This window comes from Oryza sativa, chromosome 3, assembly GCF_034140825.1.
Source record: "Oryza sativa Japonica Group chromosome 3, ASM3414082v1".
In the NCBI taxonomy this organism is placed as follows: Eukaryota; Viridiplantae; Streptophyta; class Magnoliopsida; order Poales; family Poaceae; genus Oryza; species Oryza sativa.
In genome coordinates, this window is record NC_089037.1 from 17,705,951 (window position 1) to 17,777,752 (window position 71,802).

Consider the following 71,802-nt stretch of genomic DNA (forward strand, 5'->3'; position numbering starts at 1 on the left):
ATGTAGCTTTATCTAGTTTATTCAGACCCCCTGCTATCTCTTCCTAGATCCGCCACTGGGCCGTGCATCTTGTATAATTAACTTCTCTAAATGTCGTGAGATCGTTGGAGAATTAGGTGTGCCACATCATCGGTTATTTTTGCAAAAAGGCCCCCACACTTTGTGTTAATTGTGCACCGGTTCCCGCCGCTATCGTCCGTTCGATCGCGTGCTAGTTATGAGTAAATATTACGAGATCCCTATGTTTTGGGACTACTTTCACGTAATAACAGGTTTTGAGATTTTTCTTTTTTACATAACACACAATTGAGGCTACTTGTATGTATCACTTAACCGGGAACATATTCTGTCGACGGGGGATACCCGTAGACCGGATATAAAGGGTATTAGGGTACGCTGGTACGAGGATCTACGTAATACGACATCAAGCAAACAAGAAACAAGGATTATACTAGTTCAGGCCCCTTGATAGGTAATAGCCCTAATTCAGTTGATATGGAATTATATGGTGGAAACCATAGATTATAAAGGGAATAACAAAACTCGATGATACCGACGAGACCGTAGTCGAGTTGGTCCGACTAGATCACCCGGCGACTTGGCTCCTGTGGGCTTCGACTTCGTAGGCTGTGGTGGTTGTGTTGGCAGTGAGATTCAATGCCTTAGGTCCTCCCGGGGGTCCCTTTTATACTGCGGGTCAGTTGATCTCCAAGTAGAACTCGGAGATATCAGACCCCACACGATACAGTGACGACCCAGTTCAGTCCGAGTAGGACTCCTTCCATCCGTAGACTCCGTTTCTATTACGTGATGAATTTCCTTAACGTGTACAGGAAACATCCGTATACGCGCAGGTATACCGTATCAGTATACGGCATATATCCAGAGGTAGAGGGTATACCTTATCCGTAACGCTGACATAGAAAATATTCTATGCACACAAACATCCCGCGCACACTCCATGCACACCAACTAGCAAATGTCACGAAAACTTCTAGAAAAAAATGGACATTTACTCCTAATTGTGCTACACATATCTGAAAAGTCTCATATTCTAATTTATTATATTTTAGCCGTAGCGAAAAGGTGAAAAATCTGACAGTTTAAAGGGTAAAAATATGTCAGAATTTTGTCTTTTTTGTTACAGCTAAAATATAATGAATTTGAAGATAAGATTTCACACATAGGTGTAATACTATTGGAAGTATGTGTCCAATTTTTCCTAGAACTTTCTATGATATTAGCTAGTTGGTGTGGATGGAGTGTCCACAGGAAGTTTGTGTGCATATGTTATGTTCCCCGCTTAACCCACCACTGTTACTCTACCGTTAACCCTGGGTTTCCGTGTCCAACTTTGACTGTCCGTCTTATATGAAATTTTTTTATAATTCGTATTTTCATTATTATTAGATGATAAAACATGATTAATATTTTATGCGTGATTTGTCTTTTTAATTTTTTTCATAAATTTTTCAAATAAGACGGACGGTCAAACGTTGGGCACGAAAACCAGAGTTTGTCTTTTTTTGGGACGGAGAGAGTAGGAGTAAGTCGGGAGCTCCAAGTCGCATGTTTCGTGGAAAAAAAACTTCAAAACACGTGGTTCTGTGAAACTAGTTTTCCAAAACCTAGGGTTATATGATATTTGCTCAAGAGTAAATTACACAAAACCCAAGGTATTGTGGTTCAAGCTGTATCACAGGAAGGCCTTGTTCAGTTTATTGGGTTTTACCCCAAAGGGAATCCCTCCCGTCTCACTCAAACCCTGTGGGGGATGAATCCCCTTGCTTCTCCTAATCCCTCTCCTAAAACCTCTATATGGTTTAGGACCGGGAAAGCATCACCACAAGTTATCCCATATGGCCATATGCATCTACTCAACATCACATATACTGATATACACGAATTAATCATACTCATCAGCACATATACACACAATTAATCATACTCATCAGCACACAGACACATAATTAATCGCTTGCCCATCTGAACATAATTAGTTCACAAGATTGACAGATCTGACAAGAACTATCCATGCACGTCTAATGATTTAATCACATAAGCAGTAAAATGAGTAGACATGTCTCAGTTAAAAGGTAGAAGTATCAGTCAAAAATTCAATCATATAAGATCCAACACCAATGCTTGCTCCAAAGGATGTCTTCACCCTGAACAGAAGTGCTAAAAAAACAAAGAAAAGAAGTGTTCTTCCTGCATGTACAAACCAGAAAGCCACACATGCTTGCTCTCAAGAATGTCATTATATGCCTTTCATATAAAGAGAAACAAATAACCAACAGAAGCCTGAGTGAAAAGGATAAGCAATAGTTAATAAGTAAAATCTAATATCTTTATCAAACAAAGAATTTGAGTTGCATTCAATATATTACTACGGAAACATGCTTAGTGATGCATGATTTCTTTTCTTTAAGAAATGGTAGGATCTCTTCATGTCTGAAATTGAACCTAAAATCAATCCAACATACTACCAGGATAATTATCAATTTTTGATCTGGACAAAAATTGAAAGATTCAACATATAATTATCTACTGAGGTAATTAATTTATTCTTAGACATATCTATAAAGATACACTCTATATATTAAAAAAGGATCAAGATAGATGCCACCACTGCTGTTGCCGCGAGCGAAGAGACACCCAGGAAACCCTAGGACACCAGAGAGAAGAGGGGAAGGAAGAAGGAAGTTTACCGGTGAGAAGTTAGCCACTGAAGGGGACAACCGCCGGAGGGGAGGCACCGCATCGCCGTCGCCTCCTAGTCGCGTCATCGCCTTTCAGTAGTTGTGGCGCCGCCGCAGCGTGTTGCGCTTGCGCGTCGCCTCCCGGCTCCCGTTGTGAGGATTTTTTTTTTTCCACACCTCAGGAGAAGCTGATTTTTTTCCCGGGTTGGGGTGAGGTAGCACACTGATTGGGTTTAACCGAACACGTATTTTCTTGTGGGCCGGCATTGAATCCGCGTTGGGCTGATCCACGGGATTGCAGCCCAACCCCAGTCATTCCCGGACCAACCGAACAAGGCCGAAACATATCAAACCGAGCCGGGAATTGGAAACGAATCCGATCCGTACCAGTGGTGTTCATCCAAGTATTCGAGTCGTGTTCACTGTTGAGGCGCACGCGCGCGCGTCTCCCTTAATTATCACAACCCACTCCCAGCTTGAAATCTGCATCGTGATTCGATCCGTTCTTCTTCCCTGCACTAGTGCAAGGTCGTCGTCGAGATCGATCGATCCATGGAGGAGGAGTGGGGGGTGCCCTACCCGGACTGTGTCTTGGACAACGCCGGCGCTGGCTTCGTGGGCGGCGCCGCCGCCGGCACGCTCGCCCACCTGTTCACGGGCCTCCGCGACTTCCCCTGCGGCCGCCACCTCGCCGGCGCCGCCCAGGCCGTCCGCGACGGCGCCCCCTGCCTCGCCACCCGCTGGGCCGCCCGCCTCGCCGTCTACAGCGCCGCCTGCCACGCCCTGTCGTCGGCGACCGACAGGCACGACGACCCGCTCGTCTCCGTCGCCGCCGGCGCCGCCACGGGGGCCGTCGCCCGCTTGCGCCACGGCCCGCTCGCCGTGGGCCGCGCCGCGCTCGTCGGCGCCGCCACGTTGGCCGCCGTGGAGCTCATGATCAGGGATAGCGTGGAAGAGCACGACGATGACAAGCCCCGTAGAAACCAGCGGCCTTTGCCGGCGAAGACCAAGGAGGATGACGTCATCCTGCGGATAACGCCGGCGATTGACCATTTCCCGGTGCCTGACCCATTTATTGCTGCCTCTAGAGGTAGCCTCCTCCGGTTTCGGGGTTAAATTTGTTAGTGCTATATATAATTATATATACATACTTAGAAAAAGAATGTTACTAATAAAGCTCACTCGTCTAATAATTTAATTAGTTGGAAGTTATACAAGATTCAATCATATTGGCTGTTCATTTCATTCCCGATTGTTTTCCAATGTATTAATATTCATTTGTGTTTTACCTTTTGATTCTTTTTTTTCAAAAAACACTATATAGTTGTAAATTAGAAAAATAATTTAAGCATTTTCTTCCCATTTATCCCTAGTCCAGCCACCCATGCCGCCTTCTCATGCGGATGGATCCGCGAGGGCCCCTACCCTCCTCCGCCATGCTAGTACGCGTGAGTACCTGGTCTATCTGAACAAAAACGGAGGGAGAAAAACTTCGAAAATGCTCAGCCCCGGGTGACCGACGGGAGTGGAGCAGGAACGGGTGCTCCACCCCCTCCCCTACGTGCGCACATTCCCTTGGCCCCACCATGTGTCTTAAAAAAATATTTCACCTAGTGTACTCACAATGTTTCACTATATATAGATCTAAAGTTGCAGTGAATTAAAATATTCTTTTGCAACAAATCACCCACATATTTTGGAAACCCTCTATTTAGAGAATTCGTTTAATTTTTTGTTCCACAAAAAAATGTTTCACCTAGTGTACTCATAATGTTTCATTATGTATGGATCAAATGTTGCAGTGAACTGAAACATTCTTCGCTATTTGCTGAAATATTGTTTTTATATAAGGTGAAAAACACCCGATTTAAAGGACTGAAACATTTTTGATCTACTTAGTGAAATAATTCCGATATACTTGGTGGAACATCGTGCAACATTTAAAAATAATTCAATAATAAGCTAAAATGTTTTTCGTCGGAATATATTCATGTGTGGTCTTGTTTTAAAGATTTAATTGCAACAAATTTAATGGTGCAATTGGATCATGATTTGGATAAATAATTTAAGGGCATCTTCGGATTACAGTATTTTCAAAGGATTTTTGAAGGAATAATGTTGACATGGATTTTTTCCTTTCCTATCATTTGGAAGGCACAAACAGGTCATGGGAAAAGCTAAGGAAAGATTCCTTTGCTGCTGATTACAAAGGAAAAACATTGGAAAAATAACATCCACTCCGACCTCATTTTTGTTTTCCTTCGCGTAAGACCGAGGTAATCAAGCAGTAAACAAGAACTTTTACGAATACGAGCAAAGCAACTGAGCAAGAACTCTGAAGGATAGGAATAAGAAGCAATCCAATTAGAAAAAAAAAACAAGGGGAAGAAGCAACTCGAGGTTGCCAGCTGCTCGAGCTTGTGATGGCCATGGCGGCAGCTCGCTCCTGCTGCGCGGCCGTGCGAGCTCGTCGGCCAACCGCCGTCTCGCTTGCTCCCCCCGGTACGTAGCTCAGCTGCGCGCGCGAGCTTGCTCTGCCAACCATCGAGCCCGCCATCCCTGTTGATTTTGTTTGTTTGCTGCTCCCCATGCCTCTGAAAGATTGGGGAAAAGGATGATGCGGTGAAGAGGATAAGGCTTTCCTGTCTAGAGAGTACTCGAGAATAGTGACTAGATAGAAAATAGTATTCTGTTGCTTAATTAGATTATAATCTACATGGTTAATTACTCTTGACAGTAAAATTCCTATGTGGTATATATATTCCTGTATTCCGAATGCTTTCTATCATCAAATTCCTTAGTTTTTCAATCCTCCGTTTTCCATATGAAATCCTATGCTATTCCTGTGTTTTTCCTATTCCTGCATTTTTCCTATCCTGTGTTCCGAATAAGCCCTAAGAGAAAAAAACAGTTTAAAGTGGTTTTGCACGCATGCGTGCATGACGTCAACGCCCGATTTTTGCACGCCTTGATCGGGTGCCCGATGGGGAGGGGGGTAAAATCAGGCGCTGACATCATACTGACGTCAACGCCACGCATGCGTGCAAAAGCACTTTAAACTATTTTTTCTCTTAAATTATTTATCCAAATCATGATCTGATTGCACCATTAAATTCGTTGCAATGAAATCTTCAAAACAAGACCACACATGGATATATTCCAACGAAAAAACATTTTAGCTTATTATTGAATTATTTTTAAATGTTGTACGATGTTCCACTAGGTATATTGGAATTGTTTTACTAAGTAGATTCAAAATGTTTCAAACGTTTAAATCGGACATTGTTTCACCTTATATAAAAACAATGTTTCAGCAAATAGCGAGAGAATGTTTCAGTTCATTGCAACATTTGATCCATACATAGTGAAACATTATAAGTACACTAGGTGAAATATTTTTCGTGGAACAAAAAATGAAACGAATTCCCTTAATAGAGGTTTTCCAAAATATGCATGTGATTTGTTGTAAAAGAATGTTTTGTTAACTGCAACATTAGATCTATACATAGTGAAACATTCTGAGTACAATAGGTGAAACATTTTTTGTGGAACAAAAAATAAAACGAATTCCCTTAATAGAGGGTTTCCAAAAATATGTGGATGATTTGTTGCAAAAGAATATTTTAATTTACTGCAATATTAGATCTATACATAATAAAAAATTGTGAGTACACTAGGTGAAACATTTTTTTGAGACACATGTCAGGTAGGGGCAGGACATATGGTGGGGCCATGAGGACACGTGCGCGTCAGGGGAGAGCGCCCGATTTTGCTCCCCCCCTGGCTGGTCGTCCGAGACGAAGGATTTTCGTCAACATTTGTAAAAGAAATACTGTGTGTTGTACAATTTTCCCTGTAAATTTTGCAATAATACACTTAGTAACAACGATATATTGGTTGATTGATTTATTGGCTACGATCTATGTCAATAGTACTAATTTTGTTGAAATCGCATATGAACTAGGTAGAATATTTTTTATGATCATTCATTTCACAGACATGTAATAGATGCGCATATACGCACTCGAGTTGGAAAAGTGTTAAATATCTTTTTATAATGTAGTAGTGTCATTTTTCTAGTAGTAAGGCCTTTCTTTCAAAGGTTAGTTGGATACATGCCACTACAATCTTTACAATTTTTACGAATTTGAAGTATAACTTTATTGTTATTTGACATAGGAAAAAGTCCAAACTACCCCCTAAACTATTGGGTGAGTACGAATTGCTCCCCTAAACCTTAAAATCAGACATCTATCACTCTCAAATCTTAATACCGCATGAAAAACAACTTAACTTAATCCAAAGTGGTTTTAGTCCTACGTGGCAGTCCAGACAGCAATTTGTTTTTTTAAAAAAAAATATTAATGGGACCCTACATGCCATACTCTCCCGTTCTCCATCTTTTTCCCCTCTCACCTTTCTATCTATTCCTCAATCTCTCTTTGCAGCCGTCTCCGGCAGCTGATGAAGTCCACCTCCCCCTGCCTCCACCCTCCTAGTCGACGAAGCAGCGGCCAGGCTCGGCAAGCAATGAGTCGGAGGAAGCAACAACTAGCGAAGCAGAGGTGGACTAGGCTCCGCAAGCAGCGAGCCGGAGATGGAGGGCGACGAGGAATGGCGTGGGGTCCTGGGCGACAGTGGATCTAGAGCAGTTGATGGTGCGGCCCACCAGATCGACGACGAGAGACGCCTCCGCTACTCGCCGCCCTCAGCCGCCTCCGCCGCTTGCCACCCTTACCCCGCTGCTGTGTAACGCTGCCTCCATGGGAGATGCGGTCGACTGGCATCGTTCTCGCGTCCGCCGCCCAGCTTTTCTCCCGGTGCCTCCCGCCATAGTGCCCTGTTGGCGATGCGCCCTCCCGGGCGTCGTCGTGCTCAATGCCGCCCGCCTCACCCCCTGCCCCCAGCGCAATTGCCGACAGAGAGAGAAAAGATAGAGTTGTAGTATATGATAAGTGGGGCCCATTTTTTTATATTTTTTGCCTAATTGGATTGCCATGTTGGTGCCATGTAGGACCAAAATCGCCTGCAAAACTGCTGGGTGGATACGGTATTAATAGTTGAGGATGAAAGATGTCTAGTCTTAGGGTTTATCAGGGTAATTCATACTCACCCAATAGTTCAGGGGAGTAAGTCAGACTTTTTTCTTTAACATATGTCACTACTAACCCTTTAAACCTATTTTCTACATTTTTTTTTACTAAATTACCCCTTCTCCTCTTCCTTCACCCTCTTCTATTTCCACTCATCTTCCTCCCCATCTCTCTGTGAATCTGTTTCCCGAAGCACGGGCGGTGGAGAGGCCTGGCCACGCGACAAGGTGCGTGGAGGCGGAGGCCTAGACAGGCCCCCGGCGGCCGGTGCACACGGAGCTGGCAAGATGGTGCCACGTGCATATATAACAACCCATGTGGTAGTTTGGTAGTTGTAGGATGGTTTTTAAAAATAGTTTTTTTAATCGTCCAGCACCCCCCCCCCCCCGAGGTACCACCGAGGTACGAAATCTGGACCGTTCGTTCGAATTGATCTAACGGCTAGGATTGCATGGTACCTCGCGGTACCATTTTTCTCCTTGGCGCAGTACCGCTTTGGCAGTAGAGGTGGAAGGGTAGTTTAGTCTTTGAACATTAGCACGATCTGCACCGCATCGCAAAATGCCCTCTGCGCCGCCGCGTTCAGCTCTCTGCCGCGCCGCCGCGCCACCGTCGGGCTCCGCCGCGCCGCCGCGTCGTGCTCAGCCGCGGAATTTGACTTAAGGCGCCGGCGAGGAAGTCGCGGAGGCTGGGGTTGGAGAGGCGGGTGACCTCGAAGGTAAGCAACTCATGGTGCTTGGACGCCACTGGCGGCACCTCCACCTTCGGCAGACGGTGGAACGTCATGGCCGGGTTGGCCGCGGTGACGCCGGTGAGGAAAGCCCCCGTTGCACCGGTGTTGCTGTATGGTGGGTCGACGACGACGACGGTGACGGCGAGGCCGCGGGCGGCGAACACCTTGCCGAACTCGATCATGGAGACCAGGTGGCCCATGCACGCCGCTGCTTCATGCTCAGCCGCGTCGCCGCGTCGGGCTCCACCATGCCGCCGAATCATGCTCTGCCGCTTCGCCTTGTTCACCTCTCTGCCGCGCCGCCACATCGGGTTTGTCTGTTCCTTCTCTATTCCGATCCTACCCCCGCTTAATCAACGGCTGGATTAGTTTTGGTACTGCGCGGTACCTGTACCTCACGGTACAAAACGCAGGATGGTAACAACACTCTTTTAAAAATTAAGGGAGTTCTTGTTTTTGTATGTTACTACAGTATATACTAGTATAAAGGTAAATGAAAATTTCTCATCAAAATTAAGAGTGGTTGCATAATTTTACGAAAAATAAGAGGGGTTGCTGTCAGGTGTGATGCTTCATCTTACTGCTTGGCTGGATCATCGGAGAGGAATGAATGGTTCCGTGCTTTCTACTTCTACTGAACTCGTATTGTGTATAAGTGCATCACGCACGCAAGTAAGTAAAGTACGTACTTACACAGGAATATGTACGTACGTACGTACGGCAGATGGAGAAGGATGCATATGCGATCGATGAGGTTGGCGTTCGTGTTGAAAAAACGTGCCAACTGGTTGGTTGAGGAATATCAAAATCCTTGTCCACTTTGTAAGCCAGGGATAGTCGTACCGCCAAACAGAAGTATGATGGAAAAGCAAGTAACAGAATCTAATGACATCAATTATAATCACGTCAGGTATAGAGCGAGCGGTAGCAGATCGAGTATCCATGACACGATCCATCGATCTCGCGTTGGCCTGGCCTGACCGTAATCTATGGTATTTTGACATCCAATGATCACCAATTTGATTGTTTTATTATTTTAAATCTTCAGTACTAATATAAAGTGATTGATGAAGAAAACAAATTTGATAGTCATATATACATGTCGTCGGTGGCTGCAGAGGCGGTGATCGATCAAACGTTGCAACTGGCGGAACAGATGCCGCGCACCTTACACGAACGAAAAATTGGCAAAATGTTCCGCCGTCGCTATCGCAAACACACCCTCTTCTCTCCTGGTTCGATCGATGAGGTGAGCGCGCGAGATCTCCGGCGTCCCTTTCCCTCCGTCACCATCAACCACGGTTGCTTCGCCCAGCCGCGATGCCGCAGCCGCAGGCCGTCCAAATCATCAGCTTCACAGACCAGCCAGACGAGTGTGCAGAGCGAGCGCCATGCCCGCATATGCACGGGACGAACCCAAGATTCACGGCATGTTAACCATGTCGGAGAGGTGGCGCTGAGCCATCACCCCTTCCGTCATGCAATGAGTCCTCCTCAAGAAACCCAACCGACGATCAATCCATCGAGGTGTGACGCGCCATCTCGCCGCTCGGTGGCTTCTTCTTCTTCTACCTTCTCCTCCCTCTTCCTGGCCAGCCAGTGCACGCCTTCTCATTCAATTCCCTGCTCACCTCGATCGAGTAGCTGCTGCTGCTGTGCTAGCTTGCTCGCCGGCCGGTGAGGTCGACGATGGAGCTGCACAGATGCTCTCTCCTCGCTCTGCTCCTCGCCGTGACATGCTCGGTTGCAGGTTAATTACTTCTTCGATCTTCTTGCCCATTATTCCTAATTAAATTATACTTTTGCTGTTGATTAATCAATCATGCATGTGTGTGTGCTTGCAGTGGCGTATGATCCGCTGGACCCGAAGGGGAACATCACGATAAAGTGGGACGTGATATCGTGGACGCCCGACGGGTACGTGGCGATGGTGACGATGAGCAACTACCAGATGTACCGGCAGATCCTGGCGCCCGGGTGGACAGTGGGGTGGTCGTGGGCCAAGAAGGAGGTCATCTGGTCCATCGTGGGGGCCCAGGCCACCGAGCAGGGCGACTGCTCCAAGTTCAAGGGCGGCATCCCCCACAGCTGCAAGCGCACCCCGGCCATCGTCGACCTCCTCCCCGGCGTCCCCTACAACCAGCAGATCGCCAACTGCTGCAAGGCCGGCGTCGTCTCCGCCTACGGCCAGGACCCCGCCGGATCCGTCTCCGCCTTCCAGGTCTCCGTCGGCCTCGCCGGCACCACCAACAAGACCGTCAAGCTACCCACCAACTTCACCCTCGCCGGCCCGGGACCCGGGTACACGTGTGGCCCGGCCACCATCGTCCCTTCCACCGTCTACCTCACCCCGGACCGGCGCCGCCGCACCCAGGCGCTCATGACGTGGACCGTCACCTGCACCTACTCCCAGCAGCTGGCGTCGCGCTACCCGACCTGCTGCGTCTCCTTCTCCTCCTTCTACAACAGCACCATCGTGCCGTGCGCCAGGTGCGCCTGCGGGTGCGGCCACGACGGCTACCGCGGCAACGGCGGCGGCGGGAAGAACGCCCGCGCCGGCGACGGACGCAGCAGACGCAACAGCGGCGGCGGCGGAGGGCACAGCGGCGGCACCGAGTGCATCATGGGCGACTCGAAGCGGGCGCTGTCGGCGGGGGTGAACACGCCGCGCAAGGACGGGGCGCCGCTGCTGCAGTGCACGTCGCACATGTGCCCGATCCGCGTGCACTGGCACGTCAAGCTCAACTACAAGGACTACTGGCGCGCCAAGATCGCCATCACAAACTTCAACTACCGCATGAACTACACCCAGTGGACGCTCGTCGCCCAGCACCCCAACCTCAACAACGTCACCGAGGTCTTCAGCTTCCAGTACAAGCCCCTCCTCCCCTACGGCAACATCAGTAAGCTCTCTACCACAACCTCTTATTCCTCCTCTCCGACATCGTTCTCGCTTTCATATCTATACCTGTACTAATTGGACGACACCACGGCCATGGTATATTGCAGACGACACCGGCATGTTCTACGGGCTCAAGTTCTACAACGACCTGCTCATGGAGGCAGGGCCGTTCGGCAACGTGCAGTCGGAGGTGCTGATGCGAAAGGACTACAACACCTTCACCTTCAGCCAGGGCTGGGCGTTCCCGCGCAAGATCTACTTCAACGGCGACGAGTGCAAGATGCCGCCGCCGGACTCCTACCCCTACCTACCCAACTCCGCTCCGATCGGGCCGCCGCGTTCCGTGGCCGCCGCCGCCTCGGCGATCTTGGTGGTGCTCCTCCTGGTGGCATGATCAGAAAAATGTCCCCTTTTGCTTTGTCTTCTTGATAATTCCCACATGTTTGGAGAGCAGTGTAGGTAGGGGCATTTTGGTCTATTCATACTGGATATTCAGTCAAAGAGGAAATCTGTGATATTGTGTTAACTTTGAAATTGCCTGATAGATCTCCATAATGTACAACACAATCAGGCTGGAAGAGTTTTGGTCAGTCCCCAGTTAGGCCAGCCCTGAGAAATCACACCACAAACTTTTCTGCAAATTCTGTTGTGACTACAAATATGTATGCAGGTATTGACCTTGAATTGAGAGGAAAAAAGAAACAATTTCCACATTTACTGACCAACTACAAAATGCAATTTCTTGCAATCAGATGAGATGGCAAACATTTCTCTAGACAATTAATGTTGGGACTTGGGGTTCTCAATTAGTCTTCACACTTCAGACCAAGAATACACACCATCAGAATGTACAACCCAAACTTTAATGATTTCGAGGAACCTAAACTTACAACCTAAATCAAACGCGAATTAGCTTTTCATGCAAGAGCACACCCTAAACTTCCAAAAGACTCAGTATGTCAACAGCCAATGCCCAATGTGGTCAGCACTTTCCACAGTTTTTGTCTAAAACTAGGTGGTTGTGCAAGAATGCTAATGTTCCACAAACCAGGAATGACATGAGAAGGAATACAGTCCTAAATCTAGGAGTAGAAGAGGGGGGTAACCATGGGTACAGATCTGGTGAAGGCATGACACAACTTTCGCCATTGAAGTATATGCGCCTTGGAAAAGCCCAACCCTTGTCAAAGGTGAAGGTTGACCGGTCCTTCCGGAATAGAAGCTCGGATTGGACATTTCCATCTGGCCCAGCCACCATAAGCAGGTCGTTGTAGTACTTGACACCCCACATCATTGCAGTGTCATCTGAAGCAAAAGATTAATCGTTAGCCAAAATATTTCACATTAAAATTGTCAAACTTACTCAGAAGTTGAAGCAAATACTCACTTATTACTCCATAGGGGTTCAAAGATTTGTAGTTGAAGCTGAAAACAGTAGAGACGTTTTCAAAATTTGGGTGTTGAACTACTAAGTTCCACTGCGAGTAGTTCATCCGGTAATTCCAATTTGTGATTGTGACCTTAACCCTCCAATAGTCCCTGTAATTGAGCTTAACATGCCAATGCACTCTTATTGGGCACATGTGTGGTGTGCATTGAACTAGAGGAGTCAAGCTGCCCTTGCCAGGTCCATTCACCACAGACGCCAAATAAGGCGAATTACCCCTACCAACGAAAATACATAGAAGAAATCAGAAGTGGGAAATTAGTTTGTTAATCCATAGACTTCCTAAAGCAACAGTGCTTACTCCACACAGCTTCCTGGCTTCTTATTCTGGCAGCCACACGCACATTTCGGGCAGTTAACTATTGTCTCATTGTAAAACGATGAAAGTGAAACACAACAAGTTGGAGCTCTTTGAGCAACAAACTGCGAATATGTGCATGTCACATTCCAAGTCACTGCAAAAAAAGGAAGAAAGGGTGTCATAATTGTGACGCCAGAAAGACAAAAAACACTGAAATGACTTACCATGAGCTTGAGTTGTTCTTCTGCCATCCAGTGAAATGAACCTAGTAGGAGGTTTCACTTCTTGCGCTAATCCGCAACTATATCCTGGACCTGGGGCCTTTAGAGTGAAGTTCTTCGGCGCTTTTACTGTCTTATTGCTAGTCCCAGAATGTCCAACAGTGATCTGAAATGATGCTACTGCGTTTAGTGGGTCCTGCACCCATGAGGTAAGCACTCCTCCTTTGCAACAATTTCCAAACTGCATGTTGTAAGGCGCCCCAGGAACTAAGTCGACAACTCTCGGATCCCTCTTGCAGCAGTGCGGTATATTTGCTTTGAATGCCGAGCAATCACCTTGTTCTGTGGCCTGCCCACCAGCCATGGACCAAATGATCTCTTTCTTTGCCCAAGCCCACCCAAGACTCCAACCAGGCGCTTGGATATGACGGTACTTCTGGAAGTTGTATATGGTAACAACAGCCTACGGGAAGTACATTATACAAGACATCAAGAACAAGTAAACATCTCTTAGAAGCTGTTAAGTTACCAATCATTTAAGAAAGAGGTGTCCATGAAACAAAAAAAAAACAGAGAGTTATAGCTAAATGATGCACAAATCTGTCTTGCCCACTATCAAAATGTAACTAGAAGAATAACTTGCATTTGTTTATTTGGGGTTCTATAGGATGCAAAGTAGAACTATAAACAAGAGAAAAACACAAAATAAAGGTTCCTTGCTGTAAAGTGAATTTCAGAGAGATGTCTAGAGCAATTGAGATCACATCAGGGTTTTATAGTAAATTACCATGCATGACTTAACACTATTGGTAAATGGTAGTTTCAGACACATAATCTCGTGAACTTTTTTTAGATGAAAGGCTCAAAGAGCCCCAGCTTATGTTGAAAGCTGACAATCTAGTGAACTTACAACATAGCCATCTGGGGTCCACTGTGTGATGTCCCACTTGATTGTGATATTCCCATTTGGATCGAGAGGATCATATGCTTCTGCAGAGAGACAGGCAAATTTCACAACAAAAAAAAATGTATAATATATCACAAAGTAAAAGCAAATAAATGTGGCTACCCTGCAATTTGCAAACCTGAAGTGCTACTTCGAATAACAGTTTACATAACTGGATTGACAAACTACCGCGATTGGGTCGAATTCGGCGCTTACATGATGCTAGACCAAAAGCATGCATTCAACTCTACATACATAATACGAAACCACGGGGAAGAACTCTGGAACTGCCCAATTCACATGTTCCACAGCCATCATAATTGTTCTTTTGCCTAACTACTTCCAGCACTCATGAAAGTTCTACCTTTGTTTCCTGGACTGAATAGGAAAAATGCTACATTTGTGGGGAGCAGAGTTCTAACTTCATACAACATAATAATTACATAAACAGATCAATAAATACGAAATTGGTAAACTGCTATAGCAACATTTGCTCTGATTTTTTCTTGCCACGAAGTACCAACTCCTGGACTTGGACTAATAATATGGAACTCTATGAAACAGAGTTGACACAGAGTAACAGAGCCCAGAATCAGAGCACAAAGGCCATGGTAGGACAACATTGTTTGGACAGTTAACAAACAAACACAATACCTGCATGGCCACATGCCCAAAAAAGGCTAATGTTCTAACTAGATTCTTTAAAACGAGAGGTGTACTACTAGTCACAATGGAACGGTATAAACCGCAGCCCTTTTGTGTGTTCCACCACCCGTGTCCACGAAATAAAACTTGAGTAGTACACCGCAGCCACGATTTCACGTGATTCCAACCGCAGATATAATTATCTATTACTAGGATTCTTATTCCTGACTCAAGATTCAGGAAACATTCCTTCTTATGAATCAAGACAGCAATTTTTTTCCTTTTAATTTTTTTTTTGTCTTTCGAGAGGAGAAACCATGCGAGCATCGCAGCAAGGCCAACTTGAGGAAGGGTGAAATGTGTGAGCTCAAAACAAAATGGCGCCATTTCGAAGGAATCTTGGACTGAAAACATTCACAAAAACGCTATAATTTTTTTTCCCAAAAAGAAGCATCAACCTTTGACTGCAAAACAACACGCATTAAGCAAGCAGGTGACTCCAAGGTCCAAGCCTCCCAAGCCCAGAAATATCAGAGTTTTTTTACCCTCCGAGAAGAATAAAAAAAAAGGAGAAAATATGGCATATTTATTCTCTAAACTCCTGTAACAAAAAACCGATCCGTTAGACAGGTAGGAGTAGTAAAGCGAAGCAGTAGCACTGACCTGCAAATGGCACCATCAGCAGCAGAGACGACACGCCGGCGAGCAGCGCAATGGCGGCCGCACCCAGGAGAAACCTCGCCATGGCCGATGCCTCTCTCTCTCTCTCTCTCTCCACTCCCAAAGAGAAAGAGGGACTCCCTTCTTGTTGCTTGGTCTTTTCAGCGTCCTCCTCTCCTTCTTCAACTTCTTCTTCCCCAAACCGCCCCTCCCATTTATTTTTTTTCTCCCGGCGATTAAAACCGAAGTGCTCTCGCGGGAGGGGCGGGGCCGGGTGCACCTTTGTATCTGTGCGAGAAAGAAAGAAAGAAAAGAGAGAGAGAGAGAGAGAGAGAGAGAGAGAGAGGAGTGAGGCCTGCCTAGGAGAGCGCGTCAGACGCTGCAGCCAGCCACACAGCGAGCGAGCGAGAGAGGAGAGAGAAGAGAGAGAGAGCAAAGGCTGCAACGGTGCGAGCTGCTGTTGCTGCTACTGCGACTGCGACTACTGCTGCTTTACCTCTGTCAGTCAGACTCCGTGAGGAGAGAGAGAGACGGAGGTGGGCGAAGAGAGAGAAAAGAGGAGGAGGAGGAGGGGCATTGGCCATTGGTCTCTGTGCAGCAGGGGCAAGCATGCAGCTGGGAGCTTTCGAGTTTTTCGTGTTTCTTGGGTCTTTGTATTCAAGGATGGCCGTGTTGCAGTGCACTAGGCCGGGAGCATGTCCTCCCATAGTCCCATGCCATATGCCCTTCTTTTCCTCCGACTCCTTCACGCGCGCTGATGCATTCTTCATTTTTTTCTCTATACTCTGCCTAGTAAATCACGTCTATATACAGTAGACCTGTCTTTAGTTTCCCGTATTCTCAACTTTCTATCATATTATATCACATCAAAAACTTTTCTATACACATAAACTTTCAAATTTTTTTTTAAACTTTCAACTTTTTTCAAGAACTAAACACACCCTAGGAGGAGTATCCTAGACATCCTCCCTCCAAAATAAAAAAAAGCTAACCTAGTAGGTGAACCATGATTAATTATTTTAAATTTTAAAAATATATGAATATAGTTTTTTAAATAACTTAGCTATATAATATTTTTGACAAAAAATTAACGGCTCAGTAAACTGTCAGGCTTATAAGACTATCTATAAAACTATCGACAATTTTTTTTTGACTCAAAAACTTTTAAATATAACTATAGTATACCTCTAGTGTAATTAGTACATTGTAACTGAAATTTAACTATATGTAACTTGTCATAAAATAAACAAGAAAACAAAGCTGACTAGTTTGGCTAGCATCATTGGTTTTTATCCACAAGGATCCTAGGTCAATTATCGCCACATGTTTGTGCTGCCAATTTTTTCTCTCCATGCCGAGTACGAATCTTCACACTCATGACTCATCTGATATTTTCTTTGTCAGAAAATATGGCGAATGGCGATAGGTTTGTAGCAAATCCGTTTCTTATTTCTTTCTTGTATCACCGAACACAGTCTATGTATAGGAGTACGTACTACTAGTATATCGTACTAGGTTTTTTAAAAAGAAAATATATAATTTCGCGGGAAACTTATTGAGTAGTACTACTACCACTCCGTTTATGGCGGGAAAGAGAGAAGGAATCCAGAGAAAGATCACTGGGTTGGGAGACTTTAATAGGAGCATTTAAATGGTTTGGCATTTTTGGTATGAGAAAACTTTGAGCACCCGCAATGAAAAAAATAAGGTACTATCTATATGTATATCTCAGCAATAGATTAGATTAATAGTAAATCACCTCAATAGTATGTCTACATGGGTATCTATAGCGCTATAATACATTGCCTCGGTTTTTTTATAGACTATCTCCAGTTTAGTAGATAGATTTGTTCTCTCTCTTCATTTAATCTCTTTCAGGTAGAAAAATATGCTGACATGGATCTCTTATAGAGAGCCTATAGATTACCATTGTGGATGCTCTAAGAGGGTGTTTGGGAACTAGGGACTAAACTTTAGTCCCTCTCATAAAAATATAAAATATAAGTCCCTACCCTACTTATGTATTTGCCCAAAGACCCCCTAAAACTACGAGTATAGTACACGTACTCCATCCGGTAGTGGGGCCCGGGCTCCGGGGTTGGGCACGAACAGTTGCGCGCCCGATCCGGCCGTCGCCATATCGGTTCCTACGTGGCCTCGTGTGGGCCCCACCCACATGGAAGTGGTCTACAGTACCACTGACTACAACACTTGTCAAAGTCAAGACTCAAAACTCAAAAGAGGACAGACCTCAGCTCACTCATCATCAGCGTGTGTTCCAAGCTAAAATTAGAAGTTTGATTAAAATTTAAAGTTTGAAAAAAAAATTAGAAGTTTATATGGGTAGGAAAGTTTTAATGTGATAAAAAAATTAGAAGTTTGAAGAAAAAGTTAGGCCTGAGACTCTCGCGTCCTCCTGATCCAAATACTCCCTCGTGAATTTTCTGTGTCTAACGTTTAACTATTCATTTTATTTAAATTTTTTATTAATATTTTTTATTAATATTTTTTTATTATTAGATGATAAAATATTAATAGTACTTTATACGTGATTTAATTTTTATTTTTTATAAATTTTTTAAGTAAGACAGATGATCAAACATTAAATAGAAGTTAACGGCCGTACTTGAAATGGGACCGAGGGAGTACTCCCTCTAATTCTATTTTAACTGAAGATAGAGGCTAATATCTTTTCAATTGAAAAATTGACGTTTTGGCTCATCGCCGGTAGTACTAATACTACCTCCGTCCTAAAATAAGTGCAGTCATGAGTTTCAGCGCCCAAGATCGTCCGTCTTATTTGAAATTTTTTTATAATTAGCAATTTTGTTGTTATAAGATGATAAAACATGAATACTACTTTACTCGTGACTTATGTTTTTATTTTTTTTCAAAATTTTTTCAAATAAGATGAGTGGTCAAAGTTGGACGCGAAAAACCATGGCTGACGGAGGGATTAATTCATAATTTATGACAAGAAAAACTAAGGTTGTGTTCAGATGCAGGGGTGAAAAGTTTTGGCTTGTCACATTGGGTATACGGACACACGTTTGAAGTATTAAACGTAGTCTAATAACAAAATAAATTACAGATTCCGCCTGTAAACTACGAGATAAATTTATTAAGCCTAATTAATCTGTCATTAGCAAATATTTACTATAGCACCATATTGTCAAATCATGGCGCAATTAGGCTTAAAAGATTCGTCTCGCAATTTACACGCAATCTGTGTACGGAGTAATTAGTTTTTTATCTATATTTAATATTCTATACATATGTCTAAACATTCAATTTGATATGATAAAAGTTTTTACGGGGAACTAAACATGCCTAATTTGTCTGTAATAACTAGCTCATCGCCGAGGTATGAAATGTGGGGGCCAGAATGACTCTCACAAAGGATCCAATTTGACCCTTTTTTATCGGACTGGATGGCTGGAAATCCGTTCTAGATTCTGTCGCTAGCTGTTGGATGATGGCGAAACAACATGCAGATTAGCCTAGTACCAGTAGATTATTACTCCTGTACTACCAGTGCTGCTAGTGGTTAGGCTTAAAGGATTAGGGCAAATGCTATGACAAGAAAAGGAACATTAACGTAAAGTGTGCCAGGGGGCATGCGACAAGCACGTGCGGTTGATACTGCTTGGGAGTTGATTTCCTAATCTTCGATGAAACTATAAACTTTAGTAACTAATGATGGTTTCTGCTATTACTAATAGTGGTAACAAGTGGAGTAACATGGGGTTTTTTACTAGTAGTAGCGGAGGCCGACTGTTATTGCGCCGTCGGATTGATGGTAAAAATGAATATGGACCGTCGAATGGCAGCGGTAGAGGTGATGAAGGCGAGACATGTAGTAGTACAGGGTATTTGTTTCCTCGTGTTCCTTCATTAATTAATATCTTCACGGCGCCTCACCGCGCACGCCGCCCGCAACCGCAGGTGGCCCCGCCGCGCGCCGTGCGGTTTTGCAGCAGGCGGTGGGGCGGCGGCGGTCCCGCGCGCGCCGGCGCGGCCGGCCAGCGGGAAAGCGCGCTGGAACACATCGGGCCTCCGTTTTTTTCTCTCTGAAAAGGCGATGCTGCGAGATCTCGATTCTGGGAAGGGTCTTTCTTTCGAGGAACATGTTTTGGGTATTTGAACGAACGTTAGGTTTTTGATAGGGAAATGTAAGTTACAAGGTTTGACTTCTGCTTGTTAGAACTGTCAGCAAAAGGTAATTGGTCAAAGCGTTATTGTTTTTTTTTCGGGGAAAAGCGTTATTGTTTTTATATTGTTTGTACGATTTTCGTAAAAATTACTATCTCGATTATGGGAGTTTTTAGAAAAAAGATCGATTTGTGTGTTGTATGTACGTTGAATTTTGTTAGGGAAATGCAAGTTAGTACAAGGTTGATTATTTAGTATGTTCGTTAGAAGCTTCAATTCATGGATTCCGGTAGAATACACTAGGGGTGGGTATTCGGTCAGACCAAAAATTTCGGTCTCGGTCTTCGCTCTTTCGGTCAGTTCGATAATAGTGAAGACCGAATTTCAATAACAAAATATCAGTACCGGTAAATTTGGTCTCGGTCTCAATCCTGACCGAAATTTAGCAGCAGTTTCATATATGCAAAGAAATCATAGAAATTTTCAACACCAAAGTCAAAAAAAATCACAAGCACATCTGAGTAAAGACTCTTATTGGGTTACATGTCTAGAAGGAGTAGTAATGTGAAAAATAGAGTTTACTTCTATGGAACTGAGTGGATTGTAGGTTGCATTGGACATTTTTTAAGTTCGCTCTATTCGGTTAACCGAGGAGACTGAGACTGATCGAACAAAATTTGGTCTTTCGCTGTCTAGGACCGAATTTCTCAGGCTCGATCTTTTCTATTTGGTCTTTTTATGCCCACCCCTATAATATACTATTTACCTAGAGTCAAAACATAAATATTTTTTTCTCAAAATAGATCCTCAACGCTTTGTTATCGATAGGGATGAAAATGGTTAGAAACAAACCAATTTCATGACCATATTTTTCTTAAAAACGAAATGGAAAATGGTAAAGTCGGAAATGAAAACGATATCGGAAATATCAAAAACCAAAAACGGAACAATACGGATGGAAATATGTCGGTATAGATTAGAAACCGTTAACAAATACGGTAACATTAAACTATAAAAACACATATTCCAAAGTTTATGAATTTCCTTACATGCCATTGGAAAGTTATTATTTCCTTATATACCATCCAACGAAATTTTTTGTCCTTTATTGCCAGGTCAAACTACTTTGACCTTGTCAGTTTTTCAACAAACTGACAAAACTATCCTCGTGTGTTATTGCTTTTACTCGGCCATTATCAACATACACACTTGAGCATAATGGTTTCACCTTACAGTTGATCTGTCTTTTTTTTTTGCTAGTTATAGGGATGTTCCTTCGTTATTACAGTTATTAAAATTGTCCATTCATCACCTTCCGTCCTAAAAAGCAAACAATAAATTCAAGGAGAAAAAAATATATACATCGTGAAGCAGAGAAAACCACAACATATTTGCCGAGAAAAAAAAAGAGGAAGGCATGTATGCTCTTTTGTGAAGCAGAAAAAAATGTTGCAGGCCATTAAATATCAATTGTGTTTAGTCTTGTATCTGAGTGCAATACAATAGTTCTAATACTGTTCAATCTACATTTTTTTTTATTAAAAAATTACGGTCCGATGATGAGAAAGCAAATTTGTAATGACAAACACAAGAACGATTGCATAGTTGTAATGCCCTAATAATAATCCCCTAATTATATTTTATTAGCCCTAATTTCTTGACAAGACAAACATGATCAAAAGGCTGGATTTAATTCCTCGTCAAAGAACCATGAATCAGAGTGTCCTTGCAAATCACCAACCAGCATGCTTTGGAGTCTATTCAGATGATCATCTCAAGAAAAGGGATGAAAGTTACCTGCTAGGAATATTGATTTTATCCATCTCCCTGGTCTTAGTACCCAACAAGTTCTCTTCCTCCAATCTTCCTCCACCTAGGTTAACAGCACGATCATCGTTGGAGGCCATCATGCGAGAGATGGTTGGGGAACGCCGCCGCCGCCCGCGTGCGCGAGAAAGACGGAAGGTGCCGCGTCGCGTGTGTGGGAACAGGGAATGTGCGCTTCTGTTCTCCCGCGTGATCCTACCCTAATAGGCCACGCATTGACCTGGCAGGTGGGGCTAGCTGCTGATGTGGAGCAGGTTTGCCATGTCACTTGCCTTTGTGACACTTTCCCTCACTTAAACCTGTGGTATTATGTTAATTGGATTGAATGCACGGGGTTACTTGAGAAAATAAATAAAACCTGTGGTTATGTGTTACATTGGCCTCAAAACATGGGTTTTCTGAAATTCACTCATTAATATTTGATATATCAGTCAAAAAAATCAATTTCAAATTTGATCTTCGCAAGTTGTAACGAAAACAACAAATTTAATTGAAACTAGTATAGGTGTGCTCATAACCAAATTTGATTTTTTTTTAAATTTTTTGTAAAAGTGAAATTTAAACTTGCATATTTGTGTAGTGATATATCACATATTATTTCTATGTTATTAAAAAAATATATTTTTGTAATTATTTGGATGACATGCAAAGAAACGAGTGGACACCTATACTAAAAGGGTATTATTGTACTTTTACATTCTTATTACATAAGATGATGACATAGATGGCATATGGGGGAAGAATAAGTTCAATCAGCGGCATATAAAGGAATAACAACTTTTCGATGGCATATAAGAAAACTCGTGAACTTTAAGTGACATTTAAGAAATTTTCTCTTAGCTTTACCTAAGTATGCTACACGTATAAATAAATTCATGTTATACTATATAAATTATAAATTAACTCCATTTTAACCATGCACTCAAGTTAGGGATTTGATTGAAGAGTCAATCAATTTCTAAACGGTGGGTCAATTAGAGACATACCCTTAAATTAAATATCAACATATTTAGAAACACAATAATTACTACTCCCTCCGTTTCAGGTTATAAGACGTTTTGACTTAGGTCAAAGTCAAATAGTTTTAAGTTTGACTAAGTTTATAGACAAATATAGTAATATTTATAATACTAAATTAATTTTGTCAAATCAATAATTGAATATATTTTCCTAATAAATTAGTTTTGGGTTGAAAATATTACTACTTTTTTTCCTACAAGCTTGGTCAAACTTAAAGCAGATTGACTTTGACCAAAGTCAAAACGTCTTATAACCTAAAACGGAGGGAGTATATTATAAGAAAGGGTAATTTCCACAAAAATACGGTAAATAAGGAAATGATCGGTATAATAGCAAAACCATTTCCGTTTCCATTTCTATTTTCGATTCGATCGATTACCATTTCCATATGGCTTGGCTGGTAGAAAGTCGGAAACGAACATCGGTTGGCCGGGAATTTCCATTACCGTTTTCAGCCCTAGTTAACTAGGATCTGTTTGTAAGAAAAATATTTACATTTTTTAACTCATTCATTTTTTTTACATGTAGGTCCTTGTATTGGTCTTCTTGGCGCCAACCCCTTCACATCACCGACTTAACTACTGGAGATGCAAGGGTTTCGGGGCCAGTATCATTGGTACAGAGACATGAATCCCGACGCTAATGACCTTGGCATTGAGAAAAAAGTTTCATTCTCACAATACGTTTTTATTATAAGAGTCTTTGTAAAATAAGTTTTCAACAAAAGGGTCAAGTGTAAAAAGTCCAAAACATGCCAAGTCAATTGAACATGTAGTGATAAAACATGGTGGAGCTAGCGATGTCGTCAAGCCCGAATGACTAATAATGTTTTTCAGTGATCGACTAATTTTTATAAGTGTTCACGGCTATCGATAGAGGAGATGACATCGACGGAGCATTGGTGGTCGTCTGACTTATCTAAGAGGTGGCTTCGCCGCTGCAAAAAACAAAAAATAGTGTTTATGTTCTTCCAGTGGTGTGTGTGTGTGTATACACACACAAACAAAAATTTCTAACTTGAACCACAAATATGGTCCACTCAACAATGTGACTATATGTCCCAAACACACCACATATGAATGTATAGCTTACATGACCATGCATCATGCATGTATAGATGGCCATAAGGGCCGAGGCCCGACGGCCCAGCCCAAGCACAACATGGCAAGATTGGTGTCGAGCTCGTGCTGGCCGGCTCGACAGTTGGGCCGTGCCTAGGTGTCACGCCTAGAAATTTAGCCCAAATTTCCAGACTATTTTGTGTATTAAATCCCTGTCCAGTACCAGCCAGGATACATAAAACGACAAGTAATATACTGTCCTAAACGTAAATAAAGCGTAAATACTTACAGAAGTGGCTCTTAGTCCTCACACCGAAACGAAAGCAGTAGCAGTGGAAAAAGGCGATCCTAGCGGGGCTTCAGCTCCACTCCACAGGCAAAACTCAACTGGGGTCTGAGCCTTGGTCCTCTAACTCCGTCTTCAGCTCAGCAGTGGAACAATAGCAAGGCTGAGTACAACCACCGTACTCAGCAAGCCACACCAATGATGCAGACGTGCAAGGGGAACACAAGGACGGTTTGTGGCTATTTGCATAAAGGCGGATGTAAAACATTTTATTAAGCAAAACAGTAAAACAGTTGAGTGATTAAAGTAACATTAAATCTCCACTGATCAACGCTACACCACGTTGAACAGGCCCAACCAACCCACCTGAACTACTGTGCATTGAGTCGATTTATTAAGGGTGAAACTAATCACGGTGAATCTGGTCGATCGCCCATAACCGCCGGCACGGCTATTCGAATAATTTTACTCTGGCCAGAGGTGCACAACTGTACCCACAAGGCACAATCCACCGGCATGTCACCGCGTCATCATGCGCCCATGATGAACACGTCACCATGTCGAGTGATTGTGACAAGACCCTTCATATAACCCTCCCTAACCATCCATACCACGCTAAGGATTCACCCCCACTCCTCGCAAGGCAGCGGGCAGTCCCCTCGTTCGCCGCGGTGAATCCGGCAGCTGGACAACCGGACACACCGGCCGACCCAACTCCATCACGCCCACCCTCGCCACCGGTGCCTAGGAAAGGGTCGAGCTATACTTTAGATCAAGCAGTTACCCACTCCCGCTTGTGGCAAGCACTGTATGTCTTCCAGGGTTTCCCGTAAACCGGTCCTAAATTGCCATAAGGCTCTCAAAATTCTTTGCGAAACGGTTTTTCAAAATTCTCGGGCATTTCTTTGCGAAACGGTTTTTCAAAACCTTCGGCATTTCTTTGCAAAACGGTTTTTCAAAATTCTTCTCCCTGTCCCTCCAATTCTTATAGTTGTTAAACCCTGGAGGATAAACCGCCAGCTTCATGTCTGTTCGGAAGTCAAGCCAAGTCAAGCCTCAAGCTTCGTGCAAAGAGCGAGAAGATTAGTTCAGGGTCGTCGTTCCACGAAGGTCAAGTGAAGTTTTCCCAGAGTTTTCCTAATCCCAATCCTCCCCGGAAGAGTAGTTTCGTTAGCTGCTAGATCATGTGTTGTTTGCTTGTGTGTAGGGGTATGGTTTGCATCATTGGTGGGGATGCGACCATACTAGGTTGTTTGCTTAAGCAACTTGAACAATAAAAGTCTACTCACAACAGATCAGTAGTCAAGTGGTTTAAGGTCTTACCTTTAGCAACCCCTCTTTTCCATCTATCTTCCATCCTGGCAGCAGATGGTCAGTGTCAGAGAGAAGAGCAACAACAACGATGGTGTGTTAAAGTCACAGATCAACGGTTCAGTTGAAAGCAACAAAGTACCCCAATGCCAGAAGAACCCTTGCTCGTGATCAACATTTGGTGTCCAAGATCAGATGATGGGCGTATTGATGCAGGAGATGCAAAGCTCGATGCAAGGTCGAATGTAGCGGAAGCAACTCCAGCAGTAGTGTGTTGAGGTCAGAGCTTTTGATCAGTCCGAGACAACAAGCTACCAGCTGAGTCCGAGCACCACGCTCTGGTCAGATTCTGGTTAGTCAAGGTCAGATGATGGATGTGTCCTATGTTGATGCAGCAATCGCAGAGTCCGATGCAGCAGATGCAACAATTGTGTCTCCAACAACAGGTACAAGCCCAGATGCAAGCCGGAATCAGGATCAGAGCCAAAGCCAGTTTGTTTTCCAAGAGCAAGCACCCGCAACCTCGAACAGTACACCACCAAGCCCTCAGCAGACCAGCACAGCTAAGCCGCCATCGATCCCTGAAGCAACAAGTGCTACCTATAGTGGTTATGGTTTTTAAGGGCAGTTTTTGCAAAGTGTCCAACCATTCATGGAAGATGTACGACAAGTCACTTCTCAGAAGGTTATTCATCGGCAAGGCGTCAGCGTCATCAGGTCGACAACTTTATTTGCAGCACCCCAGCTCCTCAAATTGCATCAGTTCCAATGCAGAGTCGGTCAGGTTAGTTTTCAGAAATCAACTATGCAACTCGACACCGAAGTCAGGCCAGAAGCAGGACAATCATGCCAGCAGTTAGAACTGATGGGAAAGTGAGTCAAGAGTCAGTATGTTCATGAGCTAGATGAGAGTCACTTTTGTGTGGAATTTCCTATCGTCAGCTAAGGGTTAAGTCATTTTGATTGACTGGTCAAGTTTTCAATTTTCAAAGTCAGGGCTCCGTAAATTCGAGAAGTGTTGGTGATTTTTCAAGGACAACAGTTCAAAGGTTCCCAGTCAGACGAAAGTATGACTACTCTCTGTAAGGGGGGTAGGTCTCAGAGATGAGTTTTGGTTTGCCTCGTCGGCATTTCACTTGAAGGTTCAACCCAGTGCAACAATTTGGTTAGTAATTAAAGGAGTCAGTTGCAAGCCATAGGCAGAGTTGCCCCAATCTCAAGTTGATAGGTTCAATTCTAAGGTACACTCGTGGGGCCAGGTCAATAGTTCAGCTTAGAGAAGCAACATCAGGGACGGTTGCAGTTCAGACGAAAGACAGGTCAAGCAGGTTTCTAGGTTTTCTGGAATTACTTGTCATTCGAGTTAGGACCAGCTCAAGCGGACGTAGGGTCAATGATTTACAAGTGTCACATGCAAGTTTCAGAACAACTTCATCCTCTTCTAGCCAGCATGGTGAATTGTCGGGTTACCAAAATTGCCAGCATTAAGAGTGATGAGGACATCAACACCAACGATACATCTACGCCTCCACAAGTACAACTTCATGGTCCTATTGCCCGTGCTCGTGCACGTCAACTCAACTATCAGGTGCGTTCATTCTTAAATTCATATGATTCTTATTTATACCCCGGAGACACGTGCACTCTTGTTTTACTCAGTAACAATGGAGAGGATCAAACGGGGAGAGGATTCGCGCGGGATGGATTCGGACTGCAGCACAACACCAACTTCTGACAGCCGTCACGACTTCATGCGAACTCCGATTTGGGCGTGCAAGTACTTCATGGAAAGCTTGTCAAGTCTACTTTTAAATGGATCTAGCCTCATATCCATATCAGTTCTGGAGCGGCCGCAATCTTCATTTTATTACCAAGTCCTTTTCTATCCACGGTGCTGCGTCACCTCTTTGGGCCCAATGGGCCGTGTATCAAGTTGGGTCCATTAGGGACGCGTCCTAGGGTGAGAGAACGACCCCAGCACCCCTGTGGTTGTCCTCTTCCTCTTCTTATAGCTTTCTTCACCGCCAAGAATAATCGGGTTTTGTTTAGATCAAAGTATAGCGTCGCTACTTTGCCGAGTTGATCCCGTGATCGATTAGATCGCCGGATTGCTTGTTACTGAACCCCACTTGTTACTTCTGCTGATTCAATCCATCATCTTTGATTTGCAAATTTAGTTGCTTGTTCATCTTGTTCTTGCTGGTTCTCGATTGCTTGCAGGAACAAATACCCTCGTGGTTGGGCTGATCGTGCATCCGTCGAGATTCACGACCGCCTCTGGAGTTGGTGTAACGATTGCTAAGGCGCAACATCCCTGGATAGTTGTAGTCAGATCGCCAATGTCACTCCATCCAATCGACTTATCCCTCTCATCGAAAGATCGGGACACCCTCGAGCACATCAAACAGTTCAGTCCAAGATACATAAGTTCCATGAACATCCACAGTCCTGGTCTGGGTTAGTTCATGTAGAACCAGTCGGTCCAGTTTTGGCAAAACAAAGAAACAGAAAGGTCGAATCCAACCAGTTCAGTCGTGCAGGTTGGTCAGTTAGATCAGTCAGACCGCATACACCAGCTTTCTTTCTAGCCATCCCAGAATCTCGGGACGAGATTCCTGTAAGGGGGGTAGATTTGTAACGCCCCGATTTTCGTTCGGGATTAAAAATCATTTAATAATGCATTTTCTAGAAATTAAATAAAAGTTAAATTAATTTAATCAAGTGAATTATTGAGGGAATTAAAATGTCCTTTAAAAATCATTGGCCGAGAATATTTTGTAATATTCTTTGTGCCCTAAAATATTCTCTGAAATTTCCCGCGAATTTTCGGAGCTCAATAAATAATTTTAAAGTCACAAAGTTCATTTAATCAATTAAATAAAAAGAAAGGAAAATAATCTTTCCCTTCCTCCCTTTCGGGCTCGGCCCAAATCCCTCCCCTCCTCCTTCATAGGGCGGCCTTCCCTCCCTCAGCCCGCTTGGCTCTCACTCTCCCTCAAGTCTACAATACGTCCCTAGCCCGTTTCCTCCTCTCTCAGGCCGACAGGTGGGACCGGTGGACCCCACCTGTCATCCCCGACCTCTAGCCAGGCCGGCAACTGCTGCCATTGCCACCCCACTCCGCCGCCGAATCCACCACCACCCCACCCGCGCCTCTCAATCAAACCGCGTGGGAACGACCCCCTCCACGTCGTCCACCATTTCCCCCACTCTCCCCGCAAGGAACGGCGCTGGTTTGAGCTCCAATTCGCCCACGTCGGAGCCCCACTTTGCTGGCCATTGCTGCCCCGCTTGGCTACGGTTCTTCCTCCCCGAGCCTATAAAAATGAACCCCGGGGCACTCTCTCTCATTTTCCCTCCTTCCCCGAGCTTTCCTTCGCCTCCCTCGCTCTCCCTGCGCCGAGCCCACGCGCCACCGTTCGCCGGCGATCTCCAGCCGCGCGCCACCGCCGCTCCCACCGTCAACGCACTGTGTAGACGCCACCAATAGCTTCGCCGTCGCGCGCTGCACCTCGGCCTCCACCTCTCCTCCCCAAACCACCGCCGAAACCCCGCCGCCACCTCCAACCCGACCGCCACCTGTCATCCCCAACCTTCGGCCTCCCAGGCCGGCAACTGCGCATGCCGCCATTGCCGCCCCACATCACGGCGTTTTCCCTCACGTCGGTGCCGCTCCCACGCGCATGTGCAACGTGGTCAACCCCCACTATTTCCCCCACTCACTCCGCAAGAAACGGCGCCGGTTTGACCTCCCCACGAGCTCCACTTCGCCTCCTCACGTCGCCGGCCGATCCCGTCTCTCCCAGCCACGATCTCCATCCCCGAGCCCTATATAAAGCACCCTCGTGCTCTCGTCTTCCGTTTCCCCCTCCTCCCCGAGCTCCTCGCACCCTCTCCCGTGCTCCCCGCTCAAGCCTGCGCTCCGCCGCTCGCCGCCGTGCCTCTAGCCACCGCTTCCCGCCGTTCCCGCTGTCGCCGCACTGCTCCGCTGCCACCACTAGCTTCGTCACGCCGCACTGCACCCTGGCATCCATTCGTCCTCCCCGAAGCCTCGCCGTAGCGCCGCTTCCACCGCCGACCCGAGCCACTGCCGCCTCCAGCTGCCTCCCGCCGGCGAGCGTCGCTTTGCCCGGCCATGCCGCCGCCACCCACAGCGCCGCCACGCCTCACCGCACCCCGTCTATCGCTCCTCTTCCCCAATCTATTGCCGAAACGCCGCCGCCACGTTCACCATCTCTCTCCGCCCTCGTCGCCAACTACAGCCACACCGCACCGCCTCTCTGGCCGACCCCGCACTGTGCCGTCGCCTCCCTCGACTTCGCAAGGATGAGGAGACCCTCGGCCGCCACTCCTCGCCGTCGGAATCCAGAGCACCGGTGAGCTTCTCCATCTCTACCTTCTCCGGCCGGTGATTCCCGCCGCCTCAGGCCATATCTCCCCCTCCTCCACTTTCAGCAGGTCTCGAGCAAGCCCGGCCACCCCTCCACGTTCGCCGGTGGTTGCCGAAGCTCCACCGCGCCGCCCTCCCAAGGAGCCTGCTGTCGCTGTTCCTCGCCGTCGGCCGCCTTCCCGTCACCTTCTCGCCGTTGCATGAGCTCGGTGAGCATCCCTCCCTCTCCCTCTATCTCTCCTTCGCTGGCCGCCTCGCGACGCGCCGTCGCTGCCGAGTCGCCACTGCCGTGCTCCGCGCCCGTGCCGCTGCCGGCTGTGCCAGGCAGCCGGCTGCCGCCTCCCCTTGCCGCGCCGCGCCGCCGTTCCCTCACGTGCGCCGCCACCGCCCGCGTGCGCCGCTGCTCCCCGCGCCGTCGCCGGCTGCTGCCAGCCGGTGGTCATGTGCCAGCCGGCTGCCTCCCTCTTAGCCACCCGATCGGCTTGGCCGATCTAGGCCGTCCAACCCGTGGACCGGCGGTGGACCGTCCTTGTGGTCCCGGTCCACGGTGGACCACCTCCTTGTCTCGCTGACGTGTGGGGCCCGCCTGTCGGCGCCGGCCTCTTTGATGACGTCAGCGCTTAATCTTTTCCTTCAAGAAAATAATTAATAATTGCACGATAAATCAGTAATAATTCTAGAAATTCATATAAATGGCTCAAAATTTCTAAAATTCCTATCTAATTCATTCGAACTCTGAATTGGGCCATTCAACTTGCAAAATTCATCTAAATTTAAGATCTACATGTTTGTTATGTACTGTTTCCTTGGTTTTATTAGTGTTTTCCTCGTTTTGCGTGCCAGCGTGTAGTTTCCGCCGTTTCGGAAGTCTGCGGTCACGAGGAAAAGAGTTCAGAAGATCCAAGTGAAGAAGCAAGGCAAGTCACACATTCCCCTTGAGCATGTTGATCCCAATTTATAAATGTTTTACCGTTTGTAAATAAATATGCATGTTTTGCTAATTACATGGGATCAGGGTTTACCGATCTGCTCTCTTGTGCCATGTTTACTTGATATATGTCTTTTGTCAACCTTGGGTAACAAATCGACTAGCTTGTGTTACTTATGTGACCTAGCTAGAACTATATGCTTAGCCATGCTTAATTACCACTAGCTCAGTTGATGGGATAATTGCAGTATTAGACCTTTTTAGTATCAGAACGAGCTGTGTGCTCGAGACACCCGACTATGTTTCATTGGGCGTAATTATCCAACTAAAATGTGACTGAATGGTGGGCTGTGGGTGTATGGTTTTGCTGGTTACACCCATGGCAATTAAGGACCGGTTCATGGGAAACCCTGGAAAACATACAGCGCTTGCCACAAGCGGGAGTGGGTAACTGCTTGATCTAAAGTATAGCTCGACCCTTTCCTAGGCACCGGTGGCGAGGGTGGGTGTGATGGAGTTGGGTCGGCCGGGGTGTCCGGTTGTCCAGCTGCCGGATTCACCGCGGCGCACGAGGGGACTGCCCGCTGCCTTGCGAGGAGTGAGGGTGAAACCTTAGCGTGGTGTGGATAGTTAGGGGAGGGTTATATGAAGGGTCTTGTCAAAATCACTCGACATGGTGATGTGTTCATCATGGGCGCATGATGACGCGGTGACATGCCGGTGGATTATGTCTTGTGGGTACAGTTGTGCACCTCTGGCCAAAGTAAAACTATTCGAATAGCCGTGTCCGCGGTTATGGGCGATCGACCAGATTCACCGTGATTAGTCTCACCCTTAATAAATCGACTCAATGCACTGTAGTTCAGGTGGGTTGGTTGGGCATGTTCAACGTAGTGTAGCGTTGATCAGTGGAGATTTAATGTTACTTTAATCACTCAACTGTTTTACTGTTTTGCTTAATAAAATGTTTTACAACCACCTTTATGCAAATAGCCACAAACTGTCCTTGTGTTCCCCTTGCACGTCTGCATCATTGGTGTGGCTTGCTGAGTATGGTGGTTGTACTCAGCCTTGCTATTATTCCCCCTTTTCAGAAGTGTAGTGCTTCTGAGCTGAAGACGAAGTTAGAGGACCAAGGCTCATACCCCAGTTGAGTTTTGCCTGTGGAGTGGAGCTGAAGCCTCGCTAGGATCGTCTTTTTCCGCTGCTGTCGTTCTCTTTCGATGTGAGGACTAAGTGCCTCTTCTGTGAGTATTTTACGCTTTATTTACGTTTGGATCTGTTTATTACTTGTCGTTTTGTGTACCCTGGCTAGTCCTGGACAGGGATTTAATACACAAAATAGTCTGGAAATTTAGGACTAAATTTCTGGGCGTGACACTGGGCCGATGCCTTGGCAGAGTGGACTGGCCTGGCACGACACGGTCAAAGAAAAATAATTGAGGGATCCAAAATATACTTAATTTAGGCATATGAGGCATGTCCCAAAGACAAGGATGCAAAATAGACTTATTCTTGCTATGTTAGACACAACCCAAAGATATGAGGAAGGAAAAATAAAATTATTATACAGAGAAGCACAACGGGCTATTGTGCCTTCGGGCCGGCCCAGCACGTCCCAAGTCTTATTGAGCCGTGCCTGGGTCATTGGTGCAGCCAGTGGTAGGCACTTCCTGGCCCGTCGTGTAGGTGGGGCCTTGCTAGCCCGACTGACCTAGACCCGGGCCCGGTCGTACTTGGGTTGTGCCGAGCCAAGCGGTCTATTTGGCCATCTATACATGCATATCCAAATTTGGTTCGCTAACTGTGTCGAGGCAACTCAACACAGATTGGTGGCTAGTTAGTGAAAATATGCATGGGCTGCCTCCCCACTGAAGCATATTATTGATTCTGGAAATCGACAATAATAAAAAAGGGTAGCACACAAGATGTAAAATTGGATGGATGCGAAAACAAGGATTTAGACAGGTTGAGGTCCTCTCAATGAGAGGTAATACCATACTCATGTTTAAGGATTGTATCCACCGGATGTATATTGATATGATGATCTGATAGTGCTTATATCTTTGGAGAGCTTCGTGTCCACCTTATATGACTTTGACCTAAGTGAAAACATCTTATAACCTAGAGGGAGTAGCAATTATGTCATGCTGGAAGCCTGGAAATCAATATATGCGGTTTGGGTGTTTAAGGATACTAGCGGAGGCGGAATCAATAAATTTTATTTATTATTAGAGGGAGCCAATAATGCTTATCTTTTAAAATTTTATAAAAAGCTACAGTGAATATAGGCTCCGAGAGACAACAGTACATTAAAAAGGGCTGGATTTTTCACATTTTGGTCCTTTTAAAAAACTTATTTCGCAAGTAGACCCCTAGAAAAACTTATCCCAAAAATGGTCCTTTTTGGGGCGCCAGAGTGGCTGGCGCCGTTGTTCAACAGGACGGCGCCAGCCTCTTTGGCGCCGTCCCCCTGCCGACGTGGCGGGGCGATGCTGAGGTGGCTAGGGGGAGTGCGCCAGAGTGGCTGGCGCCCCCCCCCCCCCCGAAATTTTTTATTTTTGTTTTATTTGTTTGATATTTTTTTCACGCTTAGGGACACACAAGAACCAACCATAGAAAAATTGAACTCAAATGAACGTAATATGTGACATGTAGAATTTTTCCTCTCCTCTCCTCTCTCCGAACTAGTGCAGAGGAGAGAGATGTGCAACTTTTTTATTTTTATTTTATTTTTTTGATATTTTTTTCACACTTAGGAACTCACAGGAACCAACCATGTAAAAAATAAACTCAAACGGACGAAATATGTGACATATGGAATTTTCCAAAGCTCCACCGAAAAACTTCTCTCCTCGACAACACAATCTTGCAAGCGGAATTTGGAGGTTTTAATATCTCCGAACCCGGCAAAGCTGGGGAGAATCGGATGTAACTTTTTCTGTAGATGTCCGTGCATATATTATTTGCCTGATTCCGAGTCCGTATGAGAAAGTTATGCCTATTTTAATAGATGATATATTTTGTCCATTTTGGTAGAGTTTTGGAAAATTCTACATGTCACATATTTTATCCGTTTGAGTTTATTTTTTATACGGTTGGTTCCTATGTTCTCCTAAGTGTGAAAAAAATATCAAAAAAATGAAATAAAAATAAAAAAATTGCATCTCTATGTACTGTTTAACTTATATATGTCATTTCATGTGGTTATATTTTGAATTAGATTAAGTAATTTCATATAGTGGTAGAGTGCATTATGTTTAACATGCTGATCAAAGGGTTTTACTAAAAGAGTTATGGTCTAATTTTAGTGAAAGTGCAAAGTAGACTAAGTGGTATGCTAGATATTTTCAGACTTAGCTAAGTGGTAGTTCGAGTTTAAATTTTTTTTTTGTGGTTGGTTGTATCGTGATCTTGAGTATGAAAAAACATCCGAAAAAATAAAATAAAAATGACACCGTTGCAACTCCATACAGAGAAACAGGAATGGAGGCGGCGGCGCCAGCCATGCTGGCGCCCTCCTTCCTGGGGCGGCGCCAGCATGGCTGGCGCCCTCCTCCTGCCACGTCGGTTCACGTGCGCCACGGTGGCAGGAGGACGGCGCCAGACATTGGATGACGGCGCCAGCCACTCTGGCGCCCCAAAAAGGACCATTTCTGGGATAAGTTTTTTCAGGGGTCTATTTGCGAAATAAGTTTTTTAAAAGGACCAAAATGTGAAAAATCCAGGTAAAAAGGGCACACTGATTTTCATTTCATTTCATCATTTTATAGGCTTACAATGCAGTTTTCTCTTTCCTCTTTACTTTCTTCAATAAAAAGAAGGAAAAATGGAAAGATGAGGTGATTACATAAGCAAGTTATTTGACTAGTTTAATAATGTAGATCATCATTTGTCATTTGTGCCGGAAATAGGCATGTTCAGGATGGATAGTCGGGACTTGGGTGTATTGAAAAGGCAAAATTATCGTCAAGGCCTCGCCCTCCATTCCCCATGGGGAACAAGCTCCAAAGATGGATTATTTGAGATTTTACCACCATGCAAAAATTGCCTTTACCATTCCCGATCTGACAAGAGAAGCTAATAATACAGTGAATATACAGTGAAAACTTTGCCATTCCCGATCCGATTGGGAAATATTGCCTTTGCCATTCCCGATCATATTGGGAAATATCATACCAAGCAATGCAACAGCAGTAAATACAAATAGAGTAGTTAGTACTCTCTTTGTCTGTAAATATAACTATTTATTGGGGTTTAGACAGATATTAGAGTTGAGGTGAAATTATTTTGCATCTACAGTGGTGAAAACTGGGTTAGGCACCGGCTCAATGGATTGGGATGATTTGGGCCTTGTGGTATTATACATAGCTAATGCGGTTTGGGCTGGGAATGGGCTGGACTTCAAACCGTTGGCAGGCTTTGATGTTGGGCTTGTTTGGTTTGATACCAACTTATTACCTTACTAAAATTTTGGTAACTTCAATAGTAGCAAGTGAATGTTTGGTTTGCTACCAAATTTTGCCCGCAATAGTTTAAATTCAATACTACCCAATTTGGTAGTGCCAAAACTTGCCAAGGTTTTGGCACTACTAAGATTTTAGTAGGGCAAAAATTGGTTCCAAACCAAACAAGCCCGTTGTGTTCTTTCCCCTTCTTTCCCAACTCACTTCCATTTTTTTCTGGAAAAAGTGCACCGAAGGTCCCTTAACTTGTCATCGGGATAAAAAACGTCCTCGAACCGTAAAACCAGATACGCGGGGTCTCTTAACTATACAAAACCGGTCACCCGAGGTCCTTCGGTGGTTTTGACCTCGATTTTAGACTACGTGGCAGCTGAGTCAGCGTGGAAAGCACGTGGGCCCCACATGTCAGCATGCCACGTCATCCCTCTCTTTCCCCTTTCGTTTTTCTCTTCTTTTTTTACTTCTCTTTGCGGCATGGGAGTAGCAAGAAACGGGCGGCGGCGAGCGGTGATCGAAGCGGTAGCCGCCGAGTGAGAGGTTCGTGCTGCTGCCGCCGCCGCCGCCGCCGCCGCCGCAATCGCCGTCGTCGCAGCAACTCCCCCTGCACGGCCTCACCTTCGCCATCAAGGACATGTTACTCATGCTTGCTCGCTCTCGCTGCCCCCAAAATGAAGCACACGGCAGTGAAGACGACGACTGACTCTTTGATTTGGTTTTGTTTCGCAGCTTCGACATCGCCGGCCGCGTCACCGGGTTCGGCAACCCGGACTGGGCGAGGACCCACGCGCCCGCCGCCGCCACTTCCCCCGTCGTCCTCGCTGCGCTCGCCGCCGGCCCCACAGCCTCGGCACCACTATTTCTTGGCCGCAACAACGCAGCATCTATGGGGAGAACGCGCGCGACGGCACGCCGACCAACCCATGCGCCCCCGGCAGTGTCCCCGGCGGATCCTCCAGTGGCTCCGCCGTCGCCGTCGCCGTCGCCGCCAACCTCGCCAACCCGGGCGTCGTGCTGCGCGCCATGCTCGCCAAGAAGGAGGAGCTGGCCGCGGCCGGCAACATTGGGTCCGATCCCTACAAGAGGCGGCGGATCGGGGCCGACATAGGGCACGGTGGCGTGGGGACTGGCGGCGACATGGCCGAGATGGCGCAGAGCAGAGGCAACCCGGACTTGAAGGGGGCAATGGGCAGCCGAGGTACACGGCGGCAGTCGCACTGGCGTTCGTGGCGGCGAGCCTCGGGAAGGGAGGGTGGCGCGGCGGTGGAGGGGGGAGGTGGGTGGCGGCGCTGTTCCGGCGTGGGTCGGTGGAGAGGTCGTCGCTGCAGCGGGTGTTCGGCGACGCCACGCTGCGTGACACCGTCGCGCCGCTGCTTCGCCTTCCGCCTCCGCGACGTCTGCGCCGCGACGTGCGCCGGCGGGGCCACCGCCACAGCCGTCCGCTCCGTCGACGGGCGCACGGCCATCGCCGCGGCGTCGGCCGGGGTGGCGGCCATGGGCAACCCCACCGCCGCCGCCATCACCCAAGTCCTCCACAACAAGTAGGAGTTCCCCCTCGCCGCCGGCGTCGACGACCTCCTCGTCGTCTCCATCGGCTCCGGCTCCTCCTCCAGCGCCGCCCCTTCCGCCACCCCGTCCTCCAGGGGCCTGTTGCTGGGGTGGTCGGCGAGGCCGACACGGAGGTCGCGGCCGCGCAAGAGGTGGCCGTGGAGGTTGCGGGTCATCCCGTCGTGGCGTCGTCCCGGCGGATGGCGAGGCAGGGAGAAGCGGGGCACACCGTCGATCCGGCGGCGGAGGAGGAGGAGGACGCCGGACACCGCGCCGCGGCTGGATCCGGCCGTGGAGGAGGAGGAGCCGAGGAGGACGCCGACGACCACCATGCCCGCCGGCCGCCGCGCGCTCGCAAAGAGAAGTAAAAAAAGTTGAGAAAAAAGAAAGGGAAAGACAGAGATGACGTGGCACGCCGACACATGGGTCCTATGCAGGGTCCCACGCTCACTCAGCCGCCACGTAGACCAAAACCGGGGTCAAAACCACCGAAGGACCTCGGGTGACCGGTTTTGTATAGTTAAGGGACCCCGCGTATCTGGTTTTGTGGTTTGAGAACGTTTTTTATTCCGATGACAAGTTGAGAGACCTTTGGTGCACTTTTTCCTTTTCTTTTTCTACACGCACACTTTTTAAACTATTATGGTGTATTTTTTTAGATTTTTTTTATAGAAAAGTCGCTTTAAAAATTATATTAATTCATTTATCAAGTTTTTCTAAACTAACACTTAATTAATCACATATTAATAAGTAACACCATTTTCCGTGCGGGGAGGTCCCACCTCATAAACCCAGCCTTAAATCTAGAGGTGCCCGACACATTTTAATTTCTTACTGTAACATCAGTGTAATACAGCAAACAGCATTCAAGTACAGGCCTTAACTTTTCTTTCCACCACCGGTTTTTAGTTAAGCAAAAAAGTATGTATTGTGCTATTTCCTAAAAGATACTACAACGTACACTGTTTTTTTTAAATACACTTAATTTCCTTTTCCTCATTGAGGAAACATAGAGACAACGAGCAGCTTAATCTGAGTTATCGCCAGAGTTCAGCCAATCCAAATATGCTCTGATGAACATTGCTAGTTCTGCCATGCAAAAGAACAATCAGAGCAAAAGAATGCAACTTAAACTCACATATAATAGAGTGCACACCAAGCATCGCTAACATATTCGGCCAATATTTGAACTTAGCTACTCTCAGTAACTTCTGTGAGTTCTCAAAATAAAGTACAGATTACATCTCTATTACCCATGCGCCATGGTCAACTCCAAAAAGACACGGATATTTTCATATTCTCAGATCCAAGTACCTTCAAAACGAGCACCTGAACTGCTTACTACCAAGGTAATGGAGGAAAGCATCTTCCATCAAAAACCATCAACTACTACATGATCAACTCAACTCTTCATAGGCAGCAAAAAGGGAATGCCAAGTCGCTAATACTTTGGATGCTCATACCCATCGTTCTTGGTCTTGGCCTCAAGAAACGAGGCACTCGCCTTGTCCAAAAACCAAACCAACTTACCGTCCGTTGGCTGAACCATTCTTGCAGGAATTGATGGAGCATCAGGACCCTCTGTACCGTCAGAGATGGCAAAATACACAGCCTTTGCCTTGTCTTCTCCGGTGGCCACTACGGCGATGTTCGATGCCGAGTTTATCACGGGAAGGGTGAAGGTGATCCTCTCCGGTGGCGGCACCGGAGAGTCGGTGATGTAGGTGACCCAGTCGTCCTTGAGCTCAAGTGCAGGATGGTTGGGGAACAATGAGGCTACATGACCATCAGAGCCGATGCTAAGGAGGATCAGATCAAACTTGGGGCAGTCGTTGCTCTCTGAAACTCCGACTGTGCGAATCTTGACCAGCTGACGGATGACGAATTCGTAGTCCGTCGCTGCATCCTCCACCGTCACATTGTCATTGATGGAGTAGACGTGACCATTAAGAATAGGCACCTACAAAACCCAATTCAGATGTAACAAATTCATGGTTCACTCAAAAGAAACCTTGGAGTGCCTTATATTAATTAACAAGTCACAGCTACATCGTACTTCCAACAAAGCTGTAAGTTTGTGAAGTAAAATACTTAACATAAAACCTAATGTTAATGCCACCAGTGATTTGTAGAACCAAAACATAGAGAGACCTTGCAACATCCTTCTTTTTTACATTAATTATGACAAAACCAACAAATGCGCCAACTTATCTAAGGCTTTGATGTGCAATTGAGCAAATGATCCTTTGTTAAAAGTTCAGGTAGATAAACTTTTAACAATATGACAGGATGGCAAGCAGATACAGTATAGATATGAAATCTAAAACTGTGTTGTAAGCTCTTTAAACTTCACTATGAGTGTAAGATTTCCAAACCAAGAACCATATAACTGGTATATACCAGTGTGGTTCAACTGACAAGATATTTTCCTGTACCAATAATGCACACTCATTTGGATAAGCTCTTCAATCGGATAACATCTGCTGGATATAGTAATGAGAAGATAAGCAAATATGTGGTAGGCATGCAGCTGGCACCCCCAGAGTAGTTGGAAGAACTACAACTGTTGGTAGGCCGAATGTAGCCTTAATGCGGGTTAATTATTGAGAAAAGGATTTTGCATGATCTGCACAGACCAGACCACATCCCAAGTCAAACAAAAAATATTGCTCGGAAACCATTGTGTAAACAAAGCATTTACTTTTGGATTAAATAATATTGCATCTATGTTTTCCGATCAGATTGCAGTACCAGATTACCAGATCAGAGCACATGTATTGGTTTCATTATTGCTTATCAAAATGTATTTGATGCAACTGCAATTTTTTTAGATAATGGAAATGGATTACATCTCCGGCCTCAACTGCACAGAGTTTTGAACCAGGGGACAAGCATAGTTCAGATTAACAGATATAAACTTCCACAGATTCTCATCTAAAAATCCTTTGTTTTTCTTGTTATAGTGGCATGTGTATCAGTACACACGCACAATAATTAACTCAGATTGGTGAAACAAAGAAACCGATAAACAAAAGGATGGACTATACAAGCACCCTAGATTACTTTAGCATATGGAGTACTTCTTAAGCTGATATACCTTGGAGAGAAAATCTTCTTTTGTTGATTTATAGTAGCTATCCACATGGTTCTTAGCCACCGCACGTTCATCAGCCCAGAAGATGTACCATTTAGACCAATCCAGGGTTTTGTTGTATGGTGCTTCACAAAGTTTCCTGTTTGAAGGAAAAAAAAAGCAATTTAGGTACAGAATCTTGAAGGCACACATACTGGAAAACGCGAACTGAAATATTAGTTAGTGAAGCTAATGGAAGCAGTGTTACCGCATAAAACTGATAAGAGGCCCTCCAGACAGGGCAATAGCAAAGTAACCTCTTTCCTTAATAGAAATTTCTGAAACTTGTGAAATATACTCAGCCAGATCTGTTGCCATCTCGTCTGAACTCTCAAACATCCTGATTTCGTTATTCTTCTTGGGTTCATATGAGGCCACAATTTCCCTCTCCATTGTTCTATTTTCTGTTGAACTTGAATGCCAGCTATTATTCCAACTGAGCATCCCTATGTAAGAAGTACGTGAAGAGATGAACTTTCAACTTGGCACCCCAGAAGGCAATGTCCAATTGATTCGGAAACATCAATAAACAAACATGATTCAGCTTCTAATTCTTTACAAGTAAGAAGGAAGGTCATATATTTAGTGTATTTTCTTGTTATGGGCTTATGGCAAAGAAAAAAAAACATCTGCATTGAATACTTTGACTACCAAATATCCTCCATCATTTATCCTTCAGAATCATTTGTCAGAGTTTTCTTCATCAGAACAGATATTTGAAACCTAAGCATGATGTATACGGTCAATCTCAACTGATCTATATTAGCCCTAACATGTAATAACTTGTGTACACCGCTATATGTTGATAAAGACAACAGCTTATTGCTATCTAACAAAATGTTAAACCTGAAAATTTTCAACAAGATGAAACATAGACTAAATAAGTAAAACGCTACACAGCAAGGTGCTTCTCTCTGCTTAGAAAAACAGTGTACCTCTTGAGTCTGGAAACACAATGTTCAATATCTTGTTGGCATTTTTTTTTAATAAAAGATATCTGCACTAGTTGTAGTAAAAGAGCTTAAAACATTTGTCCAGCAACAGAGAGGTGCTTCAATATGCATGGTTTTTTTTTATAAAGATAATAAGCTTGCTAAATGGAAAAAAGTGTTGTCTCTAATCGACTATATATGCATTCACAAACAAAAGACTAGAAATTTTAATAGAAGAAATTGAGCAGCATAAGATCGCTAAATAACTATGACGATTGGAACATGCCACTAGAAGACAATTGGATTTATTCAAGATTATGATGTGACAGAGATATAGTATAGTATGCTAACCTTGCGAACACACCTCTTTTTTGTTTTGTGAAAATAATTTAGCAAACTATAGCCAGATAGAAAACCGTAAATACACTCATGTCACTCAAAATCTGAAGTCCCAATACACTGTCAACAGAACAAGCATCTATTCCATTACAGCCCGGCAGAAATGATAATCAAGAAGTATAGCAGGTTAAGACGAAGCCACTGCGTAACTCAAATATTGTGCTGCTTAATGGTTAGACATGAACATTTAAAAAAACCCCAAGAAAAAAAGGTGTAAATAAGAAATATTTTTTAAAAACCATTAAGAGGTGTTCATCTGAAAAACATTATCAAAGAACCAACAATGTTTTGACCAGCAAATTATACTAGCATGAGAAAGGAAGAATAATTTGCTTAAATGTTCAACTCTCAAGGAAGGGGAAAAAGCTGACAAGAACTGTAACGGGAAGTGAGGGGAAGCAAACAAAGCAAAAGCTATGTTGCCACTGCAAGCTCTAGCAGCCATCATTTGGGCAAAGAGCTTGAGAGCACATCAAAGATTCCAAGCTTTTTTGTTTTCAGAATCACATAAAAAAGCATCCAAAAGGGAAGCAACTGGTAACTAGAGAGAGAGAGAGAAAGGAACTATTCTACTCACTTTACTACTACTTTACCCAGATCAAATTCAGAAGGGGGGAAAATAACAGTACAAATCAACCATAGGAAACTAGTACTGAACTGCTTCCAACAGCCATTGCTCAAGAAACGAGAAAAGCTTAGCTACCTGCACGAATCGAGCTGACAAAACAGTGAGAAAAGAAAAAAAAAAATCCAAACTTGTTGGGCAAATCAGCATCTAATCAAGTAAAGAGACACTCATTCGACCACCAATCTTGAGAGTTGAGACAGAACAGCCCCACAATCTAATCAGCAATGCCGTAACAGCAGAAGAAGACGGTAACGATCCGTCAGAAAAAGTAAAAGGTGAAGAACACAAGTACGCCCTGGTTCTTGGCTCTTGCAGCAGCAGCACCGGACTGACCGAGTGACCAACAATCCAACCAAGAACAAACCCAAGCCCCAACTCACAAGAACTGAAGAACCCACCTGCGGTTAGCATTTGCCCCTTCTCGAAGACTCGCCACAAGCCAACAAAGCTAGAGAATAATAATAATAATAATAATAATAATAATAATAATAATAATAATAATAATAATAATAATAATAATAATAATAAAAGAAGCCAAGCGAATCAAGAAAGCTGTAGATAAAATACGCACGCACGGGGCAGGTATATGTGCACAGGATGACGATGAGAGAAGAAGAAGATAAACTTATCGACAGGGAAACGAATTAACGAACCTTTTGTGTGTGTGTTACCGCTATTTTAATCCCAAAGCCCCTAATGGGAGGGATTTCGATCCGTTGTTTTTCCTCCAAAAGCTGTATCCTTCTCCTTTCTCTCGATCTCTCCAAACTCCAAGCAAGAGAGCAGAGCAGAGGCGTCTCGCGTCCGCTGGGTGGGAGGGATTAAAGAATTGGGTGAATTCGGGCGGGTCCAGCTGCAGTGAAATGCAGCGCAGGACGTACGTGCGGGTGCGCAGCTGATCCTTATCACGATCTACCGACCCCTCGCTCTCATGAGTGATGATGAGTCCCCTCCTCTCTCTCTCTCTCCTTTCTTCCTTTGATTGTCGATGCTTCGAATGTTCTCGAGTGTTCTCTTTTTTTCTTTTTTCTTTTTCTGTTTTGAAGATTACTGTTGCCGGTAACAAACCGTCTCTAATATCCGAAATTTTACGCAATATAAATATTTCTAGTACATGATTCAAATTCAAAGAAATCTAAGCATTTCTCTACCCAACCAGGTGCTTAGGAGGAAAAATTCAAACAATTCAAAATATTACAAGTAAGATGACTGAAAAGGAATGTTCCCCATATTCTTAATATTTGCTAAACAAAACTAAAAATGCTTATATAATCCATATTTAGGAACCGATGGAGTAGTCATTAATACGCCGTTGCCTCGTTGGTAGAAGTAATAAGTAAGGCGAGCAATTATTGTTCTCAATTTGATTGAGTGAAATGATTTAATCCACCGGTTGATCCAGGTAACTCTTTTAAGTTTTTTAAAAAATTACTTTGTGGGCCATTACATAGAAATGTACTTTTTTGGTATATTTTATGTACACGATTATAATGGACTCCAGTACGAGCATTTCGAAGAGAATGAAAAGGAGTCATAAGTGACACTAAAATCAAAGTTTTTATATGGTTGCTGCATAGAAAAGTAGTTCTAATAAAGAATAACCTTGCTAAAAGGAGGGATGATAAGCATTATTGCTTTTGCGATATGAAATAGACAATTCAAAACCTTTTTTTAACATCAAGTTGTTCGTTTTGCTTAGCGAGATGTGTTTTTCTTTTAACTTCTCTCCTTCTCATTATATCTGGAACTCCTAAGTTTATCAATCCAAGAAATTGCACCCTTTCTTTTTCTCACAGTATCAACCCTCTCCTGCCATCGTCATGATCTGGAAGAGTAAGTGTACAATGAAAATTAAAGTTTTTCTCTGGCTCCTTCCGATGAACAGGCTAAACACCCGAGAAATGCTCCAAAGAAAACAAGTAAATCTCTAAAGTGGGCCAAACTGTGTCATGTGCACTCATGCAATGGTTGAAGATGCCTCGCATCTATTCTTTACATGCCATTTTTCTCAGCAATGTTGGCATCTCTTGGGAATTTAATAGAACCTTAATATGGAATTCTTACACATGATAATCACAGCTCGAAGAAACTTTGTGCACCCCTTCTTTGTTGAAGTTATTGGAATTGCCTGTTGGAATATTTGGACAAGGAGGAATGACTTCATCTTTAACAACATCCCTGTCTCCTTCTCTACCTTGGAAAAGTGGCTTCAAAGGAGAGTTTGTTCTACACAGTGGCTCAGGCAGGGCCCGGCTAGCATGGGCAGCTGCCCGGGCTCCATGCCATCGCAACACACTTACACACATTGCTCCACAGCATAAACAACATTTACTCATTAATTGTTTACATAATTATGTTGCTTCCTGGTTCCAATGAAGGTTAGTTAGATGACTAGCCAACAAACAAGCAAAGCAAGGGCAAAATCATCATATCGCTAATCTTGCTTTCCTGATGTATAGTAGCCCCGTACTCTAACTCATTAACAATAAACAACCATAAATTGTAACTTGGCAACAATCAACTTTACTTTTGTCTATGATAAGCGGTCCAATTTTTTATATATAGTTTTTATCTCTTGTTAGACTTGCCTAGGCTCAAGAAAATTTCTGGCTCTGCCACTGGTTCTACATATGCATATCTCCTTCTCTACCTTGGAAAAGTGGCTTCAAAGGAGAGTTTGTTCTACATATGCATAGAGCAAAAGTTGTTGATATCCCCCTCTGGCAATCATGGATTAGCTCCCTCAATTAGCTGCTCCTCTCTTCTTTTTTTTTCTCTTGTAAATTCTCTATGTCCCACCCCCCTTAAATCCGCTCTATATATATATATATATATATATATATATATATATATATATATATATATATAAACATCTCTCCTTCTTGAAATGCCAAAAGTATTTTGTTAACTAGAAGGACATCTTTAGGCGTAGAGGGAGGGTGAATATGCAATATAAAACTTAGTACGAAGCGGAAGCTAAAAGGAAAAGTCGGATATTCCGAAGTGTTAGATATTCTAATACAACTAGAAATTTTGATATGAAAATCAAAAATTATAATCTGCACAAGGCAGCAAGCTAAGCCAAGCAAGCTAAGATCTTGGCTTTCACAAACTTCTCTCAACCTACCACACTCGGATCGGTGGCTCAATGGTGACACCTAAACATCTAGGAGTTCTCAATCTCCAATAGTAATAGATGTAACAATAACTCCTTGAAGTTGAAAAGCTAGTGCTCAAAAGACCAATCAAGAACTCACCAAGTACAAGATCTTCCAAAACCAACTCATTCGCACAAAATCAAATTGTGTAGAATGAGAGAGGATAAGGTTTGGAAAGTAAGGCTCAAAGTGAATCTCAAGAAGAGGAGGGGGGTATTTATAGCCCACTCCTAAATCTACCGTTAGAGGCAAAGATTATTCATATTGGATATTCCGATGCGATCATGAGAAATTCCAACCAGTTTGAATTACATCCTCCAACCTAGCCAAAAACCAACACATCGCATATTCCAATAAGCATATCGGAACTTCGGGCATGTTTGGATTGATGCCCTACCAAAATTTTAGTAGTGCCAAATCTTGGACAAATTTTGGCACTACCAAAATTTTGGTAGGGTAGAGTTGAAAATGTTCATTTGGATTGAAGCCAAAATATGCCAATAAGAGACAAGTTCATGGGCAGAGCTAAATTAGTGGCATAAGTAGTGTTTTAATAGAGGTCTACCAAAATTTTGGTAGGGTAGCAATCCAAACTGGCCCTTCCTATATTTCTCCATACATAAGCATTTTGCGCCATATTAGATGGCCTATTCAGATTGTAACCAAAATTAACCTTACCAAATTCTAGCGATGCCAAAATTTTGGCAAGTTGGCAATATTACCAAAATTTTGGCAGGATTCCTTATGTATGTACCAAAGTTTGGCAATAAACTAAATGTAGATACTTTTTTGGCAACTTTGCCAAAAAATGATATAGTTAAAAATGGCATCAATCTGAACAACCCCTCTTCCAAAGCCATATAAGAAATTCCGATCCATTGAAAATTCCAGCAACTTGAAAGTTTTTCCAAATGAAACACTTTGCGAATAGATTTCAGTTTTTCAACCATAGATTTCAAAGCGGCATATCTCTTTATAGTATGGCTTTTGCTGTGGATAAAAAATGAAAAAGGATTACCTTCGAAAACACTTTTGCCGTACATTTCATTCCAATTGAATTGAATCACCAAAACAATTCTTTTCATGCCATTTGAAAGACTAAAACACTATACATATTCTCAATAAACATTGTTAGTCCTTCCTAATTAGAGATGGCAATGGGGACCCGATCACCAATTCCCCGCGGTGAATTCACATATTAGGGGATGAGGATGGTTGATATCTACCATCCATGGGAAATCTAATGGTCCAAAACTCATCACCATTAGGGATGGTAGGGGCGGAGATGATGCACCACTCCCCATCCCCGTCCCTGCGGTGGCATGCATGCAGTGCAGCTAGGGACCAATTCTAGACTTTATAGTCGTTTTGGCCCAAATGAAGCCCAATGACCACGTATTTTCTAATCCTAGTCAACCAGTCAACCCTCCCCATCTCCAAATTTTTTTAGACTCCAATCTCCACCTACGCACAGCGCCGCTGCCTCTCCTCGCGTGAGCGCGGTCCCGCCCCTAGCCGTCAACACTCGCACGGCGCCTTTGACCGTTGTCGGGCCGCCCGCCTCCTCCGCCCGTCGTTGCGCGGCCCGTCGCTAGTCAGCATGCCATCTGCCGCCACAGATTCCTCTGCCGACATGGCTTCGGCCTCCTCCCCCCGTAAGCTCTGACGACGACAAAGCAAGGTGAGCACATGCTATAATCCCTAGTCCTTTCTCTGTACTCCATAAACGCATTGTACTCCCCTCATTTCCTTGCTATCAAATAATTGACTAATGGCCATATATTTCACTTGTTCTTGCATGCAGGGACTTGCATTGGGCCTGGCCCAAATACACTTATTGGGCTCATCACCGAACCTTCCATATATTGGAATGCACTATATAAACAGAGGAGGGGGGGCTACTCATTAGTATAGTTGATTGGAGGATTGAATAGAAAAGAGAGTCTCACCTTAAAGTTTGTGTCTCCACTTTCTGTGGAATTACGGGATCCTCTTGGACTACTTCGTGTAGCAGGAAGGTTGCGTAATACGTTATCAGGCATGAAGCTCTACCGGAGACCAAGATAGAAGAAGGGTAAGAAACTCGAGAATCCTCTTTGCATCTTGTAGATTGAATTGCAGAAATAAATTCCTTGCATCTTCCTGCAGTGGCGTAGCCAGAAATTATATAAGACTAGGGCTAAGATAGGGCTTGACTAATGGAGTATTAGTTTTCTGAAAAATTTACATGGTGAATTAACAAAATTTAAGTAAGTTTTTGGAGGCAAGCCTAGGGCAAGCCATAGCTGCCCTAGGCCTGCCTCCACCCCTGTCTTCCACGTTCCGTTTTTTAACTCCCGACGAAAACCGCCATCGCCGACTTGGAGTCGCCGGCATCTAGCCGACTGGAGTTTTCTCGGCATCCTCCATCATGGCAGAGACGAACTTGCTAATACAAGCATGGATCGGAGACGGACCTGAGGCACGGCGTCACGCCGCCGCCCACGCCACTGCACGGCATCGAACCACGGTCGCCGGCCACGCCGCTGCACGGCACCGCCGAGAACCGCGACCGCCTCGTGTGCTGCCGCGCACCGCCGCCGGCTGCGCCTCGCACGGTGCCGCCGCCCGCCGCAGTGCTCACCGCGAGCCGCCGCCGGACGCACGGCTTTGACCACGGCGCCGCACGGCCCCAGCAGTGCCGCGCTCCGCCACGCCAACGCCGCACCCTCGTCACGCCGCCAACACAGCCGCCGCACCGTCGCCGCGCCGACCGCACGGCCGCCGCTCCCTCATCGCGCCGGCCACGCTCCGGCAGCAACGCCAAGCGCTGCCGCGAGCCGCCGCCGGCCGCGCCTCGCATGGCGCTGCCACGCGCCACCGCCAGCAACCACGCCGGATTCAACGGGAAAATAAGGAAAGAGGAAGAAGAAAAGAAGGAAAGAAAAAAAAAAGAAAAAAGAAAGTAATTGGTGATTTTGCAAAAAGGCCCCCGGATTTTCTTAAAACTGTTCGCATATCTCTCAGCATGGAGATTCCTTGCGCCTAGACCCTAGAATTTCAGAAATTTCCATTTTTATCCCTCCACCACATGGAAACTTAGTAAAGGGCCCCTGTACTTGCATATTTCACCTATATTTCATATTTAAGCATTTTCTTTTTATGTCTCATGAATTTTTGAATTTGATTTTCATGAGGCATTATTTACTGTTATTTGATAGTTTGAAATTTCATTTTTGAGTACTTATATGAATATATGCATCCTTTTGTCCTCTTTATATGAATATTTGTATGAATTTATATGAACGCTAGTATTTCTTTATTGAAAAACTTGCATCTCCTACGTATAATTTTCATTCCCTATTGAATAATTCGCATTTCCTATTGAACAAGTTGCATTCCCTAAGAATATAAATATTGGAAAATCATGAAATATTTGCATTCATATTTGCAATCATGTTACTAGTAGTAACTTATGAATATTTTGTCCAGATCGTCCTTGGAGCCAAGAAGCTCCGCCAGACGATCGGGATGGGCACCCCGCAGGACCGTGCGCCTACACCTTATGAGAATGATAAGGCGCTGCACTTCCTGCGACACCACCTCTGCGCCACGCTCAAGAATGAGTATATGGGATTGCGGAGCCCACTCACTCTTTGGACTGCACTAAAGAAGCGGTTCGAGAAATTGAAGTACACCATCCTGCCCCAAGCAGAGTAGGACTGGGCTCGCCTAAGGTTCGCCGACTTCAAGAGCGTCTCCGAGTACAACTCCACACTGCACGGATCTGTATTAGCCTCTCCCTCTGTGGCAAGGTTGTCATGGATGTGGAAAAGATTGAGAATACGCTCTCCACCTTCCACCCTAGCGCCGTGTAGAGCGCTCGTAACTACAGGCAAGCGTCATACAAGGAGTATGATGAGATGATCGACATCATGCAGGTGTCTGGGTCTCATGATGAGGTTCTCCATAAGAATTTTGTCTTCCAGCCACCTGGCAAGAGTGTTGGTCTTGAAGTCAATGCTAGAAGTTGCAAGGTCCGCAAGCCCACCTAGAGGAGGAGGGGCAAGCGTGATGGGAAGAAGGCAGCCGAGAAGTCAAAGGAAAAAGCTCCAGCTGCCCAGGGAGCACAGGGAGGCAAGGGCAAGAAGGAAGCCAAGCCAGCTCGCAATGACAAGCCATATGGCCAGCAGGACCAGACATGCTACAAGTGTGGGATTTGGGGGCCACTGGAGCTATATTTGCGAGGAGCCTTAGCACGTCGTCGACGCATACTAGGCCAGCAGGAATGCCAAGGCGTCCGCAGAGGCACACATGGTTGAGGCTCACAGTACGGCTACTCCCTCCACCACTACTCCACTTGACGCCCTTGCAGCTGCAGCAAGTACAACAAATGAAGAGGCCGTCACACAGGAGCAGATCTTTGTAGAGCTCAATACTCTGGTTGATTCCATTTGAGTATTTGATGCCCCTACTTTATTTCGTAAGCTAAGTTACATTATGAACAATTTGAATAATGGTTTTGTAAGCTCTATGAGAGCATAACATTTATTTTGTGATTTGCCTTGCATGGCTAGACTTTATTTCCAATATTTTGTTGCATTTCGCTCTACGGTAAAGTTTACTCCCTGTCTTGATATAGTAATGTTTTACTTTATCCACATAGACAATATGCATAGCCTAAGGTGAAAGGAACATTGTGGAACAAAAGCACCACAAAATGTAATCTTGAGAGACATGAGACAAGTTCAGTCTATGGAAAGACGTGAACTACCTTCACAACCGCACGCAATGATTGTGAAGGATATCGTTTTTCCCGTAGAAAAGCGATTACACCTCAATTCTCTTGAGAATCGCAAACTCTCATACAAAAGTTCCCTTATAGGAACTAGAAGATTAGAGAAGCATACTCATCACCTAAGCATGCGAGAACAATGTCCTCACTAAGAAATGTAGGCTAAAGTAGACTATTTCATAGTCAGTTTTTCTTAGAATTTAGAATCTTGCAAATGAACATAGCACAAATGATGAGGACATCCTCCACTATTACCCGCTGGCAAAGACGCAAAAGTCAGGTGGCGACCGTGTGAGCCTCTGAATAATCCCACCTTGCTTAGCTTGGGAGGAGGAAGCCACCTTAAAAGGAAGAGCCACCCTTCCTCTATTGGACTAGTCTTTTAGGGAGATTGGGCCTTTCCCCGAGTGGGTGTGCCAAAGAACTGTTGGGGTCCGGGCAACCTTAAGTTATTGGGCCTCGGCCAACCCCACCTGGGCCGGATTAATCATTTGGTATCAGAGTTGGGCCCTTGTTAAGGGGGTGGGAACGATGAGGACATCCTCCACTATTACCCGCTGGCAAAGACGCAAAAGTCGGGTGGCGACCGTATGAGCCTTTGAATAATCCCACCTTGCTTAGCTTGGGAGGAGGAAACCACCCTTCCCCTATTGGACTAGTCTTTTAGGGAGATTGGGCCTTTCTCCGAGTGGGTGTGCCAAAGAACTGTTGGGGTCCGGGCAACCTTAAGTTATTGGGCCTCGGCCAACCCCACCTAGGCCGGATTGATCAACAAACAAGCCCACGTCATCTGTCGTATCGCAACGATGAGATATTTGTTGCGCGCACTGCTTGAGCGCCTCGCGCCAGGCTTGCGCATCATATAGCATCATGACACGCACTAAGGCCGCTACTAGCGCCGTGCTCTAAATGCCGTACTATGCACCAACTAGCAATCCCGCTATACTGGGGACTGGACGAATCACGAAGCATTAGCACACGCCATGCAACTCCTCTAAATGCCGTACTATGCACCAACTAGCAACCCCGCTGTACTGGGGACTGGACGAATCATGAAGCATTAGCACACGCCATGCAACTCCTACCATGCGCCATAGTTGCACCGGCTGCATACCCCATGGTCACTCTGGTCGCGCATGCCGTTGAACATCAGATGCGTGTCAAACGCCGACCACCACATGAATTCCGACGTACCTTAAGGTATACCGGAACAAATTCGCGCATACCGCATGAATTCGCATACATATTTAACCCTTTAATGGATCATCTGATACATACTGTGCTTATGAAAAAGCTGCAATTGTGTCTAATTGACACTACGCCCTTGCCAAATCGATCCTGCAAGATCATGCACGTTGGCGTCAGCGCGTTAAGAAAAGCACTAAGTACCGGACGTCCACAAGAATAGGACTAAAAATGTCCCCTGCACCATTATTGAAAATCCCGCCACTTGAATGGACTTGTAGTTCCAAAGGCAGCGAATTATCAATATTCGGACTATTTGAAATGTGTTGTCCACTTAAAAGAATACTAGTATTGACTCGACACATGTGCATATCCCACAACCATAAGGGCTCCCTCCGAAAAAATTGGAAATTTTTAATAGAAGTATGAACATAGCCTAAATTCCTTGACAATAAGAAGGATTATTTCCAGTCATTTAGGGGGAGAGAAATAACCCTTAAATGATAAATGTCAGGAAAAATGGTCAAAGAAAGGATGGATGCACATTTAATCAAGCATTAGCAAATGCAAAGTATGAAAAGCACACTTTGTAATTGGATAACTGCCTATCAAAGAAAGGATGGATGCACATTTAATCAAGCACTAGCAAATGCAAAGTATGAAAAGCACACTTTGTAATTGGATAACTGCCTATCACTTTTGTGATTTTGGAGAGCATGACTAAGTTGCATTACCCGAATATAATGCACCGGAGGAGGGTGAAATACCGAAGAATGCAAAGGTATACCTCATATTGTCTAGAGGCCTCGAGAAAAATAATGGGACAAGAACTCCGGCTCCTTAAATCCCTAAAGTAACTGGAGACGTCTGGTGAAAACGAGACAACACTAGTACACAAAACGCTATAGGTGCCGGTTGGGAACCGTCAATAGGTACCGGTTTCCCAGCCGGCACCAATTGGTCGGCACCAATGACACTAGGTCATTGGTGTCGGTCATAGAACCGGCACCTTTGTGCTCTCCCCGATTAAAAAAAAAGGAAGCCGGCTCCAAGCCAAGCCAAAATCAAATCTCACAGATGAACAACAATCCATCTCACAAATACATATCACAGATGAACAACAATGCATATCACAAATCAAATCCATATCACAATCACAGATGAAATGCATGAACTCACTCTCACCAATTCCTGGCTGTAGTCCCTCACCGCGCGCCACCGGGTGCCTCTCCGCGCGCCGCCGCCGGGCACGGGCCGCGCCGGCCATGGGAGGCCAGATCCGAGCGGATCCGCCGCCTCTCCACACGCCGCCCGTGGGGACGCCGCTTGTCGAGGGGGGTGCGGAGGGGGAGGGGGACGCCGCCTGTCGCGGAGGTGGAAGGAGTGAAGGAGGAGGGGGCTGGAGGGGAGGGCGGCGGAGGAGGAGCTGAGGGGGAGATCGGAGGAGGAGAGGAGCCGCTGCCACCCACTACATCCCCCACTGGCTCTCCTCACGCTAGATCTGGCGGAGGGGAGCTCGCCGCCTCCGCCAGGCAGCCGCGCCGACCGCGGGAGCCCGCCTCCTCCGCCGGGCAGCCGCCGCGAGAAAGAGGGGGGGGGGAGGGAGAGAGACGCGAAAGAGAAAGGGGAGGGAGAGATAACACGAGAGATCGAGAAGGATACGAGTAAATAAGGACATGGTGGGTGTGGTGCGTGGATGGGCTCGGCTCGTCGGCTCGACTCAAAGCTATACGTGCCGGTTTTTAAAAACAACCGGTTCCTATAATATACTATAGGTGTCGGTTCTTTAATTAACCGACACCTATAATATATTATAGGTGCCGGTTCTAGCATGTTTAAAGGTGTCGGTTCTGTATTTTTCCACCGCTAGGAGGTGGGAAAAGCTCTATTGGTGTCGGTTTTAAATGAACCAGCACCTATGAGCCGGTCCCTATGAAGGTTTTTGTAGTAGTGCAAAAAGGAACTCTCAAGCTCATAGTCACTAAAAGTAACCCCGGTATTTGAAGGGGAGCCAGTTCAGAGCTGGCAAATGGTATGGAACCTCAGAACAAGCATACCACATCTTCCTATCAAGGAAGAAAACCAGCAGTTGGAGTGCACACCAATGCCGATAAAATGAAAGAGTCATGCCCATATCAAAGAATAGAAGCATAAGAAAATTGCATATCCCCATATATCCATGGATACTCACATAAGTGGCACATACAACCAATAGGAATTGGTAATGAGACCTGCTATGGGCAATATTCTCTTCATACAACAAATCATTGGCAGTCAACCCGGAGTTGAAAATCAACTAAAAGATCAACCCACAAAGCTGACCTATAGTTGACAATGAATGGCTAAAGAAATTTTGGATTGGGCACTCACATACAAGCATTAAAAGTCCCAAACCAAGTTGATGATCCGAATATCATCGCATAAAGAAATAAAGCTCACTCTTTCCGAACGAGTTTGAGATAAAATAGATAGAAACCTATGTTGCTTAGGCCCGTAAACCTACAACACATGAAGAAGTGAACCATAGTATATCAGAATGTGAAAATACATAGGTTCCTTGGATATAGTTCACCATTTCTAGCAAGTAACCTGGTTCGAGCTTTGTCCAAACCCCAAAATCATTATCAAGAAGATAATGATATGTGCGTCGCACTAGCACTAATAGACTATACGAACTCTATAAGTTATGGAAAAATCATGCAAGATTTGACCATTGAAGCATCACTCGAACTATCTTTTGAAAAGATATGAGCAACGATTTTTGATGGTTCACACTTAAAAGAGATGCAAAATTCAGGGGGAGAATTCTGCCAGTCTATTAACAAAAGCTTGAACTGAAAAATCAAGTACCCAAAACCGATTAAGAAAATCGATACAAGAATTTGGGTAGATTGTACTCTTTTTTCCTTGGATAAGTTTTCCTGCAGTTTCTTATCAAGGTTTTTAATGCAGAAAACCTACACCACGGCATCCCGTGGAGACGGGATCCCCTCCTCCTACCTCACTCCTCTCCCCAAAATCATCCGAATCCTCTCCTCCTGCCTCACTCTCCTCCCCCAAATCACACGGCACTGCAGCCCTCCCTCTCCCTCTCCTCTCTCTCTCTCTGAAGAAGGCCGAGCAGAGACGAAGCCGGCCGGGAGGAAGGGGTCGTCGTCGTCGTTTCCGGCGGCCGAGGAGGACGACGATGGCACTACGTCGGCGAGGTCGGCCAACCCTCGGCGGGGTCGCCCTCGAGCTCGCCTCCCCTTGCTGCGCCACTCTGGCTCGCCGCCCTCGTCGGTCGGGTGTGCGCCGGGGAGTCGTCGCCCCGGGGAGGGCAGAAGCGGGAGCTCCCCTCGTCCTCGCCCTCGGCCTCTGCGTCACCGTCGTCCCCGCTGCGGCTTGCCACTTTTGCGCCTCCGGGATGGACACCGGCAGCCCGCGTCGACCTGCAACAGGTATGGCTGTCAACCTCCTCCTCGAGACTTCTCGCACTCTTTGGCTCGGGCCTCGTCCCTCATCTCGCCGTGCCTCCTCGACGCCATCGTCCGCCGTTGCGGCCCTCCCTCCCCCACATCTCCTGCTCTTTTTTGACAGTACCCTCTGATACCCCACAAGTATCAGGCTTGATACCTTGGCACCAAGGTTTGATACCTAGGTATCACCCGGTACCTTAGGTACTGGGCATCAGGTATCGGTCGATATCTAGTCGGTACCAAAGGTACCAGGTACCAGGTACCAACCGGTACCTAAGGTACCAGGTACTAGGGGAGCACACGTCCCTCACCTTGCCGTGCCTCCTTGACACCATCCTCCGCCGTTGCGGCGCTCTCTCCCCCACGTCTCCTCTTTTTGATAGGACCCTCTGATACCCCATAAGTATCAGGCTTGATACCTTGGTACCAAGGTCTGATACCTAGGTACCATCCGGTACCTTGGGTACCGGGCATCAGATATTGATACCTTGGGTACTAAAGGTATCAGGTACCAGGTACCAACCGGTACCTAAGGTACCAGGTACTAGGGGAGCACACGTGGGCAGAGGAAAGAAAAATGGAGAGTCACTTAAAATATCCCATTGCAACAGTATCCCGTGGGCTAGCAGCCCTCTTTTTAATGAGGCAATCTATACGACATACGTGCATATGCTATGTACTCTTTCTTTAATTTTTCTTACTGGTTTTTATGGAGTTTTAAAGAGGCATGGACATCACGCGGTGAGTGCCCAAGGGGGAGTGTTAAGAAACTTTGGGCTTGGCCCATAAAGGCCTGGCCCAAATACTCTTATCGGACCCATCACCGAACCTTCCATATATTGGAATGCACTGTATAAAGAGAGAGAGAGAGGGGTATTCATTAGTACAGTTGATTGGAGGATTGATTAGAAAAGAGAGCCTCCCCCTAAACTTTGTGTCTCCACTTTTTATAGAATTATGTGACCCTTTTGGACTACTTCGTGTAGTAGGAGGGTTGTATAATACTTTAAGGGTCTGTTTAGGTATCAATAGGGTGATTTTTTTTAGTTGCACTCAAATTTCTTGCCGTGCGATAGAGAAACGTGGAACGATCTCCCTCTCCCGAACGAGACCCTCCTTATTGGGTCAGATCTATCCACAGTGCGTGCGGAACTGTAAGTCTGTAACTTATCCTTCTTGGGTCGGATCTATCCACAGGCCCGTTTTGTTAAGCCCATAGCATTTGCAGGTCTGTTTTTCTGAGCCCAGATTGCATTTGTCCACTTTGCAGGAACAAACTGGACCTAGATTTGCAGGGCAATAAGTTCACTTTGACTCCCTTAACTAGTGTCCGAATCTGATTCGTATCCCTAAACCACAATACCGGATATCTCGATCCCTCAATTATCAAAACCGGTGTAATTTGACTTCCTCGGTGGTTTTGGAGCGCAGTTTTGCTGATGTGGCGCCTACATAGCGGTGTTAACTTGGTTTTCATCCTACGTGGCACTTAGGTGGCATTAGAATTAAAAAAAATACGTGGGACCTATTTATCATTTACAAAAAATAGTGGGACCCACATGTCAGCATCCCTCTTTAACCCCTCTCTCTATCTCTTCCCCTTTAGCCGTGGCGACAGTGGAGTGGTGGCGGCGGGCACTGGAGCAACGACGGTGGCAGGCGGGCGAGGGGATTGCAGCAGCAAGCGGCGGCCTGCTCGTCGTCGTGCCACTGGATCGGGAGGGGGCCTCCCACGCCAATCGATCTCCTTGCCCATCCACTGCTACCGCCGGCTTCCGTCCCCTCCATCCCCATGTCCATCAAGGTCCTCGTGATCTCGATGAGAAGAAGAAGTCCCCTCCCGGTGCCGTTGCTGCCGGCGGCCCCTTCGCTACTCCATCGACCATCGGCCGACCCCTTTGCTTACAAAACTAACAAAACTAGTTATAGGTGGTAGCTCTGAAGTAAGCACTATTAGCTAACATAACTAATCTCCATTGACTGAAATTTGCTACTCCCTCCGTCCCACAATATAAAGGATTTTGAGTTTTTGATTGTAACGTTTAACCACTCGTCTTATTTAATTTTTTTTTTTGCAAATATAAAAAACGAAAAGTTGTGCTTAAAGTATTGTAGATAATAAAGTAAGTCACAAATAAAATAAATAATAATTTCAAAAAATTTTGAATAAGACAAGTGGTCAAACGTTACAAGCAAAAACTCAAAATCCCTTATATTATGGGACGGAGGGAGTAGGTACTAACAAAACTAAAAAAAAAGTAGGAGTTTTACAAACAAAACTAAAAAAAATTACTAATCTCTATTGATTGAAGTTTTATACTAGGTACTAACAAAACTAAAAAAAAATTACTAATCTCTATTGACTGAAGTTTTATACTAGGTACTAATAAAACTAAAAATAATGTAGGAATTTTTCAAACAAAACTAAAAAATTACTCATCTGTATTGCCTGAAATTTGTTAGGTACTAACAAAACGTACAAAACTAGTACTATGTATTCATAGACTACTAGTTTCCTCTGAAATTTGTTAACAGACTATGCATTTGAAATATGACAAAACTCAATTAGTTTATATTGTACAAATATTTACAATTAATTGTAAGTAATTGTAGAGGCTGAGAAAACTAAGTATTTTTTGTTAGTAGATGACAAAACCCGGCCTACTTACAGAAATTTGCTTACAAAACTTACTATTTATTAGTAGAAGACAAAACAGATCATGCGTTTGGCTTATATAAGAGGGTATGTTCAGTGACAAGAACTCACCTTGGAAGAAAACAGAACTTGTAAGTCCAATTTCAGTACAATAAAAATTGGTTCTATCCAGCTTCAAATGCTACATGCTCCATTCCCCTACAACAAATCCAGATGTGGAAAAAAAAGTCAAAATCCTCCCGGTCTACATAAATCAGTAAAATCAAACACATAACAGGGACATATATAAAACTACAGTGAAATAGTGTGTCACCATATGAATCACCGTGGTCGATACATCGATCGGCTGCTTCCCGAGATCGAACAGCCGCAGGATATAGTGAATTAGTGATATAACATACCCCTCACCACGTAGCGGCCGCAGGAGCCGCCGTCGATGCTCCAACGATGTAGCCGTCTCGCCGATAGCCGCAGAAGCCGGCGTAGCTGCCTCGACGACTCGGCCTCGGGCCGCACAGAAAATGGGTCCGAGTATGCTCCGGCCACAGGCTCGATAACAAAAGACAGCACGAATCCTAGCATGATCGAATGGGCAGTAATTCGAGTGCAAACCTAAAAAACAAATCACACGAGTGATTTTTTTAGATAATGGAAGCTTTTATTGAACTCAGCCAATTACATCAAGGTGATACAATTATCCTGATAACACTTCCGGCCTTTGCATAACTAAGATGCACACAGCCGAACAAACAAAACCACACTCGAAAGGAAAAAAAAATGACATGGAGTATTGAGAACCATCAATCTAACGACTAAATTGCCACTCATGAACAACTCCTTGGCCATCTCCTTCAAAAGCACAGAGTTTTAAGGACCACCAATTCTAAAACTAGATTGTCACCCATATCCCTAGGTAAAAAACTCCTTGACCACCTTCTCCAAATGTTGAGAATCCCGACTGACAAAACGCCGCCGCAAATCTCTCTCCTTTCGAATTCTGGAGGCGACCGCGGAGGGTTGGAGATGGCCTCCTTGGTCTCCGAGGGTTTCAGGACTCTAGATCAGAAATGGGAAGTGAGAAGAAAGTCTGAAGAAAATTCAGAGATAAGAAGATTCAGAGAAGTTCAGTGAAACAGGAGAGAGATATATCGAGTATGCAAATCCGATGGTGGCGGATCAGAGCAAAGCGGTATCAACATCATCTGGCCGTCCATCTTTGTCGGGGGCCACTGTTAATGTAATCGTTGTCGTTTTCCTGAACTTAGTTACGTAAACATCTGTCTGAAACTGAGGCCACGATGAATGTGGTCCTTACCCTTTTGTAAGACTATTTAAGTGTTCGCTGGAGAAAGGAAAAGGATATCAAAAAGCATATTCTTTGTCATTAGGAGTAGATAGATCTAGAACCCTAATTTCGTCTTGCGGCATCCACTGAAATTTGCGATTCTGATCTGAATTTTTCGCTGAAATTTCCATTTCTACTCCCAGCTCTTGACAAAGGTACCAGAGCTTAGTCGATTTCTTGGCTCTTGGATCGATCTGGTGAGGGTTGGTGGAAGGCGGCGGCGAGATTCACCGTAAAATTCCTTAAGCTAGTTTGATCCAATCCGGCGGCGAGAGTAGGAGCAGGGTTTGAGCAAGGGTTGGCGAGCCATCCTGTATAGGTGTGCTCCTGTAAAATCTCCGTAGCTTGACTTTGTTCCTAGCGGCGGTAGACCGTTCTGTGAGGCAAAAGGGGAGGAAAAATTTATTCCGAGCCGACCTTACAGATTTCTGGATGGTTACGGAGACTCGATCCAACGAGTCTATGGTAGATATGGAGGAGATGAATGAATTCAGGGTGGATGTAGCGAGTTTGAAGAGGGATGTAGCTGATTTAAAGACGCTCAAGACTGAAATGAGGGAGATCAAAGGATTGCTGAGGGAGTTGTGCAAGCAGAAGAATGTTGAAGAAGGTGAAGGAGGAACTGAGGAAGCAGCTGCTACGCTGCCAATTCAGAATGCAACTGGTCAAGCAACTCGTGGTGCTAGACCAAGTAATCCTCCCACAGGGGAGCCATCAGCTCCTGAGGTACGTTTTGCTTTGGAAACTAACACTAATGCACCCAATAATGAACTGGTTAATCTATGGGCTACTTCTGGGGGAAATACCATGGGTCATGGACAGGGTGGACTTCATACGCAGCAGCCACCTCATGGAATTCACCAAAGGCAGAATATGAACTTTGGGGGAAGTGGTCCAACAGTTGCTAACCAGCATGGGGTTGGAACTCAAGGGGGATTTCAAGGACGTCCAGGGGTGCATTTTATTGATCGACAGGGGAGTATATATGGTAGAATGGGGGCTGAAGGTAATCATTATGCAGAGGCTGTGATTAAGGGACCAAGGCTAGAAATTCCATTGTTTGGAGGAGAAGATCCTATTGATTGGCTCAAACAGTGTGAAAAGTTTTATGAGATAACTGGAACCCCGATGGATCAATGGGTGAATTTAGCATTGGCACACTTGCAGGGGAGAGCTCTTAAGTTGTACAGGGGTATAGGAATTCCCTGGCAGATGATTTCTTGGCCCCAATGGTGCGCTATGGTGCACCAGGTTTTCAGCTGCTGATGTACATGAGGCAGTAGAGCTCTTCCAGAATGTGAAACAATATAACCAATCGGTTGAGCAGTACATTGACAAGTTTGAAGAATATGTGGACCTAGTGAGAAGGGATCATCCTTGTTTGCAAGAACTATACCTGAACAGCTGTTTCATAGGAGAATTAAGGGGGGATATAAAACATGATGTGTGTGGTTACAAACCCCAGGGGCTGCTAGAATCTTATTGGTATGCTAAAAACTATGAAAAGGCTGCTAATGCTAGGAAGGTTGCTCTGAATTGGAACAAAAACAAACCTCTGATCCATACTGGGGGAAATCAAAGCAGAGCTAATATGACCAAAGCACCACCTAGAGGAAATGGGGAGAAGAAGTGTTGGTTTTGTAAAGAAGCTTGGTTCTCTGGGCATCAATGCAAGGTAAAGAAGGCTTTACATGCTCTGTTGCTGGAAGAAGAAGAAGAATCTGGAGAGAAGGAGGGAGAATAGAAAGAAGACATAACTGAGGAAAGGGAGAGGAAGAAATCCCAGAGAAAACTCCAGAGGATTTGGAGACTGAGGAGCTAATATATGTCTCACAAAATGCCATGTAGGGGACTACCAGACGTGATACATTTTCAGTGATAATCCTCATCAATGGGAAAAGAGCTGTTGGGCTGGTTGATAGTGGGAGCACTAGTACCTTCATGGATCAGGAGTATGCTATACGCAACCAATGTCCCTTAGTTAACACTGAGTCTAAAAAGGTAGTGGTAGCAGGTGGAGGAGAGTTAATATCAGAAGTGCAAGTTCCTGCTCTGTCCTATCAGATATAGGGAGAAAACTTCACCAACAAATTTAACTTAATTCCATTAAAGGGGTATGATGTGATTTTGGGTGCTGATTGGATATATAATTACAGTCCAATTACATTGGATCTAAAGAAGAGAGAATTGGGAATAACAAAGGGAGAGAAGACAATTATGATTCAAGACTTTACTAAGCTTGGGAAGCACATGCTGGTGGATAGCAAAAGAGTGGATAAGATATTGAAAAAGGGAGGATTGGGATATCTATTCCAAATATCCCAGGTCACTGAAGAAAGGGGCGAAGAAGGGGATCCTGTACCTGCTGACATTCAAGAAATACTGCTAGATTTTCCTTCGGTGCTTGAAGAGCCAAAAGGGTCACCTCCAAGAAGAAATTGTGACCACAGGATCACTTTGAAAACAGGGGCAGAACCACCAAACCTCAGGCCATACCGAGTACCACACCACCAAAAAGAAGCAATGGAGAAAATCATCACTGAATTGATTGATTCTAAAGAAATACAAGTTAGTGACAGTCCTTATTCATCACCAGCTGTGATGGTGAGAAAGAAAGATGGGTCTTGGAGAATGTGCGTAGATTACAGGCAATTAATTGCCCAAACTGTGAAGAACAAATTCCTATGCCCATCATTGAGGATTTGTTAGATGAGCTTAATGGAGCTAAAATCTTTACTAAGTTGGATCTCAGATTAGGTTACCATCAGATTAGGATGTCTGATCAAGATGTTCCCAAAACTGCCTTCAGAACTCATATGGGCCACTATGAGTATCAGGTGATGCCATTTGGTCTAACCAATGCCCCAGCAACCTTTCAATCACTGATGAATCAGGTTCTAGCTCCTTTCTTGAGGAAGTTTGTGTTGGTTTTCTTTGATGACATATTGATTTATAGCAAAACAAGGAATGAACACAGAGAACACATCAAAATGGTGCTAGAAGCCTTGAAGGAGAATAACCTGGTGATCAGGTTAAAGAAATGTGCTTTTGGACTTTCCAATGTAGCTTATTTGGGGCATATTATCTCCCAAGCAGGTGTGGCTACTGACCCAAGAAAAGTTGACAAGATACTCACCTGGCCGGTTCCTAAAAATGTTACTGAGCTTAGAAAATTCCTGGGGATGATGGGTATTATAAAAGATTCAATATGTAGGCCATTGCATGATATGCTAAAGAAAGAAGGGTTTCAGTGGGGAAATTTACAGACAGAAGCTTTTGATAAGTTAAAACAGAAAATGTGCATCAGCCCAGTTTTATCTTTGCCAGATTTTTCTATGGAGTTCACTATTGAAGCTGATGCGTGTGGCAATAGGATTGGGGCAGTGTTGATGCAAGCTGGTAAACCAATAGCATTTTTCAGCAAGGCTTTAGGTCCTAAAGCAGCAGCTCAATCGATTTATGAGAAGGAGGCAATGGCTATTTTGGAGGCTCTTAAGAAGTGGAGGCACTATGTGTTGGGCATCAAACTTATTATCAAAACTGATCAACAAAGCTTAAAATACATGATGAAACAGAGGTTAGTAGAGGGTATACAACACAAGTTACTTCTGAAACTGATGGAGTATGATTACAAGATTGAATATAAGGCTGGGAAGGAAAATGTTGTAGCAGATGCACTATCAAGGTTGCCCCAAACAGAACATGACAATGAGGATTGTCAGGCCATCACTGTGGTTATTCCTGAGTGGATACAGGACATCCAGAATAGTTATGAAGGAGATATACAAGCACATAAGATGCTGAGTATGATTGGAACTGACAGCGACCCTGATAGGAGTTACAGTCTAGAATCTGGAATACTATGATACAAGGGGAGAATATATGTGGGAGACTCTAATTCCATTAGAACAATTCTGCTCCAGGATTATCATTCTTCTGCATTTGGAGGACATTCAGGAATAAGGGCAACCTATCAGAGGATAAAAAGTTTGTTTTACTGGCCTGGGCTTAAAAAGAAGGTGGAAAATTATATCAGAGAATGTCCTATGTGTCAAGTCACCAAGTCTGAAAACATTCACATACCTGGCTTGCTAAACCCATTAGAAATTCCAGACATGGCATGGACTCATATATCCATGGACTTTATTGAGGGGTTACCAAAGTCACATGGAAAGGATGTGATATTAGTGGTTGTAGACAGGCTTACTAAATATGTACATTTTGTGGCAATGTCTCATCCTTACAGTGTGGAGCAAGTAGTAGAGGTATTCATGAACAACATACACAAGTTATATGGTATGCCGATGGCTATTGTCACAGACCGGGACAGGATTTTCACCAGTCAATTTTTCCAGGAAGTGTTCAAAGCAATGAAAGTTCATCTCAGATTTAGCACAGCTTATCATCCTCAAACCGATGGTCAAACGAAAAGAGTTAATCAGTGCCTTGAGTCATACTTGAGGAACATGACTTTTAAGGAACCACAACACTGGTACTCCTGGCTCGCGCTGGCAGAATGGTGGTATAATACTACTTATCACACATCACTGCAAATGACACCATTTCAGGCCCTGTATGGATATCCACCCCCACGAATCAATGAATTTTCACTCCCATGCAATGTGTCAGCTGAAGCGAGGGTTACCATTGAGCAGAAAGAGGAAATCTTATAGAAACTTAAGACCTGTTTGGCTGAAGCCCAAAGAAGAATTAAGCACTATGCTGACAGAAACCGATCTGAAAGAACTCTAACTGTTGGGGATATGGTGTATGTGAAGCTACAGCCTTACAGACAGACGGTTTTTGGCATTAGAGGATCTCTTAAGCTGAGATCTAAGTTTTATGGGCCATTCAAGGTGATAGAAAAGGTGGGACAAGTTGCTTATCGGCTTCAATTACCCAATGATGCCACTATTCATCCAGTCTTCCATGTTAGTCAACTAAAGAAGCATTTGGGAAAGAGAGCAATACCTATGCCTAATCTGCCATCGGTAGGTCCTGAGGGACAGATCAAAACCCAACCTACTGCAGTTTTACAGAGGAGAATGATACCCAGGAATGGAGTTGCAGTAACTCAATGGTTGATTTTGTGGGAAAATTTGGGGCCGGCAGATGCTACTTGGGAAGACGCTGATGTCATCAGAAGTATGTTTCCAACCTTCAATCCTTGAGGACAAGAATTGTCTTTTGGAGGGGATATTGTCAGGACTCTAGATCAGAAATGGGAAGTGAGAAGAAAGTCTGAAGAAAATTCAGAGATAAGAAGATTCAGAGAAGTTCAGTGAAATGGGAGAGAGATATATCGAGTATGCAAATCCGATGGTGGCGGATCAGAGCAAAGCGGTATCAACATCATCTGGCCATCCATCTTTGTCGGGGGCCACTGTTAATGTAATCGTTGTCGTTTTCCTGAACTTAGTTACGTAAACATCTGTCTGAAACTGAGGCCACGATGAATGTGGTCCTTACCCTTTTTTAAGACTATTTAAGTGTTCGCTGGAGAAAGGAAAAGGATATCAAAAAGCATATTCTTTGTCATTAGGAGTAGATAGATCTAGAACCCTAATTTCGTCTTGCGGCATCCACTGAAATTTGCGATTCTGATCTGAATTTTTTGTTGAAATTTCCATTTCTATTCCCAGCTCTTGACAGAGGGGAAGGGGAAGAAGCCCTTGCAGACGAAGTCAGACTCAGAGGAGGAAACATCCTCAGAGTCGGAGACGGAGGAGCAGTACATGGAGACGGACGACGACGACAACTACGACGACGACGACGAGTATGGTTTTGTAAAGGGGAGGTTTTGCAACGGTCTAGGTGAGCTCTCTCAGTTGACATCTCCTTAATCCCATTCCCACCCACTCTGACCGGAAGGAAACCCCTAACCCTAACCTTGTAGTTAGTGTTCGGGAATTGGATCCCAGGATTAGGGGAGTGCTTAATTGCTGCACCGGGTGTCAAGGGTTTTTGTGATTAGGCTGTGTTTTGTTGGCGGATCTGGTGAGGGCTAGAGAGCCTTTGGCCAGCGTTTTGATTTATTTTGCTTGTAATTCTGCTTGCCTGAATTTCCTTGATGAATTCTATCTGTTTTACCAACCAGCTGCCCAGTTGGGGCATGGTGGGATTATCAACGTTCTATTTGAGACGCCCTCTGGCTTTGCAGTATTGGTCTATCACGGTGGTGCATGGACCACAACTTGATGCTGACAAAATAAACTTCTTAGCTGAACTTGAAAATATTCAAGTCTCTTTGAAACCTGCTTGGTTAATTATTGGGGATTTCAATCTTATTTACAAAGCCTCTGATAAAAACAATAACCGCCTTAACAGAGCGATGATGTAACATTTCCGCGGTCTCTTAGACAAGATCCAGGTAAAAGAATTACCTCTCCCAGGCCGGTGTTTCACTTGGGCAGGTGAGGAATCAAATCCTACACAAACAAAGATTGACCGTGCTTTCGCTTCTGTGGATTGGGACTTGATGTTTGAGAGCTCCATTATGCACCCTTTGTTCTCTGCATGCTCTGATCACACACCTCTCTTTTTAGTGGGTAATGAGAAGAGGAGCAAATCTCCCATCTTCAGATTTGAATCTTACTGGCTTAAAGTTCTAGGTTTTCTAGAAGTGGTTCAACACTCTTGGCAAAAGCCGATTTTGTCGTCTAACCGACTAGCCATCTTTCGCCTAAAGCTTCGGCGTTTAGCCCGTGACCTTAAGAGATGGAGCCGCTGCAATGTGGGAGACATCAAATTGCAATTGGCTGTTGCAGCTGAAGTAATTTTCCAGCTGGAGCTAGCTCGAGAATCCAGGTCACTATCTGATCAAGAGAACCTACTCCTCTCCAATCTCAAATCAAGATTTCTAGGTCTCTCAACCCTTAATAAAATTAAAATTAGGCAGCGCTCGAGGCTCACTTGGCTCAAAGAGGGGGAGGTCGATTCAAAACTTTTCCATATCAAAGCAAACTCTAGGAGAAGAAAGAATTACATCCAATCACTTCAAACTCCCTTAGGAGTGGCAATATCGGCACAAGACAAGGAAGACGAGCTGTTCCGTTTTTTCAAAACTAGACTTGGGGCAAATGTGCAAAGATCGTTGGGTCTCAACTGGGCTGCTTTAGGGCTCCCGTCCTTGGATCTTTCAGAACTAGAGGAGGATTTCTCGGAGGAGGAAATAAAAGCGACGATCTTCTCTTTACCTCCCAAAAAGGCTCCGGGTCCGGATGGTTTTATTGGATCCTTTTTCAAAGTCTCCTAGGAGATTATCAAGGATGATATCATGGCGGCAATCAATTCGTTCATGAACCTTAACACATATCAACTGGAAAAACTGAATTCGGCCTTCATATGTCTCATTCTAAAGAAAGATGACGCTTCTGACGCTAACCACTATCGACCTATTAGTCTGATCCATAGCTTTGCAAGGATAATCACTAAAACTTTAGCGAATAGATTAGCTCCAAGACTTAATGAGTTGGTTTCCCAGAACCAAAGCGCATTTCTTTGGAAGAGAGCGTTACATGACAATTTTCTTTATGTTCAAAACACGATACAACTGCTTCATAGATCAAAAAAAAGCAGAGCTTATTCATCAAGGTGGATATATCAAGAGCTTTCGATACCGTTTGTTGGCCCTACTTACTTGAAGCTCTACGGAATTTCGGTTTTGGGAACAGATGGATAAACTGGATCACTCATATCCTGGCAACATCCTCTTCTCAGGTCCTGCTAAATGGTTCGCCTGGTCACTCGATCAACCATGCTAGAGGACTCCGCCAAGGCGACCCTTTGTCTCCTATGCTCTTCATTTTAGCCATGGAACCTTTCCATCGAATTCTTAAAGCGGCTGAAGATGCTTCTGTTCTTCAACCGGTAAATGGACGCAATGCAAGATTCAGATGTTCTCTTTATGCAGACGATGTGGCAATTTTTGCAAATCCAGATAGTGCCGAACTGTCTTCCCTCTCACAGTTCCTGGATTTCTTTGCAAAAATTTCTGGGCTCCATCCAAACATCAACAAAACAGAAATCTTTCCTATTAGATGTGATGAGATAGATTTGAACAATCTTCTTTCAAGTTTCCCGGGGATGATTAAATCCTTCCCTTGCCGATACCTTGTACTTCCTCTTCACTATCGAAAACTAAGGAAGATTGATTTCATCCCGCTAATTGATAAGATTGGGTCACGTCTACCGGGATGGAAGGGGCGGTTCTTCACCTCTGCTGGCCGTAAAACCCAGTCCATTCGGTTCTAAGCTCTATACCGATTCACCATCTAACGGCCCTCCGCGCTCCCAAGTGGAGTGGGTTTTCAAAAGGATTGACCGTTTTCGCAGATCCTTTCTTTGGAAAGGCGAGGACCCTGATCATACTAATCCCGGTGATAGTTTGATTAATTGGCAACTAGTTTGCAGACCACAATCTCTAGGGGGGGCTGGTCTTCCTGACCTTGAAAGATTTGCAAGGGCCTTGCGCCTCCGCTAGCTGTGGTTTTCTTGGAAATCCGACAACAAACCTTGGGTTGGCATGAATATTCCCTGCGATGATTTAGACAAAAAACTGTTTCAGGCGGCAACTACAATCTCGGTGGAGAACGGCGCTAAAACTAGTTTTTGGCATGATAATTGGCTGCACAAGAGGTGCCCAAAAGAGTTAGCCCCCCTCTGTTTCTCTTTAGCAAAAAGAAAGAATAGAAGGGTTCAGTTCGAGTTGATGAACAATAACTGGCTTTTATCCTTTAGACAAATTACTTTTGTCGAAGAGTTACATGAGCTGGTGCAATTGGGAGGCCTGCTCCAATAGGTTCAACTCACTCAAAATGTCAATGACATAGTCTGTAATTGGACTGAATCTGGAACTTATACAACCAAGAGTGCTTACTTATACCAATTTGCTGGTTCATACACTACAAGCGATTTTACCTCACTCTGGAAAGCCCCCGCTGAGCCTAAAATGAAATTTTTCGGGTGGCTTGTCCTCCATCAAAGAACTTTGATGGCTCAAAACTTGCTCATAAGACATTGGCTGTGTAATTGGATTTGCTGCTTGTGTACCTCCGCCTTCGAAGACACCAATCATCTGTTCGCGGAACGCCCGTTTATGAGACAAGTATGGTCTATAGTACATTTGTGGCAAAACTTGCCCTCAGTTTTCAATTCCCTTCCATCCCGCGTCTCAACCTGCTGGGATGAGCTTAAGGACGCAGGAACAGAAGATCAAAAATTATTCGCTCGAGGTGCTATCCTGACAACTTGGTGGAACGTTTGGCTAGAAAGAAATAGTAGAATCTTTCAAAATTTATCTAGTTCGGAGTTGTCAGTAGCTTATCGGGTAAAACAAGACTTGGATTTGCGCAAAGTGGCTTTCAGGCCACCCTAATTCTCCTTTTGTTGTAACCTTTCCCATGCCTTCCTGGGTGAATTTTTTTGACTCCTTTTAATTAAATTCCGGCAGGTCTTCTGCCGTCGTTCACCTCAAAAAAAAATTGAATCATAGAAATGCTTTTGGTTTGGAACAAGGGGAATATTAGTTATCTTAGAGGACTATTTTCCTTGAAATAACTCCATAGTTTTGAATTCCTCCCACCTTACCCTACTAAACTCCTAATACACATTTAATTGGAGCATTATAATATTTTTTACTCCATCATATCTCCAAAACAAACTAAAATCTCTCTTATATTTGAGAACGAACTAGATATCTGGCACTAGTACAGATCCTTCCATCTGTGACGGCCCATAACAAGACTGGAATTTGCGGGCCGTCACAAGGAAGTAATCTCAATCGGGCCGAAGTTTCGCCCGATTGAGATATGGTCGCACAACCATGGTATATCGGCATAAAACTAAAGTCCGTCACGGATGACACTTATCTGTGACGGGCTATAGTTGAGGCCTGATTGAGATGAGGGTTCCATATCTCAATCGGGCCCTAAAAGAAGCCCGTCACAGATGAGGGTCATCTGTGACGGGCTCCAACTAGAGGCCCGATTGAGATAAGTTTATTGCCCGTCATAGATGACACTCTTTTTTGACGGCCTTTTATTAAGACCCGATAGAGATTACTTGTATGCCCGTCACGGTTGATTGTTTTAGGGCCGTTACAGATATTTGTTGCACAATATAAATACCCCCCACCACCTAGTGTAACTGTATCCCACTGTTCACTATTTTGGTGGGAGGCTGTAGGGGGCGATTTTTTGTCCTTTTTCCAAGGAAAACAGAAATTAAATTCCCAAAAGTGATCAAAATGGATCAATCAAGTGAGTAATATAAATCATTAATTGAGCAATTTCATCACGTCTTACTTTTGCAATACTGATCTTATAATATGTGCCTCTAATTTGTTTTTTTTGTAGCAATTGATCGAAGTTGGATGTATGCCAAAAATTTGAAACGTCATTCTACGGAGTACCGAAAGGGCGTAATAAATTTTATGAACGCCGCGGAGGAGGATCGGATAAGAAGAAACAGTGATTACATGTGTTGTCCATGTGCAGATTGCAAGAACGAGAATATGTTTGATAGCGGAGAGGACGTACACGGTCATCTGATACAACGAGGATTCATGGAGGGCTATACATGTTGGGTGAAGCATGGAGAGCAAGAATCAGGAAGTGGAGCAGCAGCAGACAGAAGTGGTGCGCATAATCAGGAAGATGAAAATGAGCATGACATGTTTATACCTTCTCCATTGGGCGGTGAAATGGTTGATGTGGATCACGATCTGCTGCAAGACATGTTACGTGACGTTGAGGACCCAGTCCAGAATGAGAGAGATGGAATGAAATTCAGCAGGTTGGTAAGTGATTCCGAGACGCCTTTGTACGCTGGATGCAAAGCAAAACACACTAAGTTGTCAGTTACCTTGGACCTAATGAAGCTGAAGGCAAGCAGTGGATGGACAGACAAGAGTTTCACAGATGTTTTAGGAATTTTGAAGGCTATGCTTCCTGTTGAGAACACATTGCCCGAGACGACATACGAAGCAAAGCAGGTTATGTGTCCACTGGGGTTAGAGGTCCGTAGAATTCACGCTTGTCCCAATGATTGCATATTGTACCACAAGCAATATGCGGACTTGGATGCTTGTCCTGTCTGCAAGGCTTACAAGCGAAAGAAAAGTGCTGACGAAGGAAATAAGTCAAAGAGGGGTGGTCCGGCAAAGGTTGTGTGGTATCTACCTATCATTGATCGTTTCAAGAGAATCATTGCCAACCCGAACGAAGCGAAGTTAGTACGTTGGCACGCCACAGAAAGAAAGAATGATGGTATGCTTAGACATCCAGCATATTCGATTGAATGGAGGAATATAGATCGAAAACACAAAGACTTTGCTGCCGACCCTAGATACATGAGGATATGCCTTTGTACGGATGGCATGAATCCTTTCGGTGATATAAGTAGTACTCACAGCACTTGGCCAGTTCTTATTGTGAACTATAACCTCCCGCCATGGTTATGCTTTAAACGGAAATATATTATGTTGTGCTTGTTAATCCAAGGTCCAAGGCAACCCGGCAATGATATCGATGTATTCCTGGAGCCTGTTATCGACGATCTGGAGATTCTTTGGAAAGAAGGTGTGGAAACATGGGATGCATATGGTCAGGAGAACTTCAAGCTAAGAGTTCTATTGTTCTGCACCATTAATGACTACCCTGCACTCGGTAATCTTTCCGGACAAACTATAAAAGGAAAGAAGGCATGCTCCGATTGCAAGGAACATACACGAAGCCGGTGGCTAAAGAAATCACGAAAGATGGTATACATGGGTCACCGGAGGTGGCTCCCGCTACGTCACACATTTAGAAGAAAGCAGAAAATTTTTAATGGTAAGAGATAACTTTAGCCTGCTCCCAAAGATTTGTCCGGAGATGAGGTCCACAATATGGTCAAGGACATAAGCAATGAGTTTGGGAAGAAAAGAAAACGTAGCAAGACAAAGGAGAAGGGTATGTGGAAGAAAAAATCCATATTTTGGCGGCTACCTTACTGGAAAGATCTTGATGTCCGTCATTGCATTGATCTTATGCATGTAGAAAAGAATGTGTGTGAGAGTTTGGTTGGCCTGATGTTGAATATTCCCGGGAAGACAAAGGACGGGTTGAACGCGCGCCTTGATCTACAGGACATGAATATTCGCAGCGAACTCCAACCCATACGAGATGCAGAGACAGGTAAAGTGTACCTCCCTCCAGCCTGCCACACACTGTCGAAGGATGAGAAGATCGCAATGTTCTCATGCTTGAAGGATATTAAAGTTCTATCGGGCTATTCAGCGAGGATAAGTAAGTATGTTAAATTGGATGATCTAAAACTTGTTGGAATGAAGTCTCACAATTGCCACGTGCTAATCACACAAATCTTGCCAGTTGCTATCAGAGGCATTCTACCACCGAAAGTGCGTCACACGATCCAACGTCTGTGCGCCTTCTTCAATGCAATTGGACAGAAGGTTATAGATCCAGAAGATCTAGATGGGCTGCAGACCGATATTGTGAATACCCTCTGTCACCTGGAGATGTTTTTCCCACTGTCTTTCTTTGATATAATGGTTCATCTCCCTGTTCATCTGGTGAAGCAAACAAAACTATGTGGCCCGGCTTTTCTAAGGGAAATGTGGCCGTTTGAAAGGTACATGGGAGTTCTAAAGTCGTACGTTCGTAACAGAGCTAAACCCGAGGGGAGCATCATTGAAGGTTACACGACCGAGGAGGCTATTGAGTTCTGTGTCAATTACATGTCCGATGCCGATCCTATCGGAGTTCCAGCGTCTCGTCACGAGGGAAGGTTGTTAGGTGTTGGCACAATCAGAAGGAAAAGAATTAGGCCCGATCAAGCGTCGTACGCGCAGGCTCATTACGCTGTGCTCCAACATATGGCAGAAGTTGGCCCATACTTTGAGGAGCACTTAGCGAAAATCCGAGATGAGAACTTGGGGCGATCTGATGCATGGATTAACAGAGAACATAATTCTCGGTTCAACGAATGGTTCAAGAATCGTGTGACAATGTCTACGGATGTCCCAAATGAGACAGTACAGTTGTTGGGGATGGGACCGTCTTGGACCATAGACACATGGCAAGGATACAATATAAATGGATACACATTTTACACCGTCAAACAAGATGACGAAAGCACAGTGCAAAACAGCGGCGTCCGTATAGATGCATTCCAGGATCAAGTTGGGTCAAACACATACTACGACCGCATTGAGGAGATCTGGGAGCTAAACTACGTCAAGTTCAAGGTTCCTTTGTTCTGCTGCTGTTGGGTGAATCTACGCACTGGTGTCAAAGCCGACAAGGAAGGTTTCACTTCAGTAGATCTATCTAAGGTGGGATACGCCGATGAACCATTTGTACTTGCGAAATAGGTCGAGCAGATATTCTACATAAAAGACCCTTCAAACAAGAAGATGCACATCGTGAGGGATGGAAAGCGCCGAATTGTAGGAGTTGACAACGTCGTCGATGAAGAAGAATGCAACCATAATCTT

At 44.8% G+C, this 71,802-nt stretch overlaps 3 protein-coding genes and 1 pseudogene across 4 annotated transcripts; 2 read left to right on the plus strand and 2 right to left on the minus strand.

Annotated features, from left to right (window-relative positions):
• Positions 1-9,912: 9,912 nt before the first annotated feature.
• Positions 9,913-12,155, plus strand: LOC4333114 (COBRA-like protein 5). Its single transcript, NM_001417680.1, has 3 exons — positions 9,913-10,278; positions 10,373-11,431; positions 11,538-12,155. Exons 1-3 carry the CDS (start codon positions 10,218-10,220, stop codon positions 11,822-11,824), a joined length of 1,407 nt encoding a protein of 468 aa, NP_001404609.1. The 5' UTR covers positions 9,913-10,217; the 3' UTR covers positions 11,825-12,155.
• Positions 12,095-16,255, minus strand: LOC4333115 (COBRA-like protein 2). Its single transcript, NM_001417681.1, has 6 exons — positions 15,654-16,255; positions 14,310-14,389; positions 13,403-13,862; positions 13,179-13,332; positions 12,818-13,095; positions 12,095-12,735 (listed from the first exon to the last, which is right to left on the minus strand). The coding sequence occupies exons 1-6, from the start codon at positions 15,733-15,735 to the stop codon at positions 12,413-12,415; spliced, it is 1,377 nt and encodes a 458-aa protein (NP_001404610.1). The 5' UTR covers positions 15,736-16,255; the 3' UTR covers positions 12,095-12,412.
• A 10,666-nt stretch (positions 16,256-26,921) lies between these two features.
• Positions 26,922-27,390, plus strand: LOC107280421 (uncharacterized; annotated as a pseudogene).
• A 10,355-nt stretch (positions 27,391-37,745) lies between these two features.
• On the minus strand, positions 37,746-42,682 carry LOC4333117 (probable 6-phosphogluconolactonase 1). Of its 2 annotated transcripts, none has more exons than NM_001417682.1 (4): positions 42,382-42,682; positions 39,978-40,215; positions 39,734-39,869; positions 37,746-38,596 (listed from the first exon to the last, which is right to left on the minus strand). In NM_001417682.1, the coding sequence occupies exons 2-4, from the start codon at positions 40,211-40,213 to the stop codon at positions 38,078-38,080; spliced, it is 891 nt and encodes a 296-aa protein (NP_001404611.1). In that variant the 5' UTR covers positions 40,214-40,215; positions 42,382-42,682; the 3' UTR covers positions 37,746-38,077. The 2 variants fall into 2 exon arrangements, with proteins under 2 accessions (NP_001404611.1, XP_025880030.1); XM_026024245.2 differs by having other exon boundaries at positions 37,819-38,596; positions 42,127-42,600.
• Positions 42,683-71,802: the final 29,120 nt, after the last annotated feature.

What these genes read in the sequence shown, in the direction of transcription:
- LOC4333114 (NM_001417680.1), top strand. Translation starts at nt 10,218, where the DNA reads ATGGAGCTGCACAGATGCTCTCTCCTCGCTCTGCTCCTCGCCGTGACA. An exon ending in CGTGACATGCTCGGTTGCAG is followed by an intron (nt 10,279 to 10,372) that starts GTTAATTACTTC and finishes GTGTGCTTGCAG; the next exon opens with TGGCGTATGATCCGCTGGAC. An exon ending in CCTCCCCTACGGCAACATCA is followed by an intron (nt 11,432 to 11,537) that starts GTAAGCTCTCTA and finishes GGTATATTGCAG; the next exon opens with ACGACACCGGCATGTTCTAC.
- LOC4333115 (NM_001417681.1), bottom strand. Translation starts at nt 15,735, where the DNA reads ATGGCGAGGTTTCTCCTGGGTGCGGCCGCCATTGCGCTGCTCGCCGGC. An exon ending in AAGCCAGGAAGCTGTGTGGA is followed by an intron (nt 13,096 to 13,178) that starts GTAAGCACTGTT and finishes TTTCGTTGGTAG; the next exon opens with GGGTAATTCGCCTTATTTGG. An exon ending in GAACCCCTATGGAGTAATAA is followed by an intron (nt 12,736 to 12,817) that starts GTGAGTATTTGC and finishes CTTTTGCTTCAG; the next exon opens with ATGACACTGCAATGATGTGG.
- LOC4333117 (XM_026024245.2), bottom strand. An exon ending in CCTCTTATCAGTTTTATGCG is followed by an intron (nt 39,870 to 39,977) that starts GTAACACTGCTT and finishes TCCTTCAAACAG; the next exon opens with GAAACTTTGTGAAGCACCAT. An exon ending in AAGAAGATTTTCTCTCCAAG is followed by an intron (nt 38,597 to 39,733) that starts GTATATCAGCTT and finishes TGGGTTTTGTAG; the next exon opens with GTGCCTATTCTTAATGGTCA.